The sequence below is a fragment of the Dermacentor andersoni genome, chromosome 2 (genome assembly GCF_023375885.2).
Source record: "Dermacentor andersoni chromosome 2, qqDerAnde1_hic_scaffold, whole genome shotgun sequence".
In the NCBI taxonomy this organism is placed as follows: domain Eukaryota; kingdom Metazoa; phylum Arthropoda; class Arachnida; order Ixodida; family Ixodidae; genus Dermacentor; species Dermacentor andersoni.
The window spans coordinates 184,914,382-184,986,470 of record NC_092815.1 but is presented as its reverse complement, the minus strand read 5'-3'; the positions used below and the strand labels follow the sequence as shown (position 1 = coordinate 184,986,470).

The 72,089-nt window shown below is 47.0% G+C and overlaps 1 protein-coding gene and 1 long non-coding RNA gene across 2 annotated transcripts; one reads left to right on the top strand and one right to left on the bottom strand.

Moving 5' to 3' along the window:
- Positions 1-40,938: 40,938 nt before the first annotated feature.
- LOC126540337 (female-specific histamine-binding protein 2-like) lies at positions 40,939-54,714 on the bottom strand. Its single transcript, XM_050187132.3, has 5 exons — positions 54,586-54,714; positions 51,779-51,945; positions 42,909-42,991; positions 42,026-42,109; positions 40,939-41,929 (listed from the first exon to the last, which is right to left on the bottom strand). Exons 1-5 carry the CDS (start codon positions 54,712-54,714, stop codon positions 41,787-41,789), a joined length of 606 nt encoding a protein of 201 aa, XP_050043089.2. The 3' UTR covers positions 40,939-41,786.
- Positions 54,715-59,913: 5,199 nt separating this feature from the next.
- On the top strand, positions 59,914-71,847 carry LOC129387398 (uncharacterized). Its single transcript, XR_011892613.1, has 2 exons — positions 59,914-60,261; positions 71,090-71,847. It is a non-coding gene; the product is annotated as an uncharacterized lncRNA (long non-coding RNA).
- The last annotated feature ends 242 nt before the right edge of the window (positions 71,848-72,089 follow it).

Here is a 72,089-nt window from a genome sequence, read left to right as displayed (position 1 = left end):
CACAACACTGTCTTTCAGAAACACTGTCGCACGTGTTGTGCGTCCAAGCAAATCGGACGATCATTAGTGTCGGCGTATTCGCACCGTCGACCACCAGGCATAGGAGCCGAGGCGTCGCAGCCAGTGATGGGCGGACGCTGGTGACACGCTGCACGATATTCTAGAATACGGAGTAAGCAAAAACTCTGCGTGTCGCGAGGCACCAGCCTATTCGCGACCGACGCTTATGGCGCATTTGACGCGTAGGCGCATGAACGCGCTTGCCGACGCGGGCCAGTGGTTGGGCCTTGAGAGGGACCTTTAGCTCGGGGGCTCCTAGAAGGAGAATTTATTTTTTCTCGGAAACCACTCCGCCAAACTTCGTGAACTTGGTTGCATTTAAAATAACAACAAAATATAGTGACTGTTCGTTTCGAATTTTCGATTTAGGTCAACAATCTTTAGCTAAAAATTGGCAAAAATCGCATATATTCTGAAAACGAAACTATCAAGTTTACAACTCTGTAACTTAGCAATGAAAAATGCTATCACAGTTCTCTGAATTGAATCTAATAGTGCATTTAAAGCGGACAAAAGTGGCACGTTACCCACGAATCCCGAGAAATTAGTAGTATGGAAATAAAGCTTTTGCAGAAGCCCTGTACACAAAGTAAAAATTCACGTAATATATAAATTGACATACTGCATTTGTCCACTTTCAATGATCTAAAGGACACCGTTTAGAGAATCGCGATATCTATACTTTATGGAGGGCTATCAAGTTGTAAACTTCAGGCTTCTATTTTTTCCGAACTTTTGAATCTTTATAAACTCTGTCAGCAAAATTCTGGCCCTAAATCGAAAATCCGCTTCCAGCAGTCACTATAATTAAACTTTCTCTCTCAAATGCAACATAATTTATGAAAATCTGTCCAGGGGTTATGTCATAAAAGCGTTCTTGTTTCGTTTTACATGTATTGAATAGGCCGCGTCGGAGTTGGGCCTGAGCTAAGCGTTCCTAATCGACGGAAAATAAGTGCAGTGGAAGAGACACACAACAGCCGATGTGTGTTCTAGTGCGCTTATTTTCCGTCGATCTGCAATGCACCATCTAACTTGTATAGAATTGTTGTTAAACCTTCCTCTTAACTTCTTTCGTCGTTGCTCAAATTGCAGTTGCGTCAACCTAAGCCGCAGTGGGTTAACGCCTGGCAGGAACTGCCCGTGGGTCGAAAGCAGCAAAGCCTCTAGGGGAGATAAATAAATCCACAATTTTAAAATACATTGTTCAATTTGTTGTAAAGTTATTCAAAACAGCGTCGAACTCAGATGTTAGTCGGACGGCTGACTAGACCCGCTTTTGAGTCGAGGACGTTAAATATGTCGAAAAAGTGTTCATGCATTTTAGGCACATACTTCATCTAGAATTCGCCGATATCACAAGCAGATTTTATCATCCTGCTCAACCTGAACTGGTGGATACTTACTGCTCCTGAAATCCTTTAAAAAGTGTACCGTATTGAAATGGGCAGTATTGTAGACACAGAAATCACAGTTTCTATGAGAATAGAACACAATAGAGGACAGCTTTTAGAGCGAAAGCTCTACTACGCCATGTCTCCAAAGGTCATTCGTCACTTCGCAATGACCTTGAGCGGCCGGAGCGCAAGTGCGGCAGTTATGACGTCACGCCAGGTGACCCACTGCGGAGAGGCGCCGCAGCTGCGCTCGCTCGAAGCCTCACCGCTGCGGCACCACGTGACTAGGCGAGAGTTAAATGGCTAAATATAGTCCGACGTTAGCGTGAATGCGCGCACACGTTACCTCAAGTTGGCGAGAGCAACTGCGCCTATTGTTTTACCGATGGTCCCAAGCACTGGCGCAGCCAACCTAACCGGACGCGGTCAACACGCTCCCGCGCGCCCGGCACCGAACTCGTTCGCCCGCGCGCCAATAGAGTGTTTTAGTTGAGCGTGTTTACGCTCCGCTAAGCAGCTAAGCTTAGCGGAAGCGCATGCGCCATCCGCTTAGCCGTAAGCGGGCTAGCGGAGCGAGGAACACGGTCCGCTTAGAAGCTCCCCAAGCGGAGCGTGCCGCACAGCGCTTTGGCTAGCGTTGGCGTCAGAAAGAATTGGATTGGATGCAGAAAGCAAGCCCGCTGGCTAACACGTGGCGTTCCCCAAGATGGCGCTTTATTTTTCATTGGATAAAATCGACCGCTAACGCATTACAAGCGCACGTCTAGATACTTCATGGAGAAATAAGTTATATATATATATATATATATATATACGTATTACTGTATAAGAGTGATCAATAGGTGTATTTATTTTCTTCCATTACCCTCAATTTGGCCAGGGGGCGCTGCAACTACGAAAGGTCCGCTCTGCTACGCTAAACGTGTAACTAAAACGCGAAAATCGCCCGCCGCTCCGCTGTGGCTTAGCGGGGCAGCTCGGAGTGGAGCGTACCGTAAAGACGCTCAACTAAGACACTCTAGCAACGTCGAAGTATAAGCGCGTTTTTAACGTCTGCTTCGCCGGCGCTTGGTGGCTCAATCTCGCTATGGATGGCGCACCGGCCGGTTGTCTTTGCGTGCGCTTCAGCACAAGAGACAGGCTGAATCCGGTCATCTAGTAGATATAGCTAGAAGGCAGGCTTCGAAATCTCAAGCAAGCGCTAAGTTGCTTGCTGAAAGACCGGAGCCAGGGAGGGCTGCTGAGCACGTTATATGCAGAAGTTTACTATGCGCGGAAGCGTGCCAAGATCGAAAACAACAAGGAGACGGAGACGCGGATACAAGCAACGACACCCACAACGAACGTTTCACAAACGACACCCTTCGGCTGGCGGCAAGCTCGACTGCGACGCTAGGTTTCACCGCGACTTCCAGGACAACCCGTTCGACAGCCTGTGCTACGTGTGTGAAAGACTGTGGCCTAACTTTATGAAATAATATGTACATAGCCTTTGCAAAACCAAGTCAAACAGGCTTTTCGCTAGTGATATCTAGGTTTACAAGAGTTAAACCTGAGACAATTTTTGTCCTTGTCTTGTTTACAGCCGCGTTTAACCTTCGCGCTGTGCACTCACAATAATAGAATACAGCCAGGTAGAGGTGAGACAAGGAAAGCAATGAATTGAATGGAGCCGACGAGGACACAGTCTTTCCTTCCAACTGAATTTTATTTGAGGAATTTAGGCTTACAGATGCAAATAAGAAAAGAAAACAAATAAGAACCTACAAAGCTTTTACACCGTGGCGCACGCACTAGAACGACAACTGGTTTTTCTTTTTCTTCGGTTTTATTGCGGTAGAAATTATACGGACACTCCAGGTGAAACTCCATCGTTGACATCCTCGTGATGTTCTGTATGAATTTCTAGTGCGATAAGATCGCTGTCGCGCGCCATATGCTGTAGGTTCGAGGGAAAGCGTCCGAAGGTGAGCTGAGAAGGATGGTGGCTTGGTGCGGCGCCGTCTTCTTGCGCACGAAGGAGGAAAGCAGGGATGTGGCTCGCCAGCTTTTCGTGCGCATAAGGGGGAGAGCGGAATGGTGTTAGCGCTAGGAGGGAGAGGGGGCGGCAGGGTATACCGAGCGCCTCCGCTTCTACACCGGCCGTGATTGCGCATCGCGCAGCTGAGCGCGGCCGCGCGAGTCCTATCTGGAAAGTTCTCTGCTGTGGGTTCGAAGGCTAGGTGACCGGAGATAGCTGATGGCTTCGTGTGTGCTGTGTCCTCGCGTGTATAGTTCGCGTCGGAGCCAGAGGCATCAGAGTGGGAATTCCTTCGCTGCGGCTGCCACTCTCCATCCCACCATCCTTCTGACAGCGAGTGCCCGCGTTCGTCGAGTGAAATGTGTTCATGTTTGCCTGCGCACGCGTGATGCCGTGCTTGTTAAGTTAGTTCGTGAGCGATTGCTTACAGCAGTTTATACAGCTGATGAAACTACTAACCATACTGCATATAGCTGTCACTTTGCTATTGCAATGAATGGTTTGCTTTTACGACAAAACTGCCACTTTCTTTCGTTACTTTTAGTTGTTGTTTTTTTTTTTTGTCTTTCTGCGTTCTTGTTGTCTCCGTATATAGGCCTACTGTTGCATGCACGTTTCAAAAGGAGGCAGTGCAATAAAGACACGGACGCAGACGAGGCGACAAGCACGAGCGCGGATCCTTGTCGTCTCGTCTGCGTCCATGATTTCTTTCTTTCTTTTTTTTGGGCGCTGCCGCCTTTTCAAATATGTGCGAACACGCCCAGTTTCCCAGACTATTCAAGTGGTATGTATGTAGCATTAAATATTTTGCATCAACAAATTTCGGTTATATCATCAAAAATAAAACTGCAAGTATACAAAATACAATATATACAATATACATACTAGTACAAATGCAAATACAAGTATAGAAAATAAAACTGTAAGTATATAGAAAAAAAGAAAATGACATCAATCAGAGCATTATAGGAAGAAATGCGCCATGAAATTATGGTAAGAAACGCTACTGTACATAACAAAAATGAGTTGGCGACCTTACGAAATCCTACTGCCGAACCGTCGGTTCTAGCGACTTCCTCGTTCTACCATAACTAATCAATTCAAGCTGTACAAAAGCGTACTATAAATATGATACAGTGGAGTATAGAAGTAATGAAAACTTCAAGAGTTCGAAAGACACCCCTAAACATGTTAAAAACCGTGTTGCACACAGGGAAATGAAATTTGTGAGCAGGAGTTTTTCGTATATTGTACTGCAGAATCAGTATTAATTTAGCCTTTTTTATCTACGTGGACACATCAATTATATCCTATGGAAGATAAATGTCTGCGGTAAATTTGCTTCTGTCTAGGGTTACGTCTCCGGTAAAAACAGTAGAACGTTGCACCGCGGTGAAGAGTTACTTTGATAGTATAGGTCAGAATTTCCAGCGCCTGAAGGTGACCGCCAAGGTCTTGCTATGATGACGATGCTGATAACTGCGGGAACGGTGCTGGTGGAAGCGGGGCACACCACGTTTCCAATTGTCAGTCGCCTGCGATGGCTGGTTCTGAAAGCGCTGCAGCCGTCTTGTAGTCCCTGAATTCCGGCAATTGTGCCTTTCCGTGTCTAACTGCAGCATTTCAGATCACACAAATATACCACGGCAATAATATTGCGAGAGCCCCCTGCCTCACCCTCTGCGTCAGAACAGTTGCAAAATCGTGCGGTTAAACAAGCTTTGTTCTGCGAGACCTGCCTAATTATAGAGGCTTTCTTGGGGCTTGAGGCAATATATGCAAAGAACTAGGACATATACTACGCCATACTTTATTTCTTTATCTTTAAAGACAAGTATCAGATTTGTGCCTCGCGCTACCGTAATACATTTCACTGCGTTTTTAGCCTGCTTTGTAACATCTATCGCGATGCGCTCTTAGCAAACCACGATCGATATGATTACGATAAATCCATTTTCTTCGTTTGGCACGCTGAACGCAGTCGCAGGGAAAGCACTAGCCCCTGCGCGTTTACGCAAGACTTCGAGACGGAGCAAGTATGAGCAACAGTTCACACTCACAACGGACACATTCAGCAACGTACGCGGTTAGTGGGACAGTGCAGTGCGCACGAGATGCAAGCATTACATTTTACATCACGCGTGCTGTTTAGTATTCGCTGTACGTACTTCTCGTGTGACTGAGTGTGAGCATCGCACAATTATGGCAGTTTTAGCATCCACACATTCCTCAAAAGAAATAAAGAGAAAGCAAATGAGGTGACGCATGCGCCGGCCTGTTTCTGTGTGCGTTAATTATATACTGCTTTCTCTTTTCGCATTCATGAGTACTCGAATGAATTCACGGCCGTGAAAAACGCGGGTCATGGAAATTGTTAACTTCCGTGCGGTCTTCTCTCAGTTGCTGCGAAAGTTACGAAGTCGACATGCGCAATCGGGTGCTTTCTGCTTACCTTACTTTCGTACCCAAAACGCAGGTTTGGGTATGGGTTGATCTCCATGGCCCATCCGGTCGGAAAGTGAACTGAGCAGACCCAAAGTAAAGATGCCGAAATGTCTTAACTGACACTGTTCTGCTGTTATTGCAGGCTCGCAGAGTGGGAAGGCAAGACGCGGACTATCGCGTTGTTCACGACAAGAAAACGAACACCCACGCTAGCAAGCTTGCGTGCTCGATATGAAGTATTTTCTATTTAAAGCCAATATTATAATTGTAGTTCCTTGGGCGCCGCAGGAATCTTGCGCACACAACGAATGTACTCCGCACAAACAAACTACTTCCGCCTTCGCGAACGTCGATCAACGCGCTCTTGCATGAGCAGCTAGCCCGTTCGCTGGTTGTTTGCGCAGCCGAAGACAGCACAGGGCCACTAGGAAGAATAACCTTTGCACATGTCACTCAGAAGCTTCGGTAAGAACACGCCCAAAACAAACAGCCAAGCGGATGCGCCAGAAGTACGTCTAAAAACAAAACAACGCGCGAACACGCCGCGCAAATGCAGTCATTTTCTGCCGTCTCCCGCAGCCCCCACAACTCTCACCAGAAGACAGCACCCGGTGTGGAGGGTAGCAGCGTGACTGACACTCACAATACGACGATATAAATAATCTCGTCTGTGCATGATAAAATAAAACCAGACAGAAGTCTTGGCTGATGGCTTGGGATAGTCAGTTAGGTTCAATACTTGAAATGCGCGAATAAAAGAAGACAAAAGGGCTTGACTGATCGCAGCCCTGTGTAGGACGCCCAGCTAGGCGTCGGGAAATGCGTGGTTCGATTCCGACCACTGGACGTGTACTACTTGACCGTTTCATGAGACGTGTACAAGCAATCCCCGGCCAGGCGCCCGGCCTTCCAGGGGTGTGTTGCTTGCATGGGAGATGGTTCTTTACGATCGCTATGGTTGCTGTGCAAGAAGAAAAGACGAAAAAAAAATACAAAGGAGGTTTAGGCTGCTCTCGTGGCGGTCATATCCCGTGTGGCGTCCAATTGCACCGATTAGGTGTGGACACCCTCGTGTTGCGGAAAAACAACCCTTTCTTAGCGCTGACGTCCCATATAGGCCTAGCACCTGGCTCGGAACGTGCTTTTACCTATTTTACCGGTCCGTACTCGGTGGTACCGGAACAGTCTCGGAAGGGAACAGCAGTAGTGAGGCACTGGAAGTGGTAAGGGAATACATCTACTTAGGACAGGTAGTGACTGCGGATCCGGATCATGAGACTGAAATAATCAGAAGAACAAGAATGGGCTGGGGTGCGTTTGGCAGGCATTCTCAGATCATGAACAGCAGGTTGCCATTATCCCTCAAGAGAAAAGTTTATAACAGCTGTGTCTTACCAGTACTCACGTACGGGGCAGAAATCTGGAGGCTTACGAAAAGGGTTCTACTTAAATTGAGGACGACGCAACGAGCTATGGAAAGAAGAATGATTGGTATAACGTTAAGGGATAACAAAAGAGCAGATTGGGTGAGGGAACAAACGCGAGTTAATGATATCTTAGTTGAAATCAAGAAAAAGAAATGGGGCATGGGCAGGACACGTAATGAGGAGGGAAGATAACCGATTGTCATTAAGAGGTACGGAATGGATTCCAAGGGAAGAAAAGCGTAGCAGAGGGCGGCAGAAAGTTAAGTGGGCGGATGAGATTAAGAAGTTTGCAGGGACAACATGGCCACAATTAGTACATGACCGGGGTAGTTGGAGAAGTATGGGAGAGGCCTTTGCCCTGCAGTGGGCATAACTAGGCTGATGATGATGATGACTCGGCGGTAGCTCTAGTCTGCCTCCCACAGCCGCAGTGGATGCTCTACAGCAAGGCCGCCTGGGGTTGGACAAAAGGCGCACAGAGATAGCGCACGTGATCGCTATAACGCCTACCTTGGAGATGCGGACCCCCACAAGTAGCCGAGCAGGATACCGGGGAACAACTCTATCCATTATAAAAACTGATAGGTTTCCAGCCGGCTCCGGGATTTGAACCCAGTACCTATCTCATGCGAGGAGGATGCTCTACTACTAGGTCATAGCTACAATGCGTATATGTACTACATGAACGTATACTGCGATATGCTGGCACAGTGCACACCGCACTCAATTGGTGCGCAAGGCGAGAAATTTATTTGATGTACGGACAGCGTCCTCCTTGTTCATGGCAGTATTGTCCGTTGTGTCCGACTAAGTACACGGATACAGGAGGCCACGCTTAAAGCCTGTGAGGAATGAAACCGTTCATAAGTTACCAAGCACCAGAGCTGGCGTGCTATGTAGGATGCGCCGAGTTCGGCGCAACTTGGGATCTTCACGAGCTCTGGTGATGCCCCAACATGAAAGAACAAGTGACAAGGTAATACCTGGTAGCGAAGCTTCCATAGGAGCCCATACGTTCAGAACATGGCGGTCCATCGGCGGTCCATGGGGCTTAGCGCCATCTGTATGTGGTGGGAACACTTCCGGCGGAAAAAAAAAATAATGTGACGTCATGTCCGTTAAAAGCAGAAGTGACGTCATTTGGTTTTCGAAGGCGCGAAATTTGTTTTGTTGTTCTTGCTTTGGAGCTATATATTCGAATGCCCCGCCATTCGACTTGATGGACGTTTCGAGCTTTCAGCGTGGAAAGCGATGCAGGAAAAGGCCAGCCGTACGGTTGTCGAAATCGCATCCCTGCACAGAACATACTTTCTTTGGAGGCCGACGAAAGCTTTAGGTGTAGAGTGCTGATCCTATTGTTGGATGCCAAGCCCGTCGGCCAGCGCAGTCGCACGAAAACAACTACACAATTATCTGGCGGTCGTAACTCACTACTTTTGACTAAACAGATTAAGAAGCAATGAAGCTACCCGCGTCACCAAATTCAGACAAACTTCGACAAGCAAGAAAGCGCAAACTGTGAAGGGGGTGTATTTCAACAGGTGATACGAGTGCGCCTTTCTGCCCATTTGAAGACGTGTATTGCATTGCGAGTGATAGTGGCGTCAACGCCCCCTGTAGGACTAGCTGTAGCGATGGGCGCTGAAAAGAAATGCATTTATTAATAATAATAAAATTAAACCTCGTCACGAATATATAAAATTGACTAGGAATTTTATTTTCGTTGAATGAATCTAACTGTGTCTCGTTTGAATTAAAGAACGCGTTTTTCTTTCCCAATGTTTGTTCCCTCCAAACATAGTCGCGCTTCAATCGCTGCTCCTATAACCCCCCATGCTGATGTCGGTGACAATCTGTACTGAACCGCTTTTCGCCAGAACCTTCGCGACCTATTTGAATCGACCTTGCAAGTGATACCGAGACAAAGTTTGTCCTTCGGCACGCCTCCACTTCCATTGTATTATCTAGATTCACTCTGGGTGGATATCGTTCCTTCGGCGCTGCCTTATGGGCGGTCGACAAACTGGAGCTCACGTGATAATGCCGTCGGTGCAGGGTCGGTGCCTTCTTTTACTTATTTGTTGTTCCACTGAGTGCATTACATACACAAGTAAGCTATAAAATATATGCATTTAGTACAGTATTATTAGTCACTTTGATTTGCTTTACAAGTATTTTAGAGTTTACGAGATGTACACTGAATGTGTATTAGACTGATTTGTAATTTATTACGTTTCATGCTATTGGCCTCGAGCTCCACCACTGGAAAAGCTGGCGCCACCGTCGGCGTGACGTGCTAGGAGGGATCACGTGGACATAGCGGCCGCGTCGGCTGCTTCGGGAGCGCCGAAGCGAGCTGAAAACGAGTTTAAATTCCCTCGTACGCTGCGGTCCTCATTTAGTGGCAAAATTTTCCCGCTTCGAGTGTCTCCTTTACAACGCTTGAAAGCACTACATTAGGTAGTGGCTGCCTTTGAAGGCGCGCGACATGGTAGGCTACTGCTCGGTGCCGCAGGGCCGGACGCACGTAACGGAGGCCGGTGTCAGCCTATTCACACGTAGCCGCAGGACAAGAAGCTGCGTGAAGCTTGGCTCGCGAAATATAAAACCGGCAAACAGTCATCGGCTACAACTCGGGTATGCAGCAAGCACACACGCGAGGAAGATTTCTGCTACGGCACCCGGTCTGCGATGTTCCGAAAACACGCACTGAGACGCTCGCCCGAGTCCGCTGCCCGACTAATGTCATGACGGTTTGGTCTATGAACTTGTCGATGCTATAGACACTGGCAAGTTCAGTGGAGTGGAAAGGCAGCGGTAAGAAGCACATTTAAAAAAAGCATGGCATATGGTCATGTTTGTGTTATGAATTAATGCACTGGATTACAAAAGAAGAGCAGCGGGAAATTGCACGCTGAGAACACTGATAAACATACAGTGTGACGCAACTCGAGAAATAATATTGAAAGGTCAAAGAATTCAGAAGAAAAAAAAGATTGCATCATCGCGACGGCACATCACAGTCCCAGTAGGCGTCGAAGTCTCTACAATGAAATTATTTTTGAACAGCTCTGATAGCGCCCACGCAACAATGGTTGCTTGTGTATACTGTCAAATGCTCATATTCTGCGGCCTAAAGCTCATGGCACGGTGCGAAAACGCGCGCGCGGAGAAAGCGAAACAGTGCGCGGACAAGCATGCAGACGCGCAGTCGTTCGCTGCGAATCTGCGCGATCGCTGCATTGAGGCGTCGCTCTATTACGCTCCATTTCGTTATATAAACACTATAAGAACATATTTCACATAGTTTGCTCTCAGCGTTTACCTACCTTTCACGCAAGAAGCCGGTTCGGGAGACTCCATCGCGGGGTCCGCGCGCAGTGGCGTTCACTGTACGTATTCGGTAAAGAGATAGCGTCTGCAAACGATTGTGTGCTTTCAGTTTGCCCAAGATTATTATTTAGACAGTAAAAAAACTTATCTCGTTTCGAAAGTACTTACAGAAATGTCCGGGAGAGCTCGCGGGTGGTGTTTTCAGTGAGCGCTGACAGCAAAACCAATGAGGAGCGCGCCGCGTGATCCCTCATACTACGCCAGCGAGGCGCTTCCGAAAGATGGCGACTCCGTAACTCCTCGCCGCCAATACCCCGAGGAAACGCCCTCCCCTCCCCACTAACTTCCTCTGGATTGGATTGGCGCGGCTGGCTACGTGCTTGCGCGTGCATTTCCAGCATTGATTTGTGTGCGCCTGGTTTCGCACTGGGCTTTCAACAGATCGCTCGTTGCTTGCGCTAAAGTAAGGCTGCGAGACGACGTAGGCGTCGGCTAGCGCAGAAGTGGTTTGCCGCGTGCTTACCGTGTAAGCACGCAGGAATGCCGGATAGCACTTGTACAAGCAAAGGTTCAGAAAACTACGGTTTATTTTCTTTCACTTTGTGATGCACCTTCATACCGGGTAGTGCCCACCCGCCGTGGTTGCTCAGTGGCTATGTTGTTGAGCTGCTGAGCACGAGGTCACGCGATCGATTCCCGGCCATGGCGGCCGCATTTCGATGGGGGCGAAATGCGAAAACATCCATGTACTTTGATTTAGGTGCACGTTAAAGATCCCCAGGTGGGGGAAATTTTCGGAGTCCTCCACTACGCCGTGCCTCATAATCAGAAAGTGGTTTTGGCACGGAAAACCCAAAATTATTATACCGGGTAGTGCCGAGCAATGGCTTCTAACAACTTCAGGAAAGAGTCTTCATACTGGGTAGCGCTGAGCGATTCATGGCTTCTAATAGAGGCAAGGAAGAGTCTTTGCAGCGCACGTGGCCGTTAACTCACAGCCACCAGATCCACGTCAGGTGGGACTCCAGTAGCGGCGCAGTTACTCTGTAGCTGCCGCTTGACCAGGTGGTGCTTCACTTTTTGACAATAACATATTTTTTGCGTGTGAGCGCCCGTGATGGGGTCCACAAAGTTCACGCTGTGGTTAACTGTCTGCCAATGGCTCGCCCCAATAGCATCTACTAAATCTAGGATACAGCTGTATGCGGCACATTCGTCACTCCGAATAATTATCCCTAATTGAACATTGGCTACAGTAATGAGGCCTAGCGTCACCGCATCTCGTCGGTCTACCTTTAAACGTATCAGCTCCCCTGTGATTGTGCCGACCATGCCGAATACCCATGGTCCACGATCAGCAATACCGCTGTAATTTTCGTGGCTCGGAAGAACTTTGTCGTCTATCATCAGGCGGCCTTGATTGTACTTTTCCTTGCCGCAATATAGGCACTCGTCACTTTTCACTATCTTCCTAGGGCCACCTAATGGAGGTCACGCCAGCAGCTCGTTCCTCACGATCACATGGGCGTAGTTCCTCCGTTCAGCGATAGCGCGGAAACATGTCGTTGGTCATGTACTTCAACAGCCACCCGTCTCCACTTTTGCTCACGCAGTACGTGGGCCAAGTGACTTGCCGCCTGGAGAGTTGGACGTTCGGACAGCCGAGGTGGTCCGTGTTGGCGAGAGAGAGTAAAACATCTTTATTAATGATATTTGAATGGCGAGAGCAGTGTGGGAGGAACCCTCAGTCCAGGGTCCCTAAGATGATTCCGGCGATGTTTCGAGCCCGTTGTATCACAGCTCGGAGGACCTCGGGAGGTCCGTCGCGGAGGGCATCGCCCCACAGCTCTTTGTTGCGTAGGGGGTAAAGGAGAGTTGGCAAGGGAGGAAAGAGGTTTGCAGTGCACTCAATCATGACGTGGAAGATTGTGGGCCAGCTGCCCAGCCAGGGCAACGATCTGCATAACAGTGTGGGTACAATTTATTGAGAGAGACAAGGTATGGAAAGGTTGCGGTTTGTAACTGGCGTAATGCCACTGCTTCCTCCCGCGAGAAGGACGGTGGTGGTGCGGCGTGGGTGCGACGAATGCGTGTACAATGGCGGAGTATGTCTTTGTAACGGAGCAAGGAATCCCCCCACTCTGAACTAGTCACCTCACCACGCCGAGTCGCCCGGAGGGAAATTTCTCGGGCAACCGCATGTGCGCGTTCGTTACCCGGCAGCGAGGTATGACCAGAGGTCCAGAGTAAGTGGATGCGGGGAGGTGTGGTTGGTGTATTTTGTGGGATCTGTTTGAGAATTTGGTGCGCCACTCTCGGGATGCCATGTCCTGATAGGAACGCCCGGCATGCCTGTTGCGAGTCGGTCAATATATTCACTTCCTCAGGAACACGGATGGCGTATCGAATTGCAAGAGCAACACCGAGTATTTCTCGGTAAGCGGCATTTGTTCCATGCATTGCAGCAGAGTCTCTCAGGGATTCGGTGCCATCCAAAACTACCGAGGTATAGCCCTCTTGAGTGCGTGATGTGTCCGTGTATAAAGTATGTGTTTCCGGGATGTTTGCAAGCATGCGGCCAATTTATCGTACACGGGCCTTGCGCCGCCCTTTGTCATGCTCGGGGTGCATATTACGTGGCAATGGATGAATACTTAGTGCTTGGCGTATCGCTAACGACAAGATCGTTGCACGGGTTTCAGACTCAAGGGGTGGGACAGAGTATCCTAGCTGTGTGAGAAGATGGCGGCCAGTAGGAGTGAGTAGGAGGCGCCGGCGATGGCTGACCCAATGTGCCTCTAGCAGCTCGCCTAGTGTGTTATGTGTCCCTAAGTTAAGGAGACGGTGTGTGGAAGTATAGTTGGGGAGGCCATGGGCCAGCTTCGTTCCTTTGCGAATCATTGCGTCTATGCGAAGTTGTTGCGCTTGGGTCAACCGCTGAAATGGGAGAGGGTATGTAAGGCGGCTGATCACGCATGCCTCCACCAAGCGCAGCAGGTCCTCTTCTCGAAGGCCCGAGCGCCTGTTGGAGACCCTCCGGATCATGGCCACAATTTGCTGAATCTGTCTGGATGGAAGGGAAAAAGTGTAGTTTGACCTGCCATCTGCTTGGACGTGTAGGCCGAGGATACGAGCACGATTAACCTGTGGTATCGATGTGCCATCCACGTGCACAGTGATAGGGGGAGTAGAGGAACGGCTCCGGGGCGAATGATTATGAGCTCCGACTTTTCCGGAGCACATCTTAAGCCGCATTTTCTCGCGTACTCGGAAACTGTATCGACTGCTTGCTGCAGGCGGTCCTGGATGGCTCCGTCGGAACCCCGTGTCGACCAGATAGTAATGTCGTTCGCATAAATAGCGTGGGCGACATCAGGGATCTGGTCGAGTAGCCGGGGGAGCCCTGCGAGCGCGATATTGAATAGAGTAGGGGAAAGAACTGAGCCCTGGGGTATCCCACGCCCTACAAGGCGAATCGTACCGGATCGATGCGGTCCCATTCCTACGGTGGCTGTGCGATCTCGAAGAAATGCGCGGATATAGTTGTACATACGAATTCCACAGTGTGAATGTGCAACATTGCGAAGGATGAGGTCATGTTCAACATTATTGAATGGCCCTTTTAGGTCTAAGGCGATGAGTGCTCTCGTTTGGGCGGGACGACGGAGGTCCTGTGACTTCTCCCGCAATTCTATAAGCACATCTTTGGCAGACAGATGAGCCCGATATCCGAATTGAGAGTTAGAAAAGAATGATTTTTCTTCGAGAAAGGGCAGCAGACGCCGCAAGAGTACATGCTCCATGAGCTTAGCAATGCAGGATGTTAGGGAGATGGGTCGTAAGTTTTCAACCTTAACAGGCTTGCCCGGTTTGGAGATCAGTGTGATGTCGGCGTGTCGCCATGCTTGGGGAAGCATGCCCTTGGGCCAGCAATCATTGAAGATATGAGTAAGGTGGTTAATATCCGCGTCACTGAGGTTACGAAGGGTGGCGAATCGGATGTGGTCGGCTCCCGGTGCCGTGTTGCGGCGTAGGTCTTGTAGGACCACCCGCACCTCGTCAGATGTGATGTCTGCATCGAGCAATTCGTTCCCCTCGCCTACATAAGGATAGTCAGGGTACTGCGGCGGTGGGCCTATGGGTATGAAATGCTTATCTAGCTCTCTGAGGAGTGTCGAGACATCGTCCCTGTACTCGTGCATTAGGATGTGCAACTGTTGAAATGTTTTTCCCTTTGGTGTGGTGGGATCTCTGAGTGAGCGAAGAATCGACCACGTTTTTGCTGTGCTCAATGTGCCTGAGAGGCGATCGCAAAATCCTCGCCAGTCATTCCTCGTAAGGATCTCTGCATACTCCTGAGATTCCCGTGTAATTTGATCTATACGTTTCCTAAGTTTGCGGTTGAGGCGTTGTCGTTTCCATCGTCGTGTCAATCCTCTGCGGGCGTTCCAAAGATGAAGTAAATGCGGGTCTATGTCTGGTGTCTAGGTTGTGGTGCGCAGTGTGCTCGTGGTGGCCTCTAGATCTTGTGCGACAGAGTCAAGCCAGCGTTTGTACCCTTGGCGCTCAGGTGAGTCCTGGCAACGTTCCCTGAATTTCGCCCAATCCGTTATACGCACATTTCGCTCGGGCCTGCGCGCACCCCGTAATGACAAGGTGGTCGCCACAACGTAGTGGTCACTACCAAGGTGCTCCTCTAAAGGCCCGTGCGCAACGACTGGGCCAGTATTGCGCACGAAGGTAAGGTCAGGGCAGGTGTCACGAGATACGCTGTTGCCCATCCGAGTGGGGTGCTTTGGGTCGGTAAGCAGTGTGTATCTCATGTTACAGATGGCATTCCATAAGCGGGTCCCTTTAGCCTGCGATTTAACGTAACCCCATGCAGTATGCGGATCGTTAAAGTCGCCGGCCACCACACAAACCCGTCCAAACCTACCAAATTCTGTTAGTAGGTGCTGAAAACAGTGCGTTCGCGAACGGGGGGAACTGTATGCATTGAGTATAAACAGACTCTCGCTGCGTTTACCTTGCGTAATTATTTCCAATATTTGGTGAGGAATGTCAGTGTTAGTGGTATGCATGCGACATGTAACATGTTTCGAAACTAAGGCTCCCACAAGAGGAGAGCCGGATAAAGAAGGGGTGCAATTGACTTCCTGTAAGAGGATGACATCGGGAGGGTTCGTGGATGTGGCGATATACTGCTGTAGGGAACCTCGTTTTCGGCGGAATCCCCTACAATTCCACTGCCACACCACTAGTTGCTCCGCGTTACGCGGCGCCATCATCATCGCGAGAGGAAGCAGGCGGTCGTGCATAGGGATGCGGGCGCCGGGTGCCCACATTTGAAGGTTGCGGCCGAGAGCCTTGGTCGGAAAGCGCGCTTTCGTTGTTACCGCTAGCTCAGGAACTTGCATGCGTGCGAAAGCGCACTCTATACATGATTTCACTTGCTCCGTAATCCCTATTTGAAAGGCCTCCATTTGGCGTTCTATCCTGTCCAGAGCCGCCTGCATACTAGTGCTCATGTCTGCCACAAGCGCGTCCATTTGTTTTTGCAGGCGCTCACAGCGCACCTCCATGTCACGACGTAGGGGGGCTATTTCTATTAGAGGATCGGGATTTGGTAACGAATTGGTAATAGGGGAAGGGGTAGGCAGAGATTTACGGGGCGGAGTGAGCTGTGGGGGACCCTCCGCCCGACCTACCTCCCGAGGCGCCTCCATTGCTGTTTTATTCTCCGGGGTCCGCTGCACCCCTGAAGGGACCAGGGTCACCTTGGCTGGGGCGTTGGTCTGTAGGGCCTTCTTGCAGGGTTGTCGGGAAGATGGGGAAGGAGGGCGCTTCTCTGGGAGGCGCACCGATGCCTCGCGGGATCGGGACCGAGACTTGCAGCGGGTCCGGAACTTGCGACGGGATCTCGAACGGGTCTCCGACCGGACATTTCTGGTCTCCTTCGTTGGGGCGCGCGACGTTCGGGTCTAAGTAACCTCCTTCGCCTCTCTGCCCGTGCATTGCAGCGGTACCGTGTAACTGCGACGACTGCTTTCGACAGCTGTTGCATCAGAAGGCAGCCCGGTGTTCATTCTGAGTCTTCTTATATGATGTGACCACTTCGCCTTCGCAGGTTTGTTGGTCCAGGCTGAGCTCCAAGCCCTTGCAGGTTCCCTAGTATTCCGATGACCCCGCTGTACCTGGCCCGGCGCTCGGCTGCGATGGACGCGCGGCGCTTGAAGCCGGAGTGAGCCGAAGCGATCGTACGAACCCTTCCTTCGCAGTCCAGTCACGCGAATCTGGGCTCGGAAAGCTTAATTTGCCCCTCACGCTATCTCCGCGGACGAGGGTCTTCGCCTGACTTGTCACACAGCCAGCGCACTGACGTTTTGTAAAAGCGAAAATTACTCTGAAACTCTACGTCGGTCATGTAGGTGAACGGGTACAGACAGTCATATTGACGCTTGCTGCCGCTGGATGCGATGACACGGGCTGCTGCTACCGTCGCCTTGTTCCTGAGTTCAACTCGACGGGGTTTCGTGGTTGTGCAAGTTTGGCACGAGTTGGCCTGTCAATCAGAAGGACAGGTTACGCCCCGCGCGAGGCATGTAAATTGTGTGCGCACCCGCCATTGTTGGGCCACGCCCAACTTATTTTTGAACAGCGACATGGTGCTGAGCTGAGGGGCATATGTTGACCAACGAAATAAAACACGCACAACGCACTGGCATCGGTGATGTACTGAGCACCACTATCAAAAACAAAGGGTCAACAGTCACTGGCTCGTGCATATACCTTCTCGCGCTGTGATGAGCCCACAACACGGTTTGATTGTCTGCATTGTGGCAAAGCAGTGCGCAGCAAATGATTATCGCCACGTCACTGCTTCCAAGGCGTCGATGCACCGTGGTGGACGACGATGCTGAGGAGTGCGTAGTGTTCTCCAACGACAACGTATCGCCGTTGCCGCTCCAGAGGGCTGCTCTTTCATAGGTGATGTATCGAAGCCGCAGCGTTGCAAACACTGTCAGCGTCGAGAATCGTTCACTTTTCTGAACCCAGTGCGACGGCATTTCCTCAAAACAAGCACTGCATGCGAACTAAACAGCTGCAACACCTTGCTCCACTTGAAGTTTCATTTCAAAGAGGAGGCCCGCTCTTGACGCGCCCGAGAAAGGCGTGGCAAGCGGCTCACAGGAAGGGAGCAGAAAGACAGCCGGGCATTCACGGAACTGCTAAGTTGCGATACTACGTTGATAACGTAACATCCTGGTGCGTAACTGTCCTAACGTAACTATCCTGGTGCGTTTCGTTGTACAGCCTTGATACGCAGAAGCAGTGTGCCGCGCAAGGTGCTGTCATGGTGTCACACGCGGCTTTTTCTAGGCATTTTTTTCTCCTGCTGTTTTTGAGCGTTCCATGCTATCTCCGTTCTCTGACTGCCGTCGTGGAAACTCGCGTAAAACTTTTGTGAACGAGAAACTCGGCGCATCCTGCATAGCACCCCCTGCGGTCCATAGCGTACTGCTTAGCGCGTCAGGCCCCTAGCAGCCTACTGCGCAAGTTTTGATTTAGAAATTTAGTAGCAGCGGCACCCGATAGTGGCGCTCACATTTTTCCTTTGTGCCTTTAACGAAGGTGAAACCGAAAATGAGTGGTGGTCCGAGCAGAACTACGATGGCTGCCAATGACGCCGTCGTTGTGAGCGCCATACGTGCATGATGTCTAAGCTAAAACGAAGAAAACAGAACAAGCGACTTGCTCAAGCGAAACTCGTGAAGCAGCTCATTTGCTGCCGGAAATCGATTCTTTCTGACACTGAAGAAAGATTGGAAGTAGGATTCTTCTTCACCTTACCCTTCAGTCTTTTCAGTGCTGCGGCCTGAGCATTCTTGAGTTTCTCTAAGTCGTACTGCAACTGCAACCTCCTCAGCCAAAACTGTTCCAACAATTCCGGTTCCCGTCCAGGAATGCAAGAGCTCAGCGGACTTGCACGCAAATTACTTTTGCTTTGTTAATTTTACGAAACTGTAACCAAACTACTAGTAAATTTCATTGTAACCATGAGCTCGAATTTCTACTCAGCATCTAGTCCCAAACTATGCTCTAAACAGTTCGATCTTCGTTGTTCCTTTATTACACGTCCACATGTGACACACCACGTTGGCCATCAACATCAGCTGAGCAGTAGAGCGGGAGCCATTTTTCGAAAATATTTGAAAATTTTCTAACACGAATCCGTACCTAAGTTTTAGCTGCATAACTGTTTAATACGAACAGTATTGGTAACACTTAAAAACACTTAAATTTGTTGGCACGTTACTAATCTCCATTTGATCATTTCCCTCTGTAACGCCGCGTAATCGCAAGAGTAATACATAAAGGAATAAATGAATTAGCCAACATAAAATAGCGAGAATAAACTTTCAAATATAAGGTGTTCTGATTTCCAGCGATGCCAGTAATCATTTCAACTGCCAGCTGCCACGTAAAACAGGCATCCTGCACTACACGGCTAAACTGGAACTCTAGTCAAGGTGACGTTCACACCTAGCGAGCCATTGCCACTACCGTCTCGCTCAGACTCTATGTGAGGGGCAGCTGCAGTCACGTCATCAGAATCGAGCACTGCAGTTGAAAAGCTGGCATGAGGAACAGCGTCATCGAGTAACATCTGCGTTGAAGGTGGCGCTGTTTGAGAAGTCATGGGCAAGGAGCGTGCCACCTCTCGGCGGACGTATCTGTAGGTTCCGGTGGACACTCGCTTCAACACTGGCGAACTTTTTTTGCACAAGCGGCGTCCGCACTTCTCAGGTTTCCGCTTCTTACGGTGACTGAAGGGCTGCGCTGACTGGGTGGATGTTTTGTCCGAAGAAGACCGCGTTTTCTCGCTTCCAGAGGCTCGGGTAAACGATGCCCTGTTGAATGTGCCACCCGCGTTGGTGAGTTGCCTTCTGCCTGCGGGTAGCGCATGGCTACCGAGAATCCGCAAACGTCTGTCGATGAATGCGCCAGCACTGCTTCCGCGAACCCCTGACGGTATCCCAGTGAAGGTTAAGCCTACAGTAACGAACAGGAGAGCCAAGACTACAAAGCAGCAGAGGTTGCGGTTGACCCAAATTTCTTCAGCACTTAGAGGGGCCTTTTCGGATTCAGGGTACTTCCGGCGGAGTAAGACGGCACCTCCCGCTCGACTCGGAGACATCACCAAAAGCGGCGATGCGCATTGCACACGATCGCCGGAGGGTTGGAGAGGTGGCGTTACCTGCATGTCATGTCGGTGCCGGTGTGAGGGTGGCAATCAAAGCTTCGTAATTTTAACGTAGGAAAAGACGAGCACGTGAGGCCGTAAGAACGCTATAGTTTGTCGCTCTGTCGGCATGTGTTGTTTGTTCAAGTTTATCTCGAAAATAATTTTAACGTACCATGCTCGCTTGAAGCGAGCAAGCGCTTTGATATGAACAAAACATTTCGAGGTACATGCGAGTACATGACACCAAGTTAGTCTCTAAGTACAGGAACACCAGCTATCCCTGCTAGAAAGTCCCATTTTTTTTTTCAATCGGGTCTCATCAAATAGGGTTATGGAATGGGACCCGGTTTGCACCCGTTTAGTACAGTCCCGTTTCATCCTGTTTCGTCGTTTCCTGTTTAGCTCTGTTTATTCCTGTTCAGTCCCGTCCCGTTTAAGCCAGTCCTAATCGATCCCGTTTAGGCACGTCCTGTTTACCCCTCTTGGGACTTATTTATTCCGCTAATCGAACTAGGCTCGTTTAGTATGGTTTAATGTAGCTCACTCTTAAAACCTATTTGGTGCACTTATAGATTTGCGATCAGCCTTGAAGACAAGCAGATCTGCATTTTGTTTGCTCCAAGAATGCCACAGTCACATTTACGTTTGCCTGATACGCTGCTTGATAGAAAGATAAACACAATTTCCGGCATAAATTGATTAGCACAACTAGGGCTGATGTCATACATCATGAATCAGATTTGTGTGACCTATGAGTGCTTTCACCATGTATGACCTACGAGAGTATGCAACCTGAAAAAGATTGGTACCGCATTTCCATATTTCCTACAACTATGCAAACGTAATTCGTGTAAGTGTACAACAGGCTTGATCCCTTGTACTCATCTTGCTGAAGTGCTGCATTGTTGTAACGGTTTGTTCACAAATCTACACCAACGTGTAATTTTGAGGTGGAAGAATGGCTGGTGAAGTAGTGGCTCGCACTTATAAATGAAAAAGATATGTTTATCTTACGCAGGTTTTCTGTACACCCATTTCAGCTTTCATTCATCCTGAAGTCTTCCGGTTTAAGGAAGACCATATCAAAGATCTCACAAGCATCGTTTATTTGACCTCCTAATGGTATTTCGAATCACCTAATCTGCTGACAGAAGACCGCTGGAATGGGTTGCTTGGGTAGGAGCTTGCAGGGCATCAGAAGAGTAAAGCCAAAAATCTCGTTTCACTCATGCAATAGCTTAACGCACAGGCAATATCAGTTTTGCCTGTGTTGACACAGATAAAAATGGTTCAGTCTTCAGAACGTAGGAGATACTGAACAAATCTTAAGAAAAGTAAGCTTGTTCCTTCAATGCCTATGATTCTAAAGTAACATCCTTACTGTAGTAGAATAAGCTGTCACAATTAGCAGGCCACTGAAAGGAGTATTATAAAATAGATGCACATAATATATGATTAACAATGATTACAAGTATTGAAGCAACAGAAGTAATAAAAGGATAAAGTTTTCATTTAGAAAGCAGCACGGACAGGTCGAGCTAACAGTCTACTGAAAAACTATCTGTCTGCCACCAAAGCAAATACCGTGGTGAAGAAGTGGCTTTCGTATTGTGAAGCTCAGCGAAAGGCCGCGGGATCATGTCCTGGCCACAATGAGCGCAGTTCAATGGGGGCGAAATGAAAAAAAAAAAAAACACTAAGGTAAGGGGCGTTGGGTGCAGCTTAAATAGTCTTAGGTGGTAAATATAGAGTAAAGCTTCGTTAAGTTGATGTTGTAAAAACTGGGGGAAATTTTGAGATAAGGGGAGTTTTTAGATAGGCGAATTCACAAAAATATAAGACAGAGGCCGCGCGAAGGCCACATAGAGCTTTTCAATGTACGCGCCTGCAGCCGCTAAATTTCTCGCAAGAGCTAAGTATACCGGGAGCTGTATTTCCGGTAGATCACTTCTGCGAGATATTGTACAAATTGGCACCCGACACGTATATGCATCTACGGGCGACAGCGGCCCTCGCACATGGCCAACCAACCATGTTGTACTTAGGCATAAACATATCCAAAGCCTAGTCATGCAAAATATCGCGAAACTGCTCGAATCCCAAAAATAAATCGACCCTCAATACTACCCCAGGCCCGAGATTTTGTAGACATGCCTTCCACCCGATTATATGCCACTCTTTGATCCAACGTTCTTGGTTGGCTTACCCCGTACTGATAGCGCTGGCGGAGCGTCATTATGACCACTGATGAAGCGTGATTAGAACAGACATCGGAAAACACTTTGCTACAAAATCCCGGCCTTGAACTTGTTAATTAAGAGAATGCCAATAACACGACTAACATTCGGCGCAGCGCGCGGCATGGCCTAGCACGCAGATCCACACAGAAACATCGAGCACGGTGAATGAGCAAGCCGACAACTCTCCGCGCGCACGTCAGCGTGCATGTTGCGGAGGTCACGTGCACCTTCATGTACTTATCGCGCTCTCTCAGGGATCAGAGGAACACTCTGTCCGGATTATCAATGAGATCGCAGCCGGTTGTGAACAGTGCATGATAAGAGTGGCGCAGAATAAAGCAGAATTAGCTAGTAACTTGCGATTCCGTCACTTCTTGGCGATATCGCAGCTGCGCACAAAGTATGGACACACTTGACTGATGACATTTTCCCGACATTTTCGCAGTCAGTATTTTCAGATACCCGGAGCAGAGCGCAAAAGCATTTTGGCAGAAGAGGTGAAATATGCATACAGGTGACACAGAGCAAGGAAAGAATTTCGACTTAACAGATATTTTGACATATCATAGTTTGAGTTAACAAAGGTTGATGGTATAACCTTGAATCCTCCACTAAGACATCCCTCATAATGATATCGGTTTTGGCACGTAAAATTCAAGAATGTAATTTTTTTTAGAGAAAGCAGTATATGCGTAAGACAAAATACTAATATAGAAAAGCTTACAGTAGCTATATTTACGAAAATTTTAAACTTTCCAAAAGAAATTGTCATATGGTTTCAGCAAAGACCTACTAATGCCAAGATTACTGGCATTACTTTTCAATGGCCTAATCTGCCTTACCTTTACTTTTAAGGAAAATTATGGATGCAGTATATCATGATCATCATTATCAGCCTATGTATGTCCACTACAGGACGAAGGCCTCTCCCTGCGATCTCCAATTACCCCTGTCCTGCGCCAACCGATTCCAACTAGCACCCGCAAATTTCCTAATTTCGTCGCACCATCTAGTCTTCTGCCATCCTCTACGGCGCTTTCCTTCTCTTGGTACCCATTCTGTCACCCTAATGGTCCAACGGTTATCTAATCTGCGCATTAGATGACCTGCCCAGCGCCATTTTTTTCTCTTAATATCTATTAGAATATCGTCTATCCCCATTTGCTCTCTGATCCAAACCGCTCTCTTTCTGTCTCTTAATGTTATGCCTAGCATTCTTCGTTCCATCGCTCTTTGCGCGGTCCTTAACTTCTTCTCAAGTTTCCTTGTCAGTCTCCAAGTCTCTGCGCCGTATGTCAGCACCGGTAAAATGCACTGATTGTATATTTTGCTTTTCAATGATAATGGTAAGCTCCCAGTCAGGAGCTCACGATGCCTGCCGTATAAAATCCAACCCATTTTAATTCTTCTGTGAATTTCCTTCTCATGGTCTGGGTTCCCTGTGATTAGTTGACCTAGGTGAACGTACTCCTCCACAGCCTATAGAGGCTGACTTGCGATCTTGAACTGTTGTTCCCTTGCCAGGTTATTTATCATTATCTTTGTCTTCTGCATATTAATCTTCAGCCCCACTCTTCCACTCTCCCTGTTAAGGTCATCAATAATTTGAAAGAATTGGCACCATTCCTTGAAGTAAGAAGTACATGGTATTGTTTCAAGCATTAGCTAAGTTTGCCTTGTGATTGTTGGCCTCTGCAAGTGATCTTCAAACTTCTTGACATCACAGACCCCTCGACCGTTTCACTAGACACATTGGAATCCCTTGCATCAGTTTTTCTCCACAAAATAATGCAGATAAAGCCTTTAACCTGAGTTTGCCACTGTTAATGCATTCTGTTTCATAATGGTGAAATTGTCTTCTTTCTTGAAGTTAAGGCAAAAAAGGCTCAAGTTCCAGAGCAGAGACAGATTCATGGGTTACATCGTGTCAGATAAGCTCGCGGGCCTTCTCTTTCACTTTTTAAAGCGCTGACTGAAGGCAAGTACCACGGTGCAGGTCACTCTCGCCAGGACTGGATGAAGCATCATGCAGTGTTCAAGTTCAGTTGTTTGAACAAAATGCCAGTTACATGTTTGTGGGCTTGTAGAAAGAGAAGCTGAAGATAAATTTTTGGTTTAGACGGGCTCTTATGGTTTTAATCGGTCAATTTTTCTTGTGACTGTCTGCACAAGTGGTCACTTATTGTTGCTGTGAAGTTGGTATGGAGCTGTACGAGCCGGAAGACATGAACAATGGCCTCCTCCAGTTGGCACCTTGTGAAAAATGTGTCAATTTCCAAGCCCTTGGTTTTCTGTCAGCAGTCTTCAAGTCGTCCTTCGAGTAATTTCTTTCTGGCTGGCCGAATTATATCCAGGCCCCGAACTGATGCTACCGAGCGCAGACGTTTTGATACAAGGTTCTTTGCTCTGCAAATCTGGTTTAATGAAAGGTGGGACTTACAGGCGGCTGTTTTGAACTCTAGTAAGACAAGTCAGTCAGCCTTGGTTAGAATGTCTCATCCATAAGTTCTGAAGGAGATTTCTGGAAGGTTGCACAAAAATTCATCTAGTCAGGTAGCATGATGATGAAGTTGTGCTCACTGACCAAGTAACTATCATTACGTTACGAGTGAGATGAATTCTCTGAATCCTTGACTAACACCTACGGAACTACGAACAAGATGTAAACAAGATTCGCCTGTTCGTTTCACTATTGTCTAGAATAGCTACCCGTAAGTGCCACCTTTTCTTCAACCACACTTGCAAAGTAAAGGACCTTATCCCAAAAATCTGCAATTGAAAACATCGGCAGCGGCAGCATGGAGGCTCCAGATAATTTGGCAAGCCGATAAATTACTGATAGCACGAGTACAAGTATGAAAGAGAAAATCAAGTTTGGCAGCTGATGCCTTTTTCGCAAAGCGCCAACTATAGCATGTCATTTTTCAGGAGTTCCTGGACTCACACCTCTATGCCAACTTCACGCCAACGCTAGGGAAGGACCCATGCAAACATTTGCAAGAAAAAAAGCTTGATGCCCCAAGACAAATGCGCCTACTGAAACCATGGAAGTTATGCTTAACTTGTCTTGCTACAACTAACAACATTGACTGCTGTTGCGTACATGCCAACAAACATCATCATTGGTACCTCGCCCAAGCCATGTCACCTACGCTGTGGAAGGCCCCTTCAGTCAGTTTCCTTCCGAAGATGAGGCCTGCACCAGCGCTGTCAGTGTGCTGTACAAATTGCAGAAGCACAGCCCACAAGCTTGTCTGCCTGAGCAAGGAACTCGTATGGGCTCCAAGATCCAACGAACGAAGCTTGTTCTGTGCCGAGAAAAGTTGCCTCACGTTGGCTTTTTCTACAAATTTTTCTCGGCACGGGCGCAAGCTTTGTTTGTTATGTATGCACGTAAATAATGAAAAGGCACCTTGAAAAAGCACGTAGAGTACACAGGTGTAATATCTACTGTCTATCAGACACCACTATCGCGCAGTGGATTCTACTTGAGCAAAGAGGCCAATGTAGATATGACTGGCTGCGCGACCACGCAAACTTATTGTGCGGACAGTTTGCAGTGGTAGTAGACTGCCCTTCGTAAAAGTGCATTGATTTGTTTGAAAACTCCTTGATTGTGGCAGAATATAAGGACCGGAGCACTGGAAATATACATGAGGCCTTGCTTATAGTGTGAAGGGGTACCAATGTGTTAGCTTCCCATCCGGAGGATTATTTGATAGTGAGACTGCTATTATCATTGTAAAATAAGTGTCACATTAGCCATGTCATCTGCCCTCTTCGTATTTTTGCGAACAAGATGCATTTAGATTTATCTATTCTCCCCCTTTCGTCTTTCGCTCGATATCGCTGCGTGAGTAATAAAACCTGGTTGTTGTTAGTCGCGCTCTGTCCTGTCACCTCCTTTCCTTCCTTATGAATTGTGTGCTAAATAAAGCCTTTTCTTTGTGAAAGAGTGCTAATTTAGAACATAGACGAGCTTCATGGCAGCTCGCAATAAAAGTGTGTTAGCATCCTCTGAAAACATGCCCATAAAGAGCAGTGTCAAAAGAGCCCTTTAAAAAAATATGAGTATAGCTGTCATAAACACTAACCCTTGGGTTTTTTCCTTAACATATATTGCGATACCGATTTTGTGGCTCAAGCTATCCAAACTGGAGCTCTTTTATTTTCCACTTCTGGCAACTCGCAGGCTGCGAGAACCAGGCAGGACGATTTTAATTCGGCTGTTCTCTGGAAGTTTTCTGGCTAGAAGACGAAAAAAAGAAGCGGTGACCATTTGCCGCCATCTTTCTGTGGACTTGACGGATTGCAACGCGGGCGCTTCAGGATTTTTACCTCGCTCGCTTACCTTCGGATTTCCTTACTTCTAGCGTTATCTTCTTAGCTTCTAATGCCCGTTCAGCCTTGCTAGGCGATGCGATACGAGTGGTGGCCAACCATTGTAAGATTTTTTTGTTCGTGTCCCATTCAGGCTTCTTCCCGGCCATGAGCAGCACTCCGCGCTCGCATGCGCGCATGCTATCTCCATCGTGTTCCGCGCAGCTGGTCCAGCTTTATTCCACACCTGCGGTGCCATTTCGGTTCATTTTTCTTTGCTTGTATCCCTCTTCACAGCTCTCGCGTATATGCGGTGATATCTCCTTTTTCTGCAGCTAGCCAGTGTTCGCTCCGTCTCTTCGTCGTATGTTTGGGTAGCAGCTCGAAACCAATGTATGCTAGCTGAGCCGTTGATGTTAAATGAATGCACTGGATGAGTAATGACCATGCGCACATTAGCTTATATTTTTCATGGTCGTGATCAAGGTTGTACTTCGTGTGAATTTTTTCGCTGGTCACAGGCGGCATGCATTTTCATGTGCCAGCCGCATCTCCAGCTCCTTCAGCACAGGAGTACAAGAAAAGCACCATCAGCCGAAAAAAAAACTCTCAAATCGAAGCCCAAGCAGGCGGGAACGAAATTTTATGCGCATAAGACGTACCCGATATTCTGCTTTTTCGTGTGTTGTCAAATGATGACCAATCGCCAACTAGTCAATGACGCCTGTTGGTGACGTGATCGCTGCGAGCAGGCCTCCTCCAACGATCGCTTCGGGGATGCGTCACCTACGCGCGATTTCACGTCTTGGCACCGGGCCCGTCGGAAGCCGTTCGCTGCGTTATGCAAAGTGAGGTGCCCAGTGTGCCTCCTGTGCCAAGTCGCGCGCAATCTCGCGAAAGCGATCTTTTCTCCATATTAAACTAGATATTTTCAAGCTCGTAACACATAAATGGGCCGATTACGCCGACCGCGCTGCGGCCTCGCCAGCCGCTGCCATGGTGGTAGCTTGTTTACGTTTATCACGTGGCCAGCTGTCCCGGTGTTCGATTTTACAAACTTCGGGTGCATTCGGGTTGTCATTAGATCCCCGCCGACGTGACGTCCTATCAGGACCGGAACTTGCGGGCTGCAAGGACTCCGAAAATCGAAGATACCCACTGTGTTACCTTGTAGGACCCTCGGGGTTCTTTAACGTGCACCTAAATCAAAGCACACGGGTGTTTTCGCATTTCGCCCTCATCTAAATGCGGCTACCGTGGCCGGTATTCGATACCACGACCTCGTGCTTAGCAGCGCAGCACCATAGCCACTAAACAACCACGCGGGTAGACGACTCATCGACGTACTTCTAAAAATGCCTTTACGATTTTTCGCATAGAAATTGAATGCACAAACCGTAACATTCCCTGCTTCAATATTTGTGTCCATTCAGATCAAACAATCCCTGACGCCAGCATATTTCATAACAGAAAGCAAATAAAAGGTAGATAAAGCTCTTGGCAACATCAATACACTCGAGGACAATTTTCATGAAACTGTTCGCTAAATTATCACTGCGACGTGAACAAGGAACATCCGAAAAGCAGATTTATCATTTTCATCGCTTTACTAATTGGGAGCCGTATAACCATGCACACGTCACGAACGATGGACTACAATATTTGAAGTAGTAACTTAGCGCGAATAAAACCACGACAACAAGAAAGACGGACAAGGACAAGCGCTTTGAAGTAATAACTTAGCGCGAATAAAACCACAGAAACAAGAAAGCGCTTGTCCATGTCCGTCTTTCTTGTTTCCGTGGTTTTATTCACGCTAAGTTACTACTTGAAATATGGACAACCAACTAGCCCAACAGTCAACTCTTCTAGACTACAAGATCGCGCGCAAGCGCCGGAATTTCCTTTCCAGGCGTACTCGGCAAATGGTACTACATGTCATAGGTGCCGCGGCAAGGACCGTGCTTCCAGCGTAAAAACTGTAGAATTGCACATGAATGGCAGCCCGTGATAGCCCAACTTCCAACAAATTGTTCCATGCCCTGTGATGATCCGATGCGAGCGCAGCGAGAGCCACGAGCTTTTCATGAGCCGGGAACAAAGCAAGCATGCACGGGCCATAACAACGATAATCGACATCGACACACCACACGAAGGATACTGCGAGCTACATTACGCGGTCCGAGGGGCTTTGTGACTATTTAATGCAGACAAAAAGCACCACATGTTCTCTCTACACAGCGTACAAACGATTAAACTATTAAACTAGCACATCACCCAGCCACAATGTAGCACACGTGTACAGTGATAGCTGAAGACGGGAAAATAATATCTGTAATTTTACGGATGCCCCCAGTGCCTCCTGGCGGCACCGAAAGCGACCCTTACGGTGATCGCATGGATGGTGACGGCGTAGTATTTCGATGTTATGCGAGTTATACGGCGTGTTTCAGCAACATTGGTCACAGCGGCGAGGACAGCAATATGCGGAGTGGCCGTATCGACTTGTCAGGAACGGGAAATCGGTTTGACATTCGCAGCATATCGTCGTTCGGTTTGGGAATGTTCCCAGATGTTCCTCTTTTTCTGCGGCGTAATCGACGGCACATGTGGAGTAGAGCGGTGTCATCGGCACAGCTTGTTTCGGCTTGTTTTCCGGTGTCATCCTGTGGGTGTGTACTGTCCAGAGTAGTGCCCTCCACGCATCGGACGCTGCTGTCACGGTGGTTAGATTTCTTGCTTTGTTGTTAACCTGTTGGTAATCAATGTTAGAACGTTCGTACTGTCTGTCGCCAACGCTTTCGGAGGCTGCTTGCGTTCGTGCGTGAGCACTTGTGATATGCGCCGTTAGTGTGTCCGCGCTTTGCAAAAAAAATGTACATGGGAACAAAGGGAACCGCTTGCGAAAAAGTTTTTGTGCATGTGTATGTGTGGGTGCGCGCATGCCATCATGTAGCTATATTAAAATCCACAATGCCAGATGTTGGTCAAGCAATTTCTGTACAGCCTGAAAATGACCGCGTGCATATTTTACTAGGTAATAAAAGTGTTTGGATAGTCAAAGCAAAGTTCCTCTCCAAACATGTTCAAGCATTAAACTTGTAGGCATGATTTCATCCAGTATGGCTGCCACAAAGGTCAAGCTTGAACCAGTTTTTCTGCTAAACAGGCGCCCCTGTTTGGTGCCAGTGTATTCAGTATGAGCCAGTTTAGTTGCTAAACAGGGCCCCTGTTAAGACCTATTTCTGTGTCAGAGGGCCCTATTTGAACCTGTTTGCGTGCCAGACAAGCCCCTACTGAGACCTGTGGGCTGCAGTGTGTCCTGTATGAGCCCGTTTATTTGCCTACTCAGAGGCAAGGAAGAATGATGCACAACATACCAAACAAACACGTCTCGCTGTGTGTTATGTATACTAAGCGAATAAAGACAAGCGTTGCACGCAAGGCAACCTTTAGCGCCTACTCAGCAGTCTCGTATCGCACTAAACGCTTTAGAAGCTAAACATGAATCGAAGACATCACCTCGTTGATCGTCAATCAACGTAATCAGTGCAGCGAGCTTCGCTTACATCGATTCCGACAGTGCGTGGGATCCGCATGATTACCTTTACTCTATTTTGTTTTATTAAAGGTTAATGCTGGTTTGCCCGCACATATGCCATTTCATAAACGTTCAGCGAGCTTGCTTCAACTCAAGTGCGCCTTGTTGAAGGGCAACTCTGTGGTATTGACTACGCACCAGCACAGCTTCTGCAGCTGCCTTAGAAACACGTATTTCTGCGGTCGGAAAATCAGGAATTTAGTCAAGGAATCTAGCATCGTTGCACCAACATACAGCCCCACGAACTCATTCTTATGTTCTGCATAAATGACACAATATATTTCTCGTAAAATCTGCCATTCACACTGAACTGATCTGTCGTAGTACGAGTACTCTTCTGAATTTCGTGGCCTCGTTAAGTAAACAGTATAGTTGCATTGTTTAGGCAATAGTATTTAAATACACACTACCTGCGAGTAGTGAACAGCACCTTTCCTCTCAACGGAGTGCGTCCCAATGTCGACGTCTATGCAGCTCCTGGAAGGCTCCTTCGGAGAGATGCTGCACATTTTTGAAGCTGATACAGATAACAGGTTGGTTGAGGGGTTTTACTTTCTCAATGGCTAATACCCACTATCGGGGACTGGCTAAGAATGGGATGGGCTAGCAAACTAATAAGTCTAATCTAAAAAGCAGCACCAATAAAATATTATGAATATATCAAAAGAAAAACAAATCACGACAACTGTTTAAATATTCATCAAGGAATTCGTCCTGATTCAGTTATAAAATTTTGAGCAGCTGCACTGACATCCCTGTGCATATAAGCAGCCTACCTTGTTATTTGTCTTCTCGTATTTCTACGCACCACGTCACTTTCGATGGCTGTTGAGAATGAAAATATGTAATAAACAACCAATTCGCTGCATCCTTAGTGTACTCATGAGGGTAAGCAGGTGAGTCCGTGCTCTCCGTGCATTCTTTCCCATCCCTGCCTCATAATACACGTACACACGAGAGGGGATTGGTGATGGTTCGCAATGGAAACGTAATATGAAACCCTTGCTTCCCTTTTAACTTAGCGTTTGGCATTACCTATATTTGTACAATAATGAGTATATATACGCTTTCATTAAAAAAAAGGATCATGCGAGTGTTTCACGAACCTGCTACACTATGAAAAAAAGAGCGATTTAGTGTTAGTAATCAGCGACAGGTGGTTAACATGAAAGTCTCCCTGTAGCAAGGACGTAGTAATGCACAATCTGACACAATTCATTTCGGGCTCCTACAAAGGTACTTGCACGAAAAGATTAAATATTAATCCCTGACAGGGGAAGGCCCATACGGAACAGGGGTTTTTTGAAGTAGGTCTTTCTTTCGAAGTTACATTTTCGGCAATAGAGGAGGAAAGAAGGCGCGCTTTTTCGTTGTCTGAGACAATTATCGTTTGGCAATTGAAATATTCCTTTCCCCAATAATCTTCATTGTGAACGTCTGCTAGAATTCTATGGTACTAAAATCTGGAACGCTATTCCTTTATTAATAAAAATGTGACCTCGATTCGCTGACGCACTACAACGACACTTTATCGAACAGTTAAAAAATCTCTGAAGTAATAAAATATATTTGTATGTACATTATTTTTCATTCTTATTCTCTTGCGAAATATTCTTTTGTATATTTTAGATTAGATTTCATATTAACCTTAATTAAAATTCATTGATATTACGTTCGATTTGATGTGCGTTTAAAATTACACGTTTTATTGTTGGCGAACTCGTTGAATTGGTATTTAATGATTGCACATTTGATTTTGTTCAATATTGTTTACAGTATGGACCCAAATTAGCCTAGAGCTAAGGGTACGCTCAGTGTATGCAAATTTTACGTTGAAAAACAAGTAATACATAAATTAAAATATTAAATGGTCCAGTGATTCCATATCCCCACACGAGCAAAACGAGACACACGTTTGGACAAGCGGACTTGTCCTTTTCAAGGCAACATATGCTTTCTTCGGCACGGTATATACATGTGCGGTTCTTCTAAAAGGGAGAAGGGGATAAGGTGGGTGGGCGAGGCAACGACCGAGGGTGTCTTGGCGGCGAGGGTGTAGAATTGAAAAGAAAGGTGCGCTGTTAAACGTCGCTAGAGAAATGTGAGGTAGCGTCCTGCGTCCGCCGGTTGACGTGTCAATGTAGATTCCTTTTTTTCGTGGAAGGGAACTGGAGGACGAAAGGGGGGGTGGGGGCATTATCTCCTCTGTTAAAATTCAGTGAACTATCATCTTTCTGAGAGAAAGAATAAAAGTAGCGGCAGAAAATGGTGCTCGTGGAAAAAAAAGAATAAGGATATAAATAAAAGTACAACAGAATGGAAGAAAAAACAGAAAAAAGTTAAGCAACTTGATTATAAATAAAAATAACTACGTGCTGTTGTATATAGTTTGAAATTCACCTTAGCGAATAGATTCTAAATCTCCCTTTGAAACGTTTACGCCTATTGGATGCCTTTCCCCACATGACGCACAAAGGTTCGATGGGGCGAACCCTCGCTTACTAACGTAAAGACAGCCAGGCCTACATATAGTATAAATCCTACCATATGATGAAAGACAATGAGTGGTAACGTTTCTGAAAAAGCACGCAATTCATTAGACCGCAACGCATTAAGCAAGTTTCTTATAAAGACAATAGAAGGTTCGAGCTCCTACGTGACACCGTAGGTATGCTTACTAAGAGGTAGGCACGAATTTGAGATTGGGGAATCCTTGAATTGATATTGGGGACGGAACGTAGTAAAGTAAAAGGCAACATTTTGATTCACCGGCGCAAAATCTTCGCTCCACAGAAAAATAATAAATGTTGCTTAATTAGAATATTATAAAATAATTTACTTCTTCCAGGCGTTCGTGACGTCTGTGCAAAGTATCGCCGATACGGTGCTTAAAAAAAGTCGCTACAACACGAAACTATGTGCACTCTGAATTAGCCTATAGGTCGGCATCGTTTGTGTGACCACTGCGTTGTCCTGGTCAACGTTTTCGTAGGCCCGATTAGCCATCTTCCGGTACTTACTAATTATTTGTATTTTCTTGAGAGGGTTTAGGGGGCTTTGAGCGCTTTGCCGCGATGCTCTTAAGGTGAGTTCCACAACGATTTTAGCGCGGTAACAATGAAGACTACCGGCAGTGAGAGCCGATAGCGGCGTACGGTGGTGTCATCATCATCAGCAGCAGCCTGGTTACGCCCACTGTAGGGCAAAGGCCTCTCCCATATTTCTCCAACTACCCCGGTCATGTCGTCCCTGCAAACTTCTTAATCTCATCCGCCCACCTAATTTCTGCCGCCCCCTGCTACGCTTCCCTTCCCTTGAAATTCAGTTCGTAACCCTTAATGACCATCGGTTATCTTCCCTCCTCATTACATGTCCTGCCCATGCCCATTTCATTTTCTTGATTTCAACTAAGATGTCAACTCGCGTTTGTTCCCTCACACAATCTGCTCTTTTCTTATTCCTTAACGTTACACCCATCATTCTTCTTTCCATAGCTGGTTGCGTCGTCCTCAATTTAAGTAGAACCCTTTTCGTAAGCCTCCAGATTTCTGCCCTGTACGTGAGTACTGGTAAGACACAGCTGTTATACACTTTTCTCTTGAGGGATAATGGGAACCTGCTGTTCATGATCTGAGAATGCCTGCCAAATGCACCCCAGCCCATTCCTATTCTTCTGATTATTTCAGTCTCATGATCCGGATCCGTGGTCACTACCTGCCCTAAGTAGATGTATTCCCTTACCATTCCCAGTGCCTCGCTACCTATCGTAAACTGCTGTTCTCTTCCGATACTGTTAAACATTACTTTAGTTTTCTGCAGATTAATTTTTAGACCCACTCTTCTGCTTTGCCTCTCCAGGTCAGTGAGCATGCATTGCAATTGTTCCCCTGAGTTACTAAGCAAGGCAATATCATCAGCGAACCGCAAGTTACTAAGGTATTCTCCATTATCTCTTATGCCCATTTCTTCCCAATCTATAGGTCTCTGAATACCTCCTGTAAACACGCTGTGAATAGCATTCGAGAGATCGTGTCTACCTGCCTGATGCCTTTCTTTATTGGTATTTTGTTGCTTTCTTTATGGAGGACTACGGTGGCTGTGGAGCCGCCATAGATATCATTCAGTATTTTTACATACGGCTCGTGTACACCCTGATTCCGTAATGCCTCCTTGACTGCTGAGGTTTCTGCTGAAGACCATGACTTCTGACTCCATGACTAATGCCTCCATGACTGCTGAAGACCGATGTAAATTAGGATAAAGCAGCTAAAATAGATGTGTGGACATCCACTGCAATTATAGGATATAACTTGGAAGGCAGCCAATTTATTATTCAACTATGGCCAGCTGATAGCACCCAGCCTTATAAGCACCCACCAGTACCCGCTACCACAAACGGACGATTTAGTGATGCCGCTGCGAATCTCATTATTATCCCATATCATCAGCTTGGATTACGTAGGGCTTACAGTTATACTTACCACCACGTAGAGCTTAACGTGTGAATGAATATAAATAAAATGCTGGTAGTTTCTTTTAATGTTTTCTTATTTTTTTTAACCAGGTCTTTCTTATACATGTCATCACTGTAGCAAGGCGTCAGAACCACGACTTCCCGATAAGAAGTAAAACGATGTAAATGGTAATCCGCTGCTAAGATTACATGGATAAAAAATTCTTGATGTTCGAAAGTGTAAGATAGGGCGAAAAAGAAGGATATTTCAGTGCAGGCAGCTTCAATTTGTCGAGCCGCAAACATAAACAGCCGCTTCCAATAACAGCAAAGATTGACGCCACATATTGTTACAATGACATAGGAAAACAGTTTTCGCTATACCGTGTAAACATATTACAGGATGTCATATGTATATTCTGCGTAAATATGAAAGGCGATGCTTCATCTCTGCTTAATTAATGATGCCTCATGTAAGCTGGACTGTAACTTTCCTCTAACTCCATCTTAGCATTGTAGTAAAGAATCGACTAGAGATCTTACTGCTGAGCTAGGGGTGTGCGAATAGCGACGTTTGAGACTGAATCCAATAGTAATTGAATAGTCCCGCAGGAGCGAATCGAATACGAATCGAATAGTGCCTGTAGCGAATTCAATAGAATTTAATAACAAGTATTTTCGAATAGTTTGCGAACACTTTACAGCCTTATTACCTGCTTTATCAGACAATTTTCACATTCTGGACTCACCACATTGGTAAGTTTCTGTAATTACACTACACATTATAAGGCACGCTTTATTGAAAGCACAAAGCAAGCAATAACTATGCAGTTTGTTCGCGAATCCAGGCTTTTCGGAACATAATGGTCATGCTGTTTCATATGAAGTTTAGAAAGGCACACTTAGAGGCCATTTATTATGCCTTCGCGACCAAATTCGAAATGCGTTCCGTCTAAGGCGACGGCGGAGGGGCTAAAAAATCATTTTCTTTCGTTTGAGTGACCCCGGCAGAAGCTGTCACTATTGTATAGATACCAGGACAGGAGCAGGACAGACGGACAGATGCCCAAGTAAAGCTGATGTTTATCTAAAAGTTGTGATGTGTTCGACTGCGCATGTGCAGTCGAACACATCACAACGTGTACTCACACGGAGCCATCAAATAAATAAACATCTTTGATATCAGATGCTCCAAATGGCCGCTCACTTCGGTGAATGTTCAGCATTCTTTTCCTGCATACAAGCTCAGTGAAAAGAAAAGTGCGACATGAAACCCGAAAACCTTGAGATGGTGCTTGTTTGTGATTGCTTTCACAACATTTTTCATGGCGTCTACCTAAATTAAATTTCAGATATATATTGTAACCTACGCAAAGTGTATCATACCATATTATCGTGAAGATAAAGCTAATTTCACAAGACAGAAGTTTAGAGGGCTGAGCTCCTTTGAAAATAATGATTAATTATCAACTGCACAGCCTACATTCCTATTAATGCAGCCTAGACATTACTAAGCAACAGTACTTGGTGCCCATATATATGCTTTAATCGACAGATATAGTGCCTGCTATAGCAGCTTTTAATAAAAATTGTTTGTGCCTAAACAGGCTATGTCTATTTATCATGCTTGTTTCTCCAAGCATGATTTGCATGCTTTGTAGCTTACATTTTTTTTCCTTCAACAATATTGATAATTTATCTCCCGTGACTTCCAGGTCACAGATGATGAGCGCGTGTCAACGTTACGTAGAGTTCCAGAACGGAAACATTATAAGCGCACAGCGTTAAATGAAATGTTGTTTGCACGCTTCCCACCAGCACACGCACGTAAGCATTCACAAGAGGTTTGGTAAATGTGCACCGGTGACTGCGCATTCATGCAGAGACCACATGCTCCTACAGTTCCGGAAAACCAATGGGTTAGATCTTCGCTTAATGAAAAATGCTACATAAATCAGCAAAGCTTTCAAAATATTTCCCGCTGAAACGTTTCTTTATGCCATTCCGGCGAAAGCGCATATCGGCTCCAGATGTTGCCAATGGTACTCCTATTGTCGGCCACGCTAGATGTGAACACAAACGGTCACGGATGGCACGATCATCACTTAAGAGTAGCCGGCAAACGCGAGGAACATGTAAGAGATCTTTTACCTTATAAAGACTGCCTTGATAACGTGCGCCACCAAGTGCTGCTCTGGACGAGCGCGGCCAAGCAACTAATGCTAGGCCTCGTTTCGGCGGTCATTAGGTAAGCGCGCACGCGACGGACTTTGATCGTTACGTCAAATAAGGAAAATGGTTAGGTTTGAGTGAGCAGAGCGGGAGGCGTCGGTAGGACGTCAACGGCTGACGTATTTTTCAACATGTTGTTTCACATGCTGCGCGTGCTCTCAGTTCCACTGTTCTAGCGAAGAAGTGAGAAACTGGCTCGGGCTGCTGGGTGAACTTTTCGAGCAGTTATATACACATATCAGTTCAACTAAATAGCTACTGCATTTTTTTTTACGTGCCAGAAACACGGTGCGCGGTTGTTTTTGCATTTCGCCTCAACCGAAATGCGGCCGCTGTGGCCGGGACTTGATTTTGCGTCCACGGGCTTAGCAGCACGACCCGAAAGCCACTACGCCACCACGGCAGGTTCATCAGTAGCTACAAACTTTCAATTTGCAGTACCCGTGTAAGTCTGCTTAAGAAATAAATTCGTGTATTTATCTCATTAGCTTGAACATCGGAAGCCAAGTACCTGTTTGCTGATGTCCGTCATTGCGAATAATCCGTTTTCAACAAAAATAGATGCAGTTGATGGTAAGATATTTAGCAATTTTTTGCAGTCTTCAGAAAAACACTCCGATATATTTGTGGCCAATGAAAATTGCCCGTAATTATCGCGAACAAACGCACACATGCGGCCCATTTCCTTGTCCATGACTCCTGTTCGCGATAAAATATCGTAGTCGAGGGCTACAGAAAATGCGATCACTGTGCTTGCAACTTCAGAGTATGCAGCGTACGTGTGTATGTACGTGTGTGTCTGCGAGCGTGTGTGGTTGCGTGCCTTTCCTCCTTTTCTTATTTAGTTTGATTTTTTTAAATATTGCAACATACAGGGCAATAGGGGTAGACGTTACTTAGGTGGCAAGTTTCAATGGCCAATAGGCAGCTCAAAGTTTCACCCATTAACTTTGTAATTATTTACTGTAGTGCACCTCCTAAGTGCGAAATTGAAGCCCAGTAGTAGTGATACCACGTCTGTTCAGCACCAATTCTAAGACTAGCGACACTTTTCATTTGTGCGCCCCCAAGATCTACGCCCCACAAATTGGTGTTGCAATTAAGATCGTCAAGATCTGCTTGACGCACGTTTTTTTTTTTTTTTTTCGGAATGCCAATGTAATTTTCGATGCACCTGAAGGTCCGCTATATCGAAGGTTGTGCTACAGTTCAATAAAGCACGCTTGACTTCACTAGTGCCGCGCTTGAATTTCGGAATTGAAATGTTCGCCGAAAACTGAGAAGACAAAGACATTAATTGTTGAATCTTTCGAATCAACTACTAATAATCAATTACTCCTAACCGAACACTCATGTTTATCATGCAGGTAGGTTCTTCGGCTTCCATAAAATCAGCCAAAAAGGCAGAACAGCGGTATTTTCGGTCACATGCAAATTAAAGAAACTTGAAACGTAGAAACAAACAGAAACAAAAAAGGAACACTTGGTATACTGAAACACGCCGTAATAGCCTACCAGGTGTGCCTCACCGATTTTTCTGCCCTCGCTTCTCATTAGGATGGTGAGGCCATGTTCCGGCTCCTGAGCTGCTGCACTAGCCACAGCTTTTGGCTTGTAATCCTTAACTGTTCGATATCCTTGTGTACTTTGTACGAACAGGTCTCCCTGGACGGATACTCGGCAGCGCCCGAGACCGAGAATCACCGCGTCGAGCTCGAAATCCACTCGGATGCCAAGTTATTGTTAATCGCCCACTGCTACTTTCAGCGCCGATGGTTCGAAAGATAGCTGACCGATGCCGACTGCGACTCTCCTATAAAACACGTCGAGCAGACCGCAGCAGCTTTTGCATGCCAGCTGGAAAGTCCGATGAACCCACAGCAGTAGTGCGCGCTTACGTGACAAAACCTCTCAGCTCTCTGCTCAGCTGCTCTTGAATAGCCGAACGACTTTGTAATGCCTTTATGTTACCTACATAGCGTCCATTTTACCAGACGTTAATGCCTGCTCGAAAGTGTATCCGCGAATCTGCTGCTATCGAGATTCGTAACCACTCTCTTCCTCCAGTTGTCGATTTTCAGTGCACTGGCTCGGCCCCATCGAATCCATCTCCATTTGAACGGGCTTCTCGCCTCTTGCCAGCCAATTAGCAATTTGTGTAGGCAATGTCATTTGTTTTTAAAGCAAGCAAAAGTGACCTCCTATAACAAAGAACAGTGTTTGATTGGTCTGTTAAACAACCCTGCGTCTCACCGCTCGATGCTTGCGTTGGTGGTTACGCAAATTTGACGTCAGGAGATTGGAATAAATACATATTGGAATAGTTTTACGTTATAAGGCCCGTAATCTGAGTATCTGTAAGCGACGGCAAACAACATTACATTGGTTGTGTCCAGCTACGTGACATTTGCATATCTTTAAACCTTAGTGCATAATAGTTGGGACACCCTATATATCCGTCTATTTACTAATATACCGGTGTATCCATAAATTGGGCGCCCTGACTACAAAGCGTCTTCGGACAGGGACAGAAATGCTTCGAAGCACCATCTGCTTGAACGCCTGGGAAATCTAACAGATAGCTCATTAGCTCTTTTAATAAAGTGTTCTCCAGTTGCTCAGCGATAGTTGCTACATTCGCCAACGTAGATATCTTAACCTCCTTTGCTAAAGTACCAAGGCCGCTATGTTATACGGGTTCGAAAGGCCGATGTTCGGTTTCGCCTCACGCGATTGGCCTAAGTCGTCGGCATTTCGACCGCGTACAACACAGCGGCCCAGGTGCCAAGAGATGTAAATGTTATTGAAGGTAAACTTCTCAAATATGGCGTTTAAACGTCCTAAAATAACGCACGGGTTCGTTTGCGACGTTTTTAAAGAGTTCCGTGTAAATTTCGACCACCAGGAATCCCTGAAGTGGGTGCAACCAAATCCGGGTACACGAGCACTTTTGCATTCATCCCCGTTTAAATGTGGTTACGGCTGCCATGCGTCGAACCCGCGACCTTGTGTTCAGCTGCAGAACGCCATGCGTAATGAGCCACCATAGTTTGGGAAATGTTTGTACGGTATAAGAGTGGTACAGTTAAATTTTGTAGATTTATTTCAATTCACCTTTCTCATTTCCACTGCACTTAAGTGGTAAAAATTTTTACGTCCGGTGAGAACAAGAACGCCCCAACGAGGATACCATTGCCGAAGCTGCTTCGTATTTGTAACAGGACCATTTGTTCACAAGTGCTTCAACATACTACGCCAACAAAAAACGAAACAGTTTTGGTGCACGTAATTTTCCCTATTGTAAACACACCCATATTCCCCGCGACATAATGCTAAATCATCATATTGGTTTATATGGGAACATGCACACTTTCCTAATGGATCTTATATAATCATGTAGGATTGAAGACACAGGCCATATTTAAGCACATTTTTAAGCCCTTCTTTATAAACCATTTGAGAAGTCCCAATAAATGCGTTCTCATTCTTCTTCAATATTGGTCTTCTAGCTAATACTTTCCGTATGATCAAATCATGTTTGTTTGAAGGATGTCCTATTTAACAGCCATAAGTCAATAGTGGCTACTAAAACCTAACCATGTAAGTAGGCCTTCACTTAAATAGAGGTTGTATTTATTCGAATACGGCACTAAATATTCCATCGAATTTAGAGTATCCTAGGCGAGTTAGCTCGCTGCCAGCACATACGCTACTTTAGAGCTGACTTGTACTGTTGCGTAATGCATTCTGATGTTTTCCTTGTAGCTTGCCGTGCATTCAGTGAATTAAGTTCGGTAGCACTTGATCAGGGTGTTGGAGAGGGCCTGCTACGACGAAATGACTGGCTATCAGCTCATTATCAGCTCGACCTTATCAGCTCAACCTTAGCTTAGGTTTTGTCACGTAAGCACAATTTCCTTCATACGGATCAACACCTTTCTTGTCATTGTAAGGTGACGTTGACCACTTACAGCTGCACGAATTCCGTCCCTGAATATTTATTGCTATCAGTTCGGCACCTCGGCTTTTCCTTTCTTTGTAATTAGGAATTTCAAATGAAAATTCTGTTTTTTTTTTATTGGCGCCATCTGACTTCCTTTGTCAACATTTTCTTTCAACTCTTTCATCGTCAGCTTGTGTGTTCGGTGACTATTCTGATACAGTTTATTTCTTTTTTTTTTTTTGTTCAAGCTATGCTGTAGGATGCGTTGCTGGGATAGTTGCTGAGAAGCCGGGATGGAACGCAGTGCCAAATAGTAGAACGAATACAGGCGACGGGACTGTCATCTACAGCAGGGCTCAGTTCAGTCACCTGCACTTCTTACATTATTTTGCGCTACTTTTCTTATTACTTTCTTTTCTCCATCTTTCCTTCCTTCCTCTACACTTTAGCCGCAGTCGCCGGGAAACTTACATTGAATTTAAGAAGTTCAATTTAAGAAGTTCCAGCAGATTATTTTGATACGGAGGCTGTTTCTACTGTAATTTTCTTTTTAGTGATGCCTGTACAATACTTAAGAGCTGTAAACTGTGTTCGCTGAGTTCGCTGTGAACGATCATCCGTCATTACTCTATGTTACGCCGAACAACGGCTGTCGCCACTTTGTCGTCGTCATCGTGTCATTGTCGTCGGATCACCTCTTCGTCCTTAGCTTCACCCTCTGGGGATGGCGAAAAAAGAACAATGCTTCGAATTTAAGCCCTTGATGCTATCAATGCGCGTTTTGGAGCCAGACGGGCCAAGCACCACTCAATCATCGAGTAGTTATGGCGGTTGGTAGTTTCTGCGTGTTTTGAAACCCAGACATACCGTGAGCGCGGTGGCCCCAGTGAACGGATTTCGGAGGCCACAGTGAAAAATAAAAGCAGCAGGTGAGGACTGCAGCACTGCAGGCAGAAAACACGGCCCAGTAGTCTTATTCCCAATCGGCCAGCGCCCGGCAAGCTGGCTGACCCGAACCGATTGCTCTGTTTAAGCTCACGGTTCCATATTTAATTCCTCGTACGCTTCTTAATCGCAAGGAAGCACTTCTCGGCTGCAAAGGTCTCTGTCATAGACGAAGTACTTTTCCGGTCCGCAGAGAAGGTGGAAAACGTAGAAACAGAGCGATTTGATCTCGTGTATCTTGCCTTCTTTTGCCCAAAGCTCGCAGGCTAAAAGAAAGAAACATCAATAAAACAATTTAGCTCCGGTTAGTGAAAGCGATGCGATACGTACGTGTTCTCAGTAAGTAAGCATTCAGTACATACCATTATCACGGTGAGGAACCCTCAGTATGTCGCAGTTATCATACTCCGAGAAAGCTACTGGATACTCCAGAGTGAAGAGCTTTTCTGGATAGGAAGACAGAAAAATTCGATACAGTTTCCATGCAGGCAGCTACACTCCAGTGCCCGTAGGTCCTTCCGTACGGCGGTTACATGTGCATGTACACACGGCATCATAATTAAAAGACATTCACAAGCGCGCCAGGCACGATATGTCGACGGTATTTCAAATAGGTTGTGGTCGTATTCGTTGAAGGACCATATGCTACCTGGGTGAGCTCTGTATTTTTCTCCCTGATAACCTTTCTAATTCACCAGTGACTCACTTCGAAGGCACACTTTCGCGTCTCTGAAAATAAGAGAGGGCAGAGCGTTGGGTCACTCTTAATTACTAAAAACTACAAACACTTTAAGGCGCGCGCTCAAGACAAAGAAAAAACAATAAACCAGTCGCTTTAGAGTATGCCTGAATGAAATAAAATGTTTCCCCGAGATATCTGTGATGCGACGGGTTCTTTGATTTGGCTAGAGAGAACGGACGTACACGGACAGAAATGATTCCGATGTACTTAAGTTCGGCCAGGTTAGGATGCAGGAGAGGTAACTTAAAGGAGGTACCGCGGTGCAGAATGTTCTGCGTGTTACGTTTAGGCTGAATATAATGAGTGTCCTGCCTGCTGCAAAATATTAATCTTGAATATGTCAAAGCGCGCGCTTTCCCACGCGAACATAAAGTTCGCCACAGGTGGACACACATAAACGCACACATGCACACACCCACATGCACGAAAGCACGTAACCCACACTTACGCACAACATGCTCTAATGAGAGGTCTTACAGTAGTTCTCTGTCCACTTTCCTTACCTTTTGAGTTTGACGCTTCAATCACATTCGGCACTGTGTAGCCCTCAGATGCATGCGCCCATGCGTAGGCCGTTTGGGTGCTCCTGTAAACGAGATCAAAAAACAATACAGCGTATTCCGCTAAAATCTTCCAAATACGTCACCGCTTGCATCCTCACGAGGATGGGGGCAGCAACGTATTGGATTCTTTCATTCCGGCACTTGACGTGGAAAATGCTTGAAAGCTATAGCTTTCGCGTTACTTTTAGGGCGCAGCTCTGTCCGTTCCTGGGGTGAGCGTCGGTGGCCCTCCGCGCAACCGCGCGAGCGCGCTCTTGGCCCTGCTCGCGCGTTCGTCGTCGTCTTCTTCCACAGCTGCCTTCGATGCCGCTCATCATGGAGCGTTCCCACATCATCATGGAGGAGCGTCCCCTCACTGCTTTCACATTAGGGAGTATTGTAATCGTTGGACCCCCTTTCTTTTTGTGTAATAACTACAACTCGCATTCCTTCCGTACATGCACAACCAGAGCATGTATTTTTTTTAAAGTGGGGCAATTTCACGATCCAAATCCACGAAATAATTATGAGGCACGTTGTATTAGGGAACTCCGGATTAATTTTGACCACCTGCGGTCCTTTAAAGGGAAGCTCTAGTGGTTTTGAAACTGGAATAATTGTGTTGTTTTGCGAAGCTGTCACAGAAAAACTCATCTCCTGAAATGATTTTCTTCATAGTGCGCGTCGCTGTGTGGCAATGGCCGATTAAATTTCCGTATAAGCTCTGCTCTATTCGCGCGGCCAGCGCAACGGAGAAGCACAGAAGGAAAGGGGAACCACCGGAAGTAGCGTCAAGATGGAGGTGACGTGAGCGTTTTGCCAAGCTCGCCGAGTTGGCAGCAGCTGGTTGCAGATATTTTTCAGGATTTTTCACTGACCTGTGGGTGGGGGGGGGGGGGGGGGGGGGCGGCGGTAGTGCTCAATAAGTGTGCGTATTCCTCAGTAATCTGACACTGCACCTGGCATAGCACTGTTGCGATGATGTTGTTCTAAGCAGTATTGCGCTCTGCAATTTTCGGTGGTCGTGGCAGTATGGTTCTTTATTTAATGACAGCAATATTAATATTCTTTCACCGCTGTAGTGAAATAGAGACATATTCAAAACTATGAAAACAGCTGTTCGTTCAAACTACTTCAATGGCAGCTATTTCCAACAAAGTTTATTCGCGTGAGTCCTATGAATGAAATGAGCACGACCACAGTTTAGCTTGGTCAGAAATTGAGCCCGTGGAAGCGGCCATGAGGCTTTCACGTTGCACTTTTGATTGACAGTTGATCGAACTAACACTACGCTAGCACAACCGTGTCGTTTAGTATTACCACAACAGCCACAGTATTAATGCTTACGTGCGCCCGCTGTTCCTTTTATTGGAATGCGCAACATCAAGTTGACATAGCGCCCTATTAACAATGCAGGGGCCTGGTGGGGCTGTAGGGAGCCCTAAAGCATAACGTATTTGCTACTGGTACCAGTAACCCTTGCCGGCTTTGAGTATTCTAGGTAATGTTAAATATACACTAGCAGACAGCTTCCTGCAACTGCATGCCGTGCTCTGGCGTGAGAACTTACGGCGATTTTAGAAGAGAACACAATATACAACCCAGCCCCCATGCAGCTGGCGGCTCAGAGCCACCGGAACTGCTATTTGTTGTCCGTTTAGATCCAGCAGCATAGTGGACGCTGCTCTCAAAACTAGCGTCAGTGGTCACAAAATGCACAGTTTCGTTAGACATTAACATCTACTGCTTACAAAAATCACATGTAGAAAATTAGCTAGGGTGACACTTGTAGCGCTTATTAATATGCGATCCGTTTGGCAGTGCACCAGTGGGCACAGCACTAATTGCGCTCGTTGTTCTTATGGAGGATTGACAGCCGTTTCTATATAATTACAAAATGCCTAGCTGCGGTAACGCTTTATTCGAGCACGCATTATTAGTCGTGAAAGCACGTATCGGGTTCTCGCGGTAACAGCGCTCGGGGCAGACGGACCCGTCGAGCAAGCTGGTCGCGCTGTTCCGTGCGCGTCAATTGATAATGTGGCGGGTGCCTCGCGTGCAGATACATAGCGCTCGCCACCGTTTGCTCCCCTGCTTGAAAATATAACAGCTTTCCCAGAAAAGAGCTATTCTTCGACGTTAATGATGACAGGCGTCGCATTTTTGATCGCGCAGCTAGGGCACACATAAATGAGTTCAGTGCCATATTCGAATTAGGCGCCTCGGCAATACCCACAATTACGTCACGAACGTCTTCTCCAATCACAGCCAGCCACCCACTCCGCGGCGGCTCCCGCGATCGCTGTTCTTCGTTCTTGCTTAATTAAGGCTACTTGCGGTCTGCTAAACCACGATTTTCGTATTCATAATAATAACTCGCTGCCACCTTCAGCTTCCATTGAACGCGCACTGTTACGTTTCGCCTACGATGCGCGGTATAGCCGGCGCGGAGGCAACGGACGCCGGGGCTTCGTTCAAAGCGGCGGACATTTTGGCCCGTTCAACGCTGCCGTAACGCCTCCTGCCATGCGCGTCCAGGCATGTTTCAATGCCACGTGTATTCGTGTGTGCGTGTGTGTGTGTGTGTGCATGTTCGTGCCCACGCTTGTCAAAGCGCGGTAGCCGGGGAGAGGAGCTCCCCAAGTGTGAAGCGAGGAGGTCTGACCGGCGCCGGCCCGGCGGATGCGTCACTACACTCGTCCCAACGTGTCTCTCAACCTGTCCGTGCCGCGCATCACGTGCGCCTCTGACGAGACGTTCCTTCTTCCCCTCGACTCCGAGAGTATAAAAGCAGCTGCTCCCGGACGCCGAGAGAGGCTCCGATTTCTTCTGTTGAGTAACGTGCTCTCCATCTCTCCACTTCGGTCGACCTGACCGGCCGCTCTTTTGCGATGCTAGAATAAACAAGTTGTTCTGTTAGCAGTCGACTCATGCTTTCCCAGGACCTTCGGATGCTTCCAGTTGTGCCCCAGGCCGCCAGGCCAACGCTACCCTTGGGGCTTGCGACCCATTTGCAACAACGGGTGTCAGCGCTGAGATTTCAACAACTGTCTGCCAGCGGTGAGATCGCGACAACGGAGGCCAGCAGCGAAGATATGCGGTTGACTGTATGCTGAGCAGCACAACGACCATCCGGGAGCAGTGCAACGAGCCCTGTGTGATGACTGGTTGCCTGCAGCGGAACGACTGCGCTGAATTCTCGGCTGCGAGGTTTGGTGAGTGCGGGACTTTCTTCTTCTGAGTTTTGCCAGGCTTTTGTTAGTGTCAGAAACAGAGCTGGTAATTGTGGTTGTCGTTGCTGCCGGGTTAGTTTGCGGCAAGACAATAGTAGGCAGTAGAGAAAGCAGCATTCAGAGCAGCCATGGATTGGAAGTCGTTGCGCAAACCGAAATTGCTGGAGCTTGCAAGAAAGTTCGGTCTGGATGTCTCAGACAAACTCAGAAAACCAGAACTGCAAAGGGCTATTCTTGAGTTAGAAGCTGAGGATGACGAGCTGTCGGAATGCCTTGAGACCATTGAGGAGAGGGAGACGGCAAAAAGACAGGAACTTAAAGAGCAAAAAGAGAAAGACGAGCGCGAACGTAAAGAACAAAAAGAGAAAGAAAAAGAAGAGCGCGACCGTCAACACGCTTTGGAAATGAAGCGTCTCGAGGTAGAGATGGAACGCGCTCGTAATGGAAGTGAGGCACACGGTGCAGGAGAACGAGTATCGTTCAAAATGACTGACCTGATGCGGCCGTTTAAGCTTGGAGAGGACATTGGTTTGTTCCTGGTTAACTTTGAGCGAACGTGCGAGAAGCGATGGGAAACGTGGCCACAGCGCTTGCTCACTTTGTTACCCGGCGAGGCGGCCGACGTAGTCGCTCGCTTGAAGAGAGAGGAGGCAGAGGATTTCGACGAAGTGAAATCGAGTCTGCTAAAAAAGTACAGGCTGTCAGCGGAGGCGTTCCGTCGGAAGTTTCGGGAAAATGAGAAAGGCAGAAGTGAGTCATATACAGAGTTTGCCTACAGGCTTATGTCAAACATGCAGGAGTGGCTCAAAGAAGAGAAAGCGTTTGGTGACCACGAGAAAGTTCTGCAGTGTTTCGGGCTGGAACAGTTTTATAGTCGGTTACCTGAGAACGTGCGGTACTGGGTCTTGGATAGGCCTGACGTTAGTACGGTGGCTAAAGCCGCCGAGCTAGCCGAGGAGTTTGTGACGCGTCGGGCTCGCGGAGCTAAGGACGGTCAAAAGGGTGAATTTGCCTCCAAGTTTGAGAGGCCGAAGTTCACACCCATGAGAGCAAGGGGGAACACACGTAGTGCGGATGCGAGTGAAAGCAGTCCGACCGAACCTAAGGAGACGGCGGCAGCCGAAGCCGAACGCAGAAAACGGTTCGAGATGAGGCAAGCGCGCGTGTGTTATACGTGCCAGAAGCCTGGTCACTTTGCGGCGCAGTGTCCGGAAACAAAAACAAAACTCGTGTTTTTGTCATTATGCAGCACTGACGAGAACATGAAGCTTCTCGAGCCTTACATGCGAGACCTCCTCGTGAACGGGAAAGAGTGCCGAGTGCTTCGCGATTCCGCAGCTACAATGGATGTAGTTCACCCCTCTTACGTAGAACCCGATATGTTCACGGGCGAGTGCGCATGGATCAAGCAAGCCGTGGAAGCTCATAGCGTGTGTCTGCCCGTAGCAAAAGTGCTTATTGAAGGACCTTTCGGAGCACTTGAGACGGAGGCCGCAGTGTCATCTATGCTGCCCCCCCAGTACCCGTACCTATTTTCGAACAGGTCCGATCACCTCCTGCGCGAGAAGGGGCTTTTGTTTGGTGAGGCTAGCGTTCAGGCCTTAACGAGATCGAAAGTTCGGGAGCTCGCTGCAAAGGCGGTAGTTGCGGGGCCGACGTTGTCGAACAATGAAAAAGGGTCGGAGGCGCAGCAAGCTGATATTCTGAGCACGTCCGAACTGAATACAATTGAACCTGTAGCGTTGAAGGCACCAGATACTGGAGAGGAAATGCCCGACACGGGAAAGAAGAGCTATCTGCAGATTTGCTCATCGCGCCTACGTCAGACGGACTTAATAGGTTGCTAAAAGTCAGCCGGTCGGCTTTGAAAGCCGAGCAAAAAAAGGATGGCAGCCTAGAAAACATACGCTGCATTGTCAAGGAAGGTATCGCCAAGAAAAATGCTCGTTTAGTGGAAAGAGGTGGAGTCCTGTACCGGAAGTATCTAGACCGCAGGGGAGTGGAGTTCGATCAGCTGATCGTGCCTCAGTGCTACCGTCAGGATCTGTTGCGCTTGTCGCATGGGGGTTCGTGGTCCGGACACCTAGGAGTTAAGAAAACTAAGGACCGTCTCTTGCAAGAGTATTATTGGCCAGGGTGTTTTCGGGACGCAGACGACTTTGTGAGGACATGTGACACCTGTCAGCGGGTGGGCAAACCAGGGGACAAATCGAGGGCGCCGTTGAAGTTGGTACCTATCATTACGGAGCCTTTTAGACGGCTCGTTATTGATACAGTGGGACCTCTGCCGGTAACAGCCACGGGGTACAGACACATTTTGACTGTGATCTGCCCAGCGACAAAGTTCCCTGAAGCAGTGCCGCTTAAAGAACTCAGCTCAGTTGAGATAGTCAACGCACTACTGTCCATATTTGCGCGAGTTGGTTTTTCTGCGGAAATCCAGTCAGATCAGGGCACCGAGTTTACTAGCGCTTTGACGACAACTTTTCTCGAAAGGTGTGGGGTAAAGCTGTTACACAGCTCAGTGTACCACCCACAGTCGAATTCCGTTGAGAAGCTCCACTCCGTCATGAAGCGCGTGTTGAGAGCATTGTGTTTTGAACAACAAACTGACTGGGACCTGTGTCTGCCTGGGGTGAAGTTTGCATTAAGGACCGCGCCGCATGCGGCTACGGGGTTTTCGCCAGCTGAGCTAGTGTACGGTCGCTCGCTGCGATCTCCGCTTCGCATGCTTCGAGACGGATCACTGCCCTCTCCAATGGCTGCAGACCATCTCTTCCACAAATGGCCGCCTCCTGCGCTGGAGCCTCGCTTTGCAACAACATTGTTTTGAGGTGCGTTACAAAAAGGGGAGTCTCAACGGTAACGCCGATGGCTTAAGTCGAAGCCCCTAACGTAGGAATCAGCCTCAAAGTTGTTTGTTACTGATGTTTTTCTTCCTGAGGCAGGATTTTTAACATATTGCTTTTGTTTAGTGTTTCAAAGTGATGACGTGCTTTCTAGTGCAATTTTCCACTTTGTGGACGTGTTCTGTGTGCTGCTAGACTACTGTAAGGAACTAGACAGTAGTATAAGAGGGGAAAGAGCCTGGCATGGCTTAGTGAGGGTTGTGTCGTGCTTGCTGACTGAGCGGTTGAGTTTCGGCGTAGTTCTAACGCTTGCTGGGAACGAGAGAAAAATGGCAACTCTCCCGAAGTCACTTTGCAGTGTCCTGTGTGAACCTGAACGTGAGAACGAGGCCTTCTCTGTGCGCTGCGCTCAAGAAACGCCGAGGGACGACCGACTTCGCTTATAAGCATCATCGAGCGACATCCCTCCGGACAGCGGATGCAGTCCCCTGACCATCGGGATCTCCTTCCCCCGGCGGGGCGGTCTGTTACGTTTCGCCTACGACGCGCGGTATAGCCGGCGCGGAGGCAACGGACGCCGGGGCTTCGTTCAAAGCGGCGGACATTTTGGCCCGTTCAACGCTGCCGTAACGCCTCCTGCCATGCGCGTCCAGGCATGTTTCAGTGCCACGTGTATTCGTGTGTGCGTGTGTGTGTGTGTGCATGTTTGTGCCCACGCTTGTCAAAGCGCGGCAGCCGGGGAGAGGAGCTCCCCAAGTGTGAAGCGAGGAGGTCTGACCGGCGCCGGCCCGGCGGATGCGTCACTACACTCGTCCCAACGTGTCTCTCAGCCTGTCCGTGCCGCGCATCACGTGCGCCTCTGTCGAGGCGTTCCTTCTTCCCCTCGACTCCGAGAGTATAAAAGCAGCTGCTCCCGGACGCCGAGAGAGGCTCCGATTTCTTCTGTTGAGTAACGTGCTCTCCCATCTCTCCACTTCGGTCGACCTGACCGGCCGCTCTTTTGCGATGCTAGAATAAACAAGTTGTTCTGTTAGCAGTCGACTCATGCTTTTCCAGGACCTTCGGATGCTTCCAGTTGTGCCCCAGGCCGCCAGGCCAACGCTACCCTTGGGGCTTGCGACCCATTTGCAACAACGGCTGTCAGCGCTGAGATTCCAACAGCACCCAATGCACGGTACATAGGCGTTCTTGCATCTTGCCACCATCGAAACGCGGCCACCGCGGCCAGGATTTGATCCCGCGAACTCGCGCATCGCCGCGCAACACCAGAGCCCAGTGCACCGCCACGGCGGGTAGCATGAATGCGGTTCCCAAGTATATGAACAAAAACTACAGGCTACCTAGCGACAACGTTGCTAATTGCTGACGCTGACAGTGAAAAAAACATCGCCCCAGACAATTGCAAGAAGGCGAGCCACGGAAGTACCACGTTATTGAGGTGACGGCAATGCGACACCGAAGCAGCGGTGCAATTCATACGAAGTTCCAGGCCACTGTGGCCTTAGAATACGACGGGGAAGAAGGCGAAAATGTTTGGCATCGGGTGCCCTTTCGATAACCCCACGTTGACAAAGTTGACACGAAGCTCTCCCCAATGGCGTATCTCACAAATCGTACGTTTCTCTGGGACAAAAAGATCAATCAATCAATCAATCAATCAATCAATCAATCAATAACACCTGGAGCACTGCAGCATGAACGATTGTCTTCTGCATCTTTCATTACTAGCAAGGATTTAAAGATGGAAAGTCTTAGTGCCCTAATTGTATCTTTGGCCAGGTTCTTTTAATGGAAGTGCGTTCCCGAGCACAAGGTAAGACTCGTCCCTATGACCATAATCTGTGTTAGGGGGCCCATGAGAAAGTGTACGTGAGCGAGCGGCTACTCCTCTAACACACACACACTGTGGCAAACACACCGATGTTCCCCCCATTCTGATAGCCTCCGCGCCATTGACTTCGTTCACACTTCCGTTGTAAGGTCACCGAGCTCACATCCATGACTCTGCAATGAGTGAAAGTGAGCTGATGTCCGGATGTGTTTCGTTTCAATTACTACTTTATTGTAATTTAGTTAAAATGTCAGTAAGCCAGGTCTACACTAGTATTAGTTAGCTCACTGCGATGTGCTTTTTTATTTTACGCTCTTTTGCAGTGATTTTTGTAAGAAATTCTGGAATCGCTCTCGTTTCAGTTGCGTCATTCCATCATTACAACGTGGATATCACCCTGTACTTTCTGTAAACTGACTTTGCCCTTCTGGTAGCAGGCAACGAGTCTGCCTACTTTTGTTCGTGTCCACGGTAGTTTATTTCCGTAAAATCTTTTCATTATAAATCTTCGTGCAATGTCATTGCTGTTTATGGATGTAAATAAGAGCTCACTGTTACGCCTGTGACAGGGGGCGCTGTCCTACAACCATGACGGGGGCATATACAGGCATGAGTTGAAATGCACATTTTGGCAAGTAAGTATTTCACCCTTTAAGTAATTAATCGTAAATTTTTCCTTCATGTATCCCAGGAGGTCAAGTATTCCTTTTACGGTAAAATTTGCGGCAAACTAATCCCTGCCTCCTTGATCACGAACTAGCCCTCTGATCAAGTCTCACCATCTCCCTAAGAGAGGGCGCGGGAGACGGGAAATTTCTTTACTGTTGAAATACGTTATGAATGATTCTTATTCCCGCCTTCAATTTTGCTTCAAAATACAGCGACCACTACCAACCCTGAAGGGTATAAATATCTTACGTTGTGCCATCCTTCGTACTTATAGATCCGAACGTGCTGACGGTGTATTTTTCTTCCTCGTTGATGGAGATCAGTTCGTTAAAGACGCATTTTCGGTCTCTCCCGTAGAACGGCTCTTCTTCGTATGACCTCATATACAAGTAGTACCGTCCTGGCACCGTCAATGACTGAAAGAGAACACAATCGAACGATTGCTAAAAATGTACATCGCTTCTACAAATAGAATCAAAATGCGCTGAACAAAACCCGGCTTAGCATATGTCTTTCCTAATCTGTTCGCGAAACCTTTCGCATTCAGAATTACGCATTACCATAGGTGTTATGAATACGTTTATCAGCTATTAAAAACAGCATTTAGGCACACTATAGCCGAAAGCATTGCTGCTATATCGGAAAGAAGTTCGGGCTCTGTCCTCTACGATAGCTATCATCATCAGCAGCAGCAGCAGCCTGGTTACGCCCACTGCAGGGCAAAGGCCTCTCCCATACTTCTCCAACTACCCCGGTCATGCACTAATTGTGGCCATGTCATCCCTGCAAACTTCTTAATCTCATCCGCCCCCCTAATTTCTACCGCCCCCTGCTACGCTTCTCTTCCCTTGGAATTCAGTTCGTAACCCTTAATGACCATCGGTTATCTTCCCTCCTCATTACATATCCTGCCCATGCCCATTCCTTTTTCTTGATTTCAACTAAGATGTCATTAACTCGCGTTTGTTCCCTCACACAATCTGCTCTTTTCTTATCCCTTAACGCTACACCCATCATTCTTCTTTCCACAGCTGGTTGCGTCGTCCTCAATTTAAGTAGAACCCTTTTCGTAAGCCTCCAGATTTCTGCCCCGTAGATAAGTACCGGTAAGACACAGCTGTTATACACTTTTCTCTTGAGGGATAATGGCAACCTGCTGTTCATGATCTGAGAATGCTTGCCAAACGCACCCCAACCCATTCTTATTCTTCTGATTATTTCCGTCTCGTGATCCGGATCCGCGCTCACTACCTGCCCTAAGTAGATGTATTCCCTTACTACTTCCACTGCCTCGCTACCTATTGTAAATTGCTGTTCTCTTCCGAGACTGTTAAACATTAGTTTAGTTTTCTGCACATTAATTTTTAAACCCACCCTTCTGCTTTGCCTCTCCAGGTCAGTGAGCATGCATTGCAATTGGTCCCCTGAGTTACTAAGCAAGGCAATATCATCAGCAAATCGTAAGTTACTAAGGTATTCTCCATTAACTCTCATCCCCAATTCCTCCCAATCCATGTCTCTGAATACTTCCTGTAAACACGCTGTGAATAGCATTGGAGACATCGTATCTCCCTGCCTGGCGCCTTTCTTTATTGGGATTTTCTTGCTTTCTTTATGTAGGACTACGGTGGCTGGGGAGCCGCTATAGATATCTTTCAGTATTCTTATATACGGCTCGTCTACACCCTGATTCCGTAATGCCTCCATGACTGCTGAGGTTTCTACTGAATCAAGCGCTTACTCGTAAGCAATGCAAGCTATATATAATTGTTGGTTATATTCCGCATATTTCTCTATCACCTGATTGATAGTGTGAATATGGTCTATTGTTGAGTAGCCTTTACGGAATCCTGCCTGGTCCTTTGCTTGACAGAACTCTAAGGTGCCCCTGATTCTATTTGCGATTACCTTAGTAAATACTATGTAGGCAACGGACAGTAAGCTGATCGGTCTATAATTTTTCAAGTCTTTGGCGTCCGCTTTCTTATGGATTAGGTTTATGTTAGCGTTCTTCCAAGATTCGGGCACACTCGAGGTCATGAGGCATTGCGTATACAGGGTGGCCAGTTTCTCTAGAACAATCTGCCCACCATCCTTCAACAAATCTGCTGTTACCTGATCCTCCCCAGCTGCATTTCCCCTTTGCATAGCTCCCAAGGCTTTCTGTATTTCTTCCGGCGTTACTTGTGGGATTTCAAATTCCTCTAGACTATTCTTTCTTCCATTATCGTCGTGGGTGCCACTGGTACTGTATAAATCTCTATAGAACTCCTCAGCCACTTGAACTATCTCATCCATATTAGTAATGATATTGACGGATTTGTCTCTTAACGCATACAGCTGATTCTTGCCAATTCCTAGTTTCTTCTTCACTGGTTTTAGGCTTCCTCCGTTCCTGAGAGCATGTTCAATTCTATCCATATTATACTCCCTTATGTCAGCTGTCTTACGCTTGTCGATTAACCTAGAAAGTTCCGATAGCTATCCAAGTATGCAAATAGCCGAAACGCTCATGTATGAGGCGTGTACGCTCCTCTCTCGCGCCTAATTCTCCTATGGATGCAATTCGCTTTCGGGTGTCGCCGCCGCGATGTCCTCGCGTACCCAGCGTCACATACTGGTCAGTACGCCAAGAGTGCTATTCGCATTATTAAGCTTGACAATCAGAAATATTGTGCTGTTGGATCAAGTGGGTTTTCATGAAAGCGCAGAAAGCCGGGCTTCATTGAAGTTGATCGCGGAACCAACTTCTTTAGAAACCACTTTGCCGTTGGTTCACAATAACAAAATTGTGAGAGAAAGCATGGTAGACAAGGTGTAGTCAAGCACGATCGTCGCTGGGAAATTCTGGTATTAGAGTGCGTGAGAAGTGGTTTGTTCCTAACTATTAGTCTGTATGTATACGTATATATTGCGTCGGATTAGAACACTACTGTACTTGACATGATTGTCTAGCACGAGCACATATAAAACGAAGAATCACATTTGTTTGCAACACGATGCATGAGCGAAGGTGGCTCGTTGAAAGGTGAATACTCCATTCGTAATTGCCTTACCTTCCATGCATCTTGGTATTTTGATAGCCTCGGTTGTCGCTCGAGCAGCTCAGTTTCGGCTAGAGCGAGAGCCATGGCGGCAAGGAGGATTCCCAAGGAACCGAGATTCATTCCAGCTACGGACTTCATCTTGACCAAGCTGGTGAAAAATCGCGCCCATAAATAAGCGCAGTGAGTGAAAGTTTATTAAAACTAAGCTTGCTAATTATAAGCTAGTCCATTCTGATTCTGTAAGATTCAACCACCAGCTAATTCATTTTATATTTGCAGTCATTCAAAGCCAAGCCAAGTTTTCTTCAAGAGTACAAAGGGGGAAGAAATCCAAGCAACTCAAGCGAATTTTCTAGCAGTTTGAGCGTTGTATTACAAAGCATCAAAGTGCTAGTCTGCGACGAACACTGATGTCTAGTAAAAGCAAGTTGGACATATATCAAGAGTCGCAATACTGGGAGGGGGGCATTGACGGATCCTCTCGCTGATAATCGTAGTGAGAAATAGCTCACTCTTGTCTTTTCGTTTGCAGTAGGCAAACAATATTTGGCGCTAGCATTTCTCAGCTGATCCGTATCGCAAGCAAACACTTGAAAGAAAACATTGTTAGTAAGTGATGAAAATAATCACACTCACGAAATTTTTCGAGAGTGGTATCACTTGTTCGAAAAGAGCAGATTTCGGGACGCTTAGCTAAGTTTAACGCAAAGAAATTGTGCCACATTACTGAAGACCAATGTTTAATCACTGCATCCCGCATAAGCTAGCTGCAATATGCTGCAAAGCCAAAGGATCAAAAATCTGAAGCTGTGTATCGGTAAATTCGCACTTCTCTACAAGAACAAGAACTCACCGACGAACAAGAAAGGTCCCTACGACGTGCTGTCTGCGCAAGGTTCACTAGAACTGAAGACCTGTGCAGCGTATGAGACATCTGAAGGAAGTATTAGGTGCAAACGAAAATACCCCGAAACCAAGACGGCTCTGGAAGAAGCGTGACATTGAAGGATAGCCCCACGTCTCTTATCAAGGAAAATTTTCGATCACCGATGTCACGCCACAGTGAACAGGAGCTGCGAACATTGCTATATACTAGCGATGTTTGTCGATACGCGTTGTTCGACGCTGCAGCATAGAGTATATACGTCTGATGAGCACTTTGCGAGTCGAGTGCCGTGTTTTCTTGAGCATCCGCCCCTGCATCTCCATTTTAATAAAGGATCCACATGTGGCGATTGCTAATCGGAGCGCTGTGCTTGCATTGCGCCGTTAGGCATTATCGTCTGTGATTTTTGCCATAGTTGGTTATGTGGTAATATGTTCTTCCTTTTGCGCCATATTTATTATGGCCCAAAAATGCGTTGACGACATTGAGTTTGACGAATACAGGTGCGTAATGAAACAATACAAATGGACGACAGACAAATACGCAGAAGGAAAGCGGACAAGCTTTCACTCGCAGTGAAATTTTAATCGCAGAAAACAAGGCAATATATTGAAGCACAAACTACACCGATTATGCAGTTTCGCCAACATGCCCAACTTTCCACCCTATTGCAGTACATGTGCCCTGGCAATGGAAAGCAATAGTTGTGTCCTTCCTTCAGTGTGCGTGCATTTTGAGTTTTCGAAGCCATTGCTTGCATTACCGAACATGTCATCATGGTACTTACTGGGATCTTATTAATACCTCAGTGCTGCTAAAGTGCATAATTTGAAACGGTCAGTTTTTCTTACTCTCTGGACCTTCTTTATCTTTTTTTTTACTTCCGACAGGCTGCAAGGAACCTGCCGGAAGATGCCCGTCTCGTTATGACGTCAATGGCGGAGTGGCTTCGGAACAATTACAGTATACAATTTATTTACCTTCTAGTGGAACTGAACTTTCCGCATACTGTGGGCAACAACCTCGCTACGAAAATTTCTGTAGTTTTTGCAAGAACTGACGTTCCGCAGGGCATTCTGACGTAATATATGGGAAAACAAAACATGCGACTGCAGGGACGCTCACTTCCATATGTTTATTTCAGAACCGTCTTTAGAAATCTTTGGTATAGAGCTTATACATCACCAGCTCGAAGAAGTAAAAAAACGAAGTTAGCGCATACCCAAGGCTCATTCTGGAATCTATAGGAAGCGATACTTTCACGAAACGGTTAATGAAATGCTTTAAATTTTCCCAATTTCGTTTCTGCGTCTTTGACGCAAAGAAAACTCGCGTGCGTGCCTCCGTCCTCGCGGACCCTTGCTACGCAATTAGACGGACGCTGCGACTATGTAAAAAGCTCGCTGAGATTGGAATTGTTGAAGAATGCGTGGGATTGAGACCTAATGGTTAGAGCGTCAGGTTGCTTTGCCGGCGGAACGAGGTTCGAGGCTACCATCGGGTGCATAATTTGATATCAGTAAGGAATGAGCTATCCGACAACACAGTCACTGTCAGGACTCTTTAGAAGGGTTGACAAAGAGGTTTCACTTTACAAGAGAGCCGTTTGGACTACAGCTTGAAACTCTCATGACGAGTACTTGGGAGAGGTGTCACTCGATAATTTTCATCTAATGCTCATCGACCTCCCTCATACCTAGGATACTGAGACAATTAAATGTTATTGTTTTCTTGTTAACCTTCGTGGTAGCGTTTAGTCCTTCCTTTCAGTTTCCCTCACCGATGCGCTCTTCTCAGTTGTTTTTGTCCGGAAACAATATTTTGGCTTTGCCTAATTAAAATACGATACCTTATTTTTTTTCCATAGGGATGCTTGGTTGTGACAATTGTTAAACATGACGAGACACCACTGTCAGTTTCCTTGTGTTGTCATACCGTCTCCAGAGAGGAAGACAAAGAGTGAGGAAACGCAGAGAAATTAACCAGACGAAAGTCTTCGGTTTGCTGCCCTGCATGTGGCTTCGGAAAAGAGGATAAGCAGTAAGCAAGAAAGATAGAGAAAAGAACAAAAATGTAGCTGCTACAGGCGTCCACTGAGACACATGGAATATTTTCTATTCCCCATCACGCCATTGTGGTCTAGTGCGTGCGTAAACTTTCAGATCGCTTATTTACATCCACATATTTAGTTTTGTAAGTATGATGAGTCCATCCGACATGTAGTACATAAATGGTTGTCCTGATCGAAGGTCTGCTTTAAATGAAAGCTCAACTGTAGGTGAACTGCAAGCAGTTGAAAGAGGGCTCTCAGTTTCATCTATGTTCTCGCTCTTCAATTGTGTATTTGAGCATGGCGTTAGCATGCACGAGTTTGGTGAGTTCGTGGGTAACAAATTTTGTGCCGCAAGTACTCAAATGTGATACCTTGATATGATGAAATCGTTGAATATAATGCGGTCATCTACCAACAAGTACGCGTTACTTAAACCTACCTCACATTGATATTGATATAGATAATGTGTTGGGACTTACTGCTTGGGTACGAAGAACAGACGTGCGACGACTGCAGACCCAAAGTGTCTGTCCAGTCAAGGAGGCTTTCTTTCTTTTTTTCTATTTCTTTCTACGAGAAATATTTATCCAATAAGAGGATGCGTACCTGTGCAACAACTATATTCATAGCCGCGATGAATCTATTTTGTTTTAACATGCAAGTCGTCTGCTCCCTAATATAAACTCGCCATGTGATGCTGCAAATGTGGCCTGCTACAACACATCAACAAAACTAAACTATTTTCTGTGATTGCTATGAGGTCACAATGACGTCTGTGCCGTGCAGTTGCTTAACCCAACCGCGATTAGATGCTTAATTTACAGTGACGCATGCACAGACGTGACCAATTATTTTATGCTGTTACTGCCCTTGCGTTAAACCCCTCTCTTGCTTTCCGTCTCTGAGCAGCAGATCAAGAGCATTTTAGCTCACGCAGGCGTCCCCAACATTGCTTGCAAGTTCTCAGCAGCGTGATTGCCATTCGCTGATGCACTACGGAATCTCAATCATGCTATCCCAAATTTCCAGCCACAATTCCCGTGCCTGCTCCTTCAGTAGGGCTAATTAGATCGCACAAGGTCTGTCCCACTATTCGATTTAGACTGCCTACCACACCGGCAGCAGCGGCCCCAATAGATCCATAGCACGAAACAGGACTCATTGTCAATCTCATTGAGCGGCCTTAAATGCCTCTCAACGGGCCTTACCTGAAATTTTGTTTATAAGCTAAGACTTTAGGCCAATTAGAAGAGACACGCAAAAATAGCAAAACCACTGCAGTGCAGTTTCTGATGCGTTACCATTACTACCTTTAAAACTCGGGCGCGAATACCGTGAGACCATGACACATTATTTGCTGTTGTGCAGTTTTACAATGTGTGTCACGATCTGCGTTCCACACGGACATTTTCCCATGGCTGGAAATCCTGCAAAGTTTCGCTCATCCACAATGAGCCAGTGCGTGTAATAATGTTCATTTCTCCCTCTCTCTTCGATCGAGGTATTGTGGTACAATATGCACAATTAGTCTTCTCCCCACGTTGACAACGACCTCCGACAAGTGTCTTTGCACAGACTGAGTATTGGAACGTGTACTTCCTTACAACTAAGATTGTACATGCGAATAACGTGGCGACGATGTAAACGACCGAAGAAAAATATTTATCCAAAGGGTTCGAGCAAGTGCTGCTTCCGAAGTAGCCGCTATGAATGCCAAAGCTTCGGCCCAAGTTGTCTGTTTTGTGGTAAACATCAAGGTACACATCAGGTAACATTTCTCAATGGCATGGTGCCTACGTCTTCTGCTCGTTTTCTACTGGGGCTATATTAGCGCTGTCGATGTCGTATGCATGAAGCTCAGTTAGGGGTGAAAGAGCATGATCGCCTAAGTTCAAAGAAGGCGTAAGTGAGAGAGAGAAGAAAAGCATATATACAAAGGCCGTGAGGCTTAGCACAGGTAGTTATAGTTTGCTACCCTGCATGGGGTAGGGTAAAGCGAAAGAAGAGAAAGGAGCAATATAGCAACTGTAGCAGGCAGCCTTCTCAGTCTATTGTGTAGGTCCGTGGACTTCAGGAATTTAAGCAACGTACATAACACCTTTCTAAGCGGACTTCCTCTGGGAGCGCGACCTAGGGCTTTCTTTTATGATAGTGGACTACTTACTGCCCAGTATATCAAGGACTTCGCGCATCACTTGCGTCTCGCCAATATCGTACGAGCTTAATTGAAGAAGGTGCCCGCCCAGAAGACGTGTGCCTGGCTGTGATAATTTTAGTTTCACTATTCTGAACATGAGGAACATGACGACTTGCTACTTCATTAGTTTGCTCGCGTTTTATTTGCCACGTTTTGTTTTTGGAATAATCTTACCTTGGGAAAAACGCCCATTATATGTATAAGCATTTTGGATTGAGCAGCTCCCGCCAATAGCATGTGCTATGCATTGGAGGCAAAAGAAGACGAAGAAGAAAATGGAAGCCGCTGTAGCGCATCCCGTTGCTGTTCCCGCGGGCCGACGAAATGGCATTGCTAGGAGGTCCGCCGAACAACCTCACAACCAGAACGCTCTACAGGACGGCAATGTAATTGCCGTCCTGCCGACGAAACCTGGCCCGGAACCCGCCAGGCAAGCGTCCACGGCGGGGAAGAACCAGGACGGCAGCGCGGTGAAACCAGACACCGCTCCTGGTAGCGCCGAACAGCCAGCTCCTGTTAGCAGTCCACATCAACCTCCCGACATCGCCGGTAATGACATATCCATTGCTTCCTAGCCTTACTCCTCGATTAATGTTTTGCTTAGTCGGAAACTCGCCGTCAGATGAAGTTTGGTGGGAAATTAAGAGTGTGAAACGTATAATATAACATGTTAACAACAAACACACTTGGGCGAAGATTAACGGCGACATCTCGCGATACCATAAAGATTTCAACATTTACCGACACTCTCATTCTCTTACCCATGAAACAAATTACAAACGCGTAAGTGTATAGGACAGTGTGTGACTATATTGAATGTTTTCATGTACAGTTACTGGGAACAATGATCAAGTACGACAGTGAACTTATGCTTATGTGCTTAGTTGCTTATGGCATTTTAATGATTCGTCATCGCTCCTTATGCTCCTCTACTTTCCTATTTTCCATTTCCCCTTCTGCCCAGTGTAGAGTAGTAGACCGAATGCACGCTCCTCCGGCGAGCTTCTCTGACTTTCTTGTAGAGCGCAGCGCCTAGGCGCCCCTTCCTGGGTTGAGCGTCGGCGTCAGCGTTCGTGTAACCGCGCGAACGCGCGCGTGCCACAGCTCGCTCGTTCGTCCTCGTCTTCGTCCACAGCTGGCTTTGATATACTGCCCCTCCTTCTGCGAAGGCGCTCACGGCACTCACCCACTGCCAGTAGGCGCGGTGATTTTGGTCTCAAGTTCTATGCCTCAATTTATCGTGAAATGAAAACACGTATAAAGCTGCGCTCAAATTTCGCATTAGGGAGCATCGTAATTGTTGGACACTTCTTTCTATTACAATCTCTTCTTTCTCAACACTTATTCCATTCCAGCATCCGCAAAGAAGCAATATATTCTGTAAGGAGAATTCCCAACTTTAAATCGAATCCTTGACACCGTGTGCTGCTCGGCCGCCTCCATATGACGTCTGAAGTGTCTCGGTGTTAGGTTATCACTTGTACGCGGAGTGACCGGTAAAGTTAATGCTGCACGGAGCATCCGAGGCCAAATGTGCAAAATGAGTGTGAAAATACGAGTCGAAAGCCCGTAGCGACACGTTGCACATCGATCGACCGAGATCAACGCATAGCGCTGCACGACGCTACCTGCGCAGAAATGTCAAGTTTCTTTCACGAATAACGCGTAATATAAGGCATTCCCAGCGTCTAACTTAGTCTACGTTCCTCTACAGACAGCTTGCGCATAACGGCACTTCTTTCCAGGTTTGACATCGCGGACAATCCCTTTACCAAAATTTTGTTGGCGTAGTCAGCACGCGCTGCGTTTTCCCAAGCGTTTGCTTCCAGGCCACCAACCGAGCAATAAGACTAACGAAACTGCTATTTTCCAGTCTAACATAACCTCCCATAGGCCGATTTAATAGGACTGCAAGATAAATGAAAGCAATTCGAAACTTTCCTCTGCTCTTCGCAATGCACTGCCAGGTCGGCTTTAAGCCTTAGATCAGTTAGCTGGCACTTCCCTAGCACTACGAGCAGCCATAATCAACTCTCCTGCGTTACAGGTCATGGCAAGCCTGCAGCGATTCGGATGTGATGCAGTTGCCGCTCCTGCCCCAACCCGAGGCCCCATAAATTTATTAATCCTCTAGGAACTCAATTCAGCCGTGAAGCTGCGTAGAAAATCGTGTGCAACAAATCGCGTTCTCTTTTCAACAAGACGACGGAAAAAAATGAAATTGCTGAAAACGTGTGAAGGTGCGTTTTATATCGACATTATATCACTAAGTCCTGCTGTCCCGAGGGAAAGCTGTTAGGCTACACTGTCTTTCTTTGGTATTGTTTGATTTTCAATAACGAGTTTCCTACTAGCCCCAAATAAACGTTAGGGCAAATATTCCTAATAGGTACACCATTAACGGGGAACATCTAGCCCTCAATGCAAGAAACGCGCATGATAACTATTGCTTCAGACGGAACCTCAGTGAAATCGAGGTCATAAATCAACGAGGGTAATTACGCAGCCCTTCTCACTTGCCAGGAAGGGTCACGCTTTTATTAATCAAATGAGGGATGGTTGAGCCCTGACTGCGTGGCTATCGTTTTTTTTTTTTTCACGAGCTGCTTCTAGGATTCCGCACGATGTCGCTTATTGCGCTTTCTCATAGATTGTGCATTTACCGTGCTTACAATAACTCGTACCATTCTTTGACAACCTTCCGGGACTTCGCTGACCGTGGCGGCTGCTAAGTGCTCCCGTGTGGTTTTGGCGAATCTGCTCACACACAGAAAATGAAAGTTATGCCGATCTAACGTATACATCGGAACCCATGTCAAGCGAAGCTTTTCTGAAGCGCTTATCTTGAGCTGAATGGCTCTCGTCCGCGCGTCCGACATGGTGCCACCCGCGTGCCAATCGTCTGAAAAAGTGACTTGGCGTTGGCACGACACAAGTACGCGAAAGAAGTGCTCGAGAGAAGTGCTGTTGCGCTGAGAAACGGCAGTCCGATCTCCCTAGCGGACACTAATTAGTCTATTTTCTCCGTGTAAGCCACACGGCAAAAAAAGGAATTGCAGCGTCCAGCAAAATCTGGAGAGGGGGCGAGGGGTCCGCTACAGGAAAGCGTTCACTAAATGAATTACATGTCCGATGGTAGGATTCAATCTCAAATCTCTCAGCACGCGAATCAATAGACTAACCACTAGGGCAGATTCGCGGGCATACCTTCCCTCGTGCTTGAGACAATTGGTTAGTGCGTGGTGTCAGGTGGCACGTGCGAGTGCGCGTACAGCGTGCGCCAGGCACGTACGCAGGATTTTTTTTTCGGGGGGGGCCCAACCCAAGGTAACTTTTCTGTGCAAATGAGGGGGGGGGGGGCTACCTTTACTAGTTTTATATATGAATAGCGCCCAGCATTCGCCATAAAAACGCGTAAACCCACAAAAGAGAAATGAAATAAGGTGTATTTTACAGGTACGCGTGTGCGATACGCCTCTCCCTTACTTGGCAAACAAAGAACCAAGTCAAATGCACTCGCGCAGGAAAGAAGCGCAGGAATAAAACTGCCAAGAACAAGTACAGAAGCGAACGTGTAACATAAATGTTGCTTTAGTAGACTAGAACTTTAAGAAACAGCAGCTGACAACAAAGGCACACGGACTGCGCGGAGTTGTGTTACTCCGCCAGTCAATCACAGAAACAAACAAAATCGTTGTCATGCGGCCTTTTCAAAATGGCGTCGTACTTGATACCTCCGGAGCGTCTGCTATTCTTCAAGAGTCTTTTCATCGGCGGTAGCAATGAGGTGTGTAACAGACATGGACAAAATGTATGGAATCTGAGCATTTCACTCTTCAAAATTGGCTGTGCAGTTCATTTCACTGCTGAACCCGTTTTACTCATGAAACTTCACTGCCAACTGAAGTGAAACTTCACAGCGAATAGTTGTAGCGAAGCGAGCATGTTATTGCATTTCAATAATGAATTAGGCATTCGCAATTCCGTTATAATAGGCGAGGGTAAAGGTACAAAATTACGCGCTAATAATTTTATTTTTATGGTTACCGCCTTATTTGGTTAACAGAAAAGGTTTGAAGTACGAATTATTTGCAGCCTCGCGGAGGAGCAGTGGCTGGCGGTTATGAGGGCGTGGGCGGCGCTTCATTGCAGACTTAAGTGGAAGGTTTAGCTCGGGTGCTCCTATCTAAATATATGTAATGTAAAAGGAGAATTCGTTTTTCTCAGCAACCACTGCGCCAAATTTGACAAGCTTTGTTGCATTTAAAAGAAAAACTTAAACTCCAGTGACCGTTGGCTTCGAATTTTTCCTTTAGGTTGTCAATGTTTTATTAAAGATTCGCAAAAATCGGAAATTGTCGGAAAACGAGACTATCAAGTTTGCAACTCTGTCTTTCGGCAACGAGAAATGATATCACAATTCTGTAAATTGCACCTAATAGTAGATCTAAAGCGTACAAAATTGATATGTTACACATGAATCTAAAAAAAATTTAGTAATATGGAAATACAGCTTTTGCAGAACCCTTGTAAATACCGTAACAAATTCACATAATATATAAAATAAAATTTTTCCGCTTTGAATGGTCTAATGGATGCCGTTTACAGAACTGCGATATCTGTTCTTGATGCAGAGCTATGGATTTGTAAACTTCTTGCTTCTATTTTTTTCAAGCTGTCGAATATTTGAAAATCTTTTTTAACAAAATTCAGGCCCTAAATCGAAATTCCGCTTCCAACAGTCACTATAGTTTAGCTATCTCTCTCAAATGCAACAAACTTTATTAAAATCGGTCCAGGGGCTATCTCAGAAAAACGTTTTTTTGCATTTTACACTGTATTTGAATAGGCCGCGTCGGAGTTGGGCCCGAGCTAAAGCTTCCTCTTAAGTTGTATCCGACTATAGTAGCGCTTTTTGAATTAGGTCTGGAAGAAATATACAGAAATATATATTTGCGGAACAATCTCAGTTGTTTTGGATCCCTTGTTTACGGCTCTAACAAGTGCCACAACCGACTCGTATTGTTATTTGGGAAGCTACGTAACGATGCGTGCCCGCGAGCCGCGTACAACCGCGTATGGCGCAGGAAGCTGCAATTCTACACGTACTGCGCCCACCGCGGAAGGTTAGAAAAGTATCTACATAAGCACAGCAGAGAAATGGCAACGTTAAGCGGCTCGAATGATAACTGTAGAAGCGTCATTCAGAACACATGGAATTGTCCTCCACTTCCGGCGGCGTTTTCTCTACTTCCTTTTTGAATAAAAAGATGTTGATCCATAAATAGTTTCATAAACAGTGGTTACAATCGTTAATTTTCGCTTTTCCTTCCTGTTTGGTTGTTGCCTTGGCTCTCTCCCTTAGGAGATCGCTTAAATTCTCAAATCCTTGCGAGTATTGTTTCCAGTTGGCAATTTTGCATGAAAAGAGCTGTCGAATTAGGGAAAAACCCGACAAATTAACGGGTGACTGTCATATTGGCTATGAGTTTAATGGTTATTGCAGGGATTGATGATAAATGCTGTCTCGCATCATATTATTTTCCACCTTATCTAATCCATATCACGGGTATGTTGTTCCGAGGATCTGTCAGCGTCGCGGCGAGCCGTCACTCGAGGAAATAATGGAACAACAAGAAAAGTTAAAGGCAATTGATATTTTTTCTGGCCGCAACTCGCTCCACGTGCACGCAGACCAGCTGACCACGAACTGAATGCCTTTCCTGGCCTCTGGATCAGTCTAAACGAGGAAGGTTGAATATACGATGCAACAACGATGGGCGTGACATTTGAATAGACGGGGACAACTAAATACCTCTCGAGTTAATCGCGCGAGCACCGAATTGATGAGGAAACTGGCCATTACATCCCAGGAGACGCCGATAACTGCCGCCATCCAAAAGCAGTGAGAAAGGCAGCAAAATGTTGACCAACGAATAGCTGTCAAGCCTCAACATTGATTAGGCGGCGCATTACGAATGTGTGTGCGAAATGGTGGCGTGGGCGGGGAGGGGGGGGTATGCATCTTAATTTCGGGGGGGGCCCGGGCCCCCCCGAGCCCCCCCTTGGGTACGTGCCTGGCGTGCGCCATTTTCTGTTAGGCGAAAGGCACGGGCAATAAAGCGTCGAATAAGGTCAGCTTAACCAGTGTTTTTTCGCGTCGTACGTCTCTGTGCATGCATACACCTCTCTCCTCACTTCTCCCGCCGACAAACCTCAAACGTGACCTTCGTTCTCGGGACATCGCTGCGTCCCCTACCTTGCGCAGTGTGTACTCACATGAATCGATGTGGGCGTTACCCTCATAAAGCTTGCGCACGGTGTGCTGCATGATGATGATGATGATGACTTTATTGTTCCGCCAGATAAGAATCTTCCCTTCCCCGTCTCCGCCACACAGGCTTATGGGACGGGGCCCGGGACCTCCACGATTAGTGGCAAGCAAAGAGGTCTTCCCTCTTCGCTGCTTCTTCCGCCAGGCGGATGGCTTGTTGCTGTGGGGTAGGGTCCTCGCTCCACAGCAGGGCTTCCCAGGCCTCTCTACAATTTGTATTTGCTTTAGCCCCTGGGGAGCTAGCGCATTCCCAGATTATGTCGCCGAGGGTCCCTCTCGCCCCACAGGGCTCGCACTTATCGTTTTGTCTATCTTCTATCCGAACATGATATGCTCAGACTGGGTTTACAAAGTTCCCAGCTTGCAGGCGCCGCCGTGCGACTGCCTCCCCATTGTTTAGACTTTTATCCGGTGGCGGCACCTGGCTCCGGCGTAACTGATAATAGAGACTTTTAGAGCGCAGCTCTTTGGCGTCCGTTCCTGGGTTTCGCGTCGTCGTCGGCGTTGTCGTCGGCCTCGTAACCAGCTCCGCCCCCCTTTCATCCCCCCAGCGCTAGCAGCGACCGACTGATACCGCTGGATGCCGCTGACGCCGCTAGAGAGTCAAGATAACGTGACTGCATAGAACACCGTCGCCGCCATGCAGAAAGAGGAGGAAAGGGTCCCCCCCCCCCCTGTTCTTGTGTGGCGGATAGGGTGCTCTTCAGTTGCCGACGCGCCGATTATTTCACGTAGGCCCCGGCACGTCGACGAATACGTGACCACCTTCCCACGGCTAGACCTGGTTCTTAGCGCTGCGGAAGCGAGGGTATCATATTGTTTGTATCGGCATCGGCGGCGTTGTCCCTGAAACCAACTCCGCAGCTGGGGTTGACTCACTATCGGCGTCAGCGGCATCAGTCAGTCGCTGCTATCTCTTCCCTCCTCCCTTTATCGTGTTGTCCGCTTGCTGCGCGCGCTTCTGCCCCCATCATTTGCCGCTGGGTGTACACGCCGCCCCCCTCCCCCCTCTTCCTGCGAGTCTCCGGTTGTCAAAGCGCCGGCTCGAACTTAATTCCTTTCTTCGCTCCTCCTCCAATGCAACCCCTGTGCGGTGGCAATCAGAGAGCCAGATCGGTGGCGGCGGATCTGTATATGTGCACCGCCCGAGCCGAAATTGCCGCTGCCGTTCGCCCTGTGCGGTGGCAATCAGAGAGCCAGATCGGTGGCGGCGGATCTGTATATGTGCACCGCCCGAGCCGAAATTGCCGCTGCCGTTCGCCACTGCGAAATTATCTGCCAGTTCTTTCTGAGCCATGAGCGAGACGACCGATGGAAGTCCTCCGTCTGCTGCTGCTGTCCCACGGCTGTGACAACCTCGCGAGGCACTTGTATAGATCTCGTCTTTGAGAATCAAGCATTGGTGTACCAAGTCGAACATATATCAGTCTATTTCTCCGACCACAAAGCTTCCTTCATGACTGTCAAGAACTGTTAGTGGAGTCTTTGTTAAAGGAATACGTGTGAAAAATAAAAAAAAAATTCTGTGATAGCGCATACATGTGTTGCTCGATTTCGTTGCCTCAATCTATCGAAAAGGTGAAACAGCTTATTTGCTGCGCTCAAATTTCGCATTAGGAAGTAACGTAATCGTCGGTAATTTTTAGCTTGTCCGCTATTCCGGTAAAAGGTAGCGGTTTGGGCGGATTGCGGATTGGCGGGGGCGTAAACGTGAGCGGCCAGAGCGGTGCAGCCGCCTGGTGGCGTAGAGTTCAACCAGACAAACACAGAGCTAAAACTGCGGTAACCCACCATATCCTGCTTCGCTACTCGTGCAAATTTTTGGCAGCGGCATAATTGTGAACGCGATTACGCCACTGTCGAAAATTTACACCAGCAGCTAAGCGGAATATAGTAATTAGCTTTGTGTTTGTGTGGTTGAGCTTTGCGCCACAAGCTGGCGCCACCAATCTGGCCGCTCACCTTTACGCCCTCGCTAAACCGGCAAACCGCCCGCGCTTGCCGGATAACGGACACGCTAAAGGTCTCTAATATTCGACAATATCCGTATAATTTAGCAGACGCTCGTCCATGTTCCGGCAGTCGGGCGGCTCCACAGCTACCCTGAAGCAGATAGCTCGGGCTAACTCGCGGGCCACCTCGTTGCCAGGAACGGACATTTGTGCGGGGTCCCAAATTAAGCTAATATTTATGTTTAGCCGTCTACAGGCCCAAACCCTTGCCACTTCCGGAGAGATCCTACCCTTTCCAGAATATCAGATGGCCGTTTTGCTATCGCTAATTATGAAATTGGCTTCCGTTCCAGCGCAAGCGAGCGCTATCGCAACTTCTTCAGCCATTACTGTATTGCGGCTTCTAATGGTGCGGGCCTCTACGGGGGAACCTCTGCCGTTGACCACCGAGACGGCCGACGCACCCGACTTGCCACTTTCCGCGTCCACGTACGTAACCGACTTGCCGTCCGTCGAATCGAAGCGTTTGATTAGTGCTTCTGCTCTCTTTTTCCTCCTCTCCGTGTTGTATATGGGATGCATGTTACGAGGGAGGGGGTAAATTTTCTCGGCAGTCCTGCGGGTTTTTTCACTTGTCTCGTAGTCCCCTATCTGTTTACAGGCCTACCATTTCGAGGATAGCTCTGCCCGTGGTCGTATACGGCTTAACCTTTTGAGCTGCGAAATTCAGACAGCCTCCACTATTTCGTCCCTGGTATTTTGCACTCCCATAGAGAGGAGCGTATCTTTGGAGCTGCTAATTGGTCAGCCAAAAGGCCTCTTTATGCACCGTTGAATGAGCGAGTTGAGTTTCCTCCTCTCCTCCTACCTGATGTTTAAGAAAGGCGTGGCATAGCACACGCGGCTTAATATATATGCTTCGGTTAGTTTAAGCAGGCTTCTTTCCTTCAGGCCTTGTCTTTCAGCGCGACCCTTCTAAATATGCCAAGGGCTTGCGTGGCAAATCCCTCTAGCTTTTCGACTGCTCCATCATTGTCCTTTCTCTTGAATGAATAACCGTGAGATTCTCATTTGATTTACGTTTCGGACTGGTTTCCCCCGTGCTTCAATGTCAAATTCCCAGCTGCGCTTGCATCGGAGCTACTTTGGGTTATAGACGAATAATTCCGACTTTTGCGCAGAGCATGAGAGACCTCTACTGGTACCATCGTCCACGACAGTGTCCACCGCCGCTTGCAGACGCTCCTCTATGCTCGCATCTCTCCGTTGGTTGGTCCAGAGGGTGATGTCACCCACATAAATACTGAAATTGAGCCCCTCTATGCTTCTCAGAGCGTCGGGGAGGCTCCGCATCGCCACATTGAAGAGGAAAGGGGAGAGAACCGAGTCCTGCGGCATGTCCCTGCTCCCTAACCCCCCCTTTAGTGTGGAACATTCAATGTCTGGGAACGTCATTCAGGCAGTTCTGTGGGACAAAAAGTCCTTAATGTAGTCGTATGTTCGCGCGCCTACCCCGATTTCTTGGAGACCGTGGAGGATCGCTTCCTTTTAAGATTATCATTATCATTAACATTAACATCATCGATAGCCTAAACATTGCGTGGCGTTCAAGTTGTGACCTGCGCGCTGCATGAACATTGCATCACATTACACGTTGCATAAGCTGATTGAAATTGAAATTGATTTTATTCATTATAGATTACAGGTTATGAAATAAAATAATATACGGAAGGAGGTCCCATAGTCAATGACTGTATCGGCACCTCCTGTTATTTATAAATATGCGTTTTCTAAAGCAACGAATAGAAGTATAATAAAATCATATATAAGCAAATATGGAAGAAAGTAAGTACTGGAGAATGCAAAACAAGATTAGGAGTTATAGTTACAAGAAATCTAACGAAAGAAATTATACAATTGCAAGGGGCAAAGGAAGCAAAACTAAATGAACGAAGCGAATTTAACAGTAATGGACAAAACATCTTACCCAAACATGCAATACAAAAAAATAGAATTTCAAATATACATGACCATAAATGCAACAATAGAAACAATAACAAAAAAAAAACTTCGAAATACACATGACTATTAATAAAGAAGAAAGGTATCAGAACAGAGGAGTACTTGAAGTAATAAGAGGGAAGCAAAAAAAAAGAAAAAAAGAAAGGAAAAGAATAGTAAATATTAAATAAATAAAATATATAATAAAATAAATAAAATTAAATTAAATATTAAATATATTAAAATTAAATGCATGCACCGCGTTTACTTTTAAAGTATATAATTGTTCGCTTTACGAAAACTTCATTTCCCATAGAGTCAAACATGTGCTAATCTAGTAATATACCTACCATCACTTTTTCTTTTAGCGTCCATATGTGGTTTCCAGGAGAAGGCATCGAAGTACAGACTTCTGTGGAATGAGTAGCCGGAAGAGTGTAGGTTCGAGCTGACGTATACTACAATCGCCGTGTGTTTCCTCAACGTAGATGTGTTCTTTGAATACTTTTGTTTCTCCGAAACATTGTTTCCATTGTTTGCAGCACTAAACTCCCAATTCGGCATTTTTCTGTGCTATCTACCATCTTTTCTCGTGTTTGCTATTCCTGTAGTCCCTCCCTCATGCAACGTGCAAAATTCTGGAACCTGTGAGGTAAATCTATAACTTTCTTTTTAATTCGTATCACTCAATTGCTTAATAATTGCATGCTTACCCTGATTCGTCTAAGAGAATCCACGTACCACAAACGTGGCAAACAACGGACGGAAAACCACTTGGTGGTGTGATGCAATTCGTAAATCGGCAGACATAGAATTGAGTCAGCTGACACAAGACAGTGATATCACAGGAGCAGACACAAAATAGTGGACATATTACGGACGTAGTGAAGTACAGAAATTTGTTTGGCCCGGCAGGGCACATAAAATTAAGGAAATAGAATAATGATGATGATGGATGTTTCTCTACCGTCCTTTTACTTCTGTTTGCTTTTGTGTGCTTTTGCTTATATAATAGACAGGGCAGTTATAAACACGGCCCCCAAGGCTGCAGCAGCGCTTACGCCTAAAGCGGTAGGCTCCATACCTGCAGGCGGTCAGCTTGAGGGTACGAAATCACAACAGCCCTGTGCCATCGACGAGCGGGAGTCAGCCTCGGAACACGCCTGGATGAACTGCGCGGTCCTGTACCTCGTCGTAATTGTGATCGTCGGAAGCCTGATGGTGGCCTACATGCTACGTCAGCGATTCGCCAAGCCCAGCGACGACAACTCGACCGTGTCCCCACTGTTCGCCGTCTACGAGCAAGTAACGGTAGAGGCAGCCACGCCTGACAATGAGGGTGTACTCGACGGGGCGGCAGACGAAGCTGCAAGCTCGACCTCCGAACAGCGAGATGCAACAATTCCTGGGGCCCAGACATTCGCCCAAGGCAACCAGCTGGCGTTGACCGACGTTAACAGCGCGGCAGAGGCGTGGACTTCGCATGGGACTGATACGGAGCCGTTCACCCGGCAGGAATAGTGTTGTTGTGTGGCGTGGTTAAGATTACTTTCTTTAATATATTGATATGACACGCTCACATGATGTTAACATTGTTACTGAAATTTACTTCGCCCGCGTTTCCGCGCTGAAGAAGCTTTCAGTTTTTTTACCGGCGTTTTTTTTTTCTATTATTACAAATTACCATGCCGCTGTTACTCTGACTGTCGTGCTGTAGATGAAGGCCTAGCTTGGTCACTTGAATGTATTGTCTCTCAGATTTGTCCCACCACAGCCCATTTCTTCAGCACAAACTCCTAGTGGTTTGTAAAAAAAAGCACTAAAGGAAGAAATATCGCGTCCATGTGAGATTCTTTACACGCTGTTGACAAATGGCCGGGGAATGTCGCCAACACTGTCTCCGGCGCCTGTTTTCACGATCAGCTATTGAAAGAGCGACTGAATGCTGTTTACTGATCGCATGGAACTCTGACGGCATACACTTAAGCAAAAAAAGTGAGTCACATTTAAAAGAGCGACAAAAGCAACTTGATGTCACGGTGTTCCTGATTAGAGGAATATTCTAGAGCTTGATGACAGCAGCTAAAGAT

Bases quoted from the DNA above. Each gene is read 5' to 3' on its own strand.
- LOC126540337 (XM_050187132.3), bottom strand. From the start codon at position 54,714: ATGAAGTCCGTAGCTGGAATGAATCTCGGTTCCTTGGGAATCCTCCTT. The intron at 42,992-51,778 runs GTAAGATATTTA...TCTCGTTTACAG, and splicing joins AGTACGAAGGATGGCACAAC to GAGCACCCAAACGGCCTACG. The intron at 41,930-42,025 runs GTATGTACTGAA...TCTTTCTTTTAG, and splicing joins GGTTCCTCACCGTGATAATG to CCTGCGAGCTTTGGGCAAAA.